This window comes from Dipteris shenzhenensis, chromosome 29 (assembly GCF_047967505.1).
Source record: "Dipteris shenzhenensis isolate YYH24624 ecotype China chromosome 29, Dip_SZ_1.0, whole genome shotgun sequence".
Taxonomy (NCBI): Eukaryota; Viridiplantae; Streptophyta; class Polypodiopsida; order Gleicheniales; family Dipteridaceae; genus Dipteris; species Dipteris shenzhenensis.
Window position 1 is genome coordinate 15,932,356 of NC_141624.1, and position 72,089 is coordinate 16,004,444.

At 43.1% G+C, this 72,089-nt stretch overlaps 1 protein-coding gene across 1 annotated transcript; it reads right to left on the minus strand.

Moving 5' to 3' along the window:
• Positions 1–314: 314 nt before the first annotated feature.
• On the minus strand, positions 315–33,590 carry LOC147882494 (uncharacterized). The gene is made up of 2 exons (XM_087400256.1): positions 32,359–33,590; positions 315–454 (listed from the first exon to the last, which is right to left on the minus strand). The coding sequence occupies exons 1-2, from the start codon at positions 33,533–33,535 to the stop codon at positions 315–317; spliced, it is 1,317 nt and encodes a 438-aa protein (XP_087256382.1). The 5' UTR covers positions 33,536–33,590.
• Positions 33,591–72,089: the final 38,499 nt, after the last annotated feature.

A 72,089-nucleotide genomic window follows, 5' to 3' on the forward strand; every position in this document is an offset into this window, starting at 1 on the left:
TGCTCTGGCAATACTCTGCTACGATTTGATTGTTGTAATCTTTGATCCGAAGATGTTGTGATTCTTTTTCTTTTTGCTAAGGGATTCTTTTTCTTTTTAATAAGGGGTCCATGAATATGCCTCCAATAGGCAAGCCCACTCTTGCTGAGTTTTGTATGTATGACTCATCATCTTTTAAGGAGGCTAGAAAACTAAAAATTTCAGAATGTGAGAGAATAAATTTCCCAAGATTTTGAGTTCAGGAGTAAAAAGATATGTATAATCTCCATCTAAAATGGGACATGCAAAGTCCGCTCTCCCCTTTAAGAGAAAGCTCATGAACAGCCTTGGCCCAAGCAGCAGCTCCCCTCTCCTGTGGCGACACCTGCAACAGCTACCAACAACAACTCAGCAGCCCGTTGGCTGCCCCTACCTCCTCCACAGCACCGAAAGAGTAGCCCCTTAGCTTCGACACCTGTAGGAAATCAAGAACATCAAGAAACCCCTAGGAAATCAACCTTGAAACAAAGAAAGGACAGAAAAAGGTACAAGGCACTACAATGAGGTACTAAGTCAGGTAAGGCAAGTAGGGGGGAGAGGAAACACTGCACCAACATGCCTAACATTCACCTCGAGACATGTAAAAATGTGATTTCAGTAGGATACCCCCTTTTCTCTGCATTATCTCTGTAAAAAACAGAAAAACAAGCAGTAAACATTTGCAACATGCCTACACGTGGATGTGTGGATGATATTTGGGGAAAACAAGCCTTGGAATCTGCTTTAACGGCCCTCTTAAATGGGACAGCTTGCAAGGTACCACTGAAGTGTTCACATGCCTCAACAAAATATGCCTTGTGTTGATTGAAAAAATAGACAACTTGGGGCCACAAATGTGGCCTTACTGCCAAAAAAGTTCATGTTTACAAAACCCTTGCTGAATTTAAAAAGCAAGGAGGGAAAATACAAGAAGAGTGGACGAAGGAAAAGGCCAAGAAAGAGGACTGGGAACAAGAAAAAATAGATATGATGCAAGGTATGGGCGTGAAAAATAGTCTTCTTACATCCAAAATAGAGAGCTGAAGTTCAGATGAAGGCAAATACACACGGAGATGAAGGGGAGCTTCAGCCATCCCTACACGAGGAGTTGAACACCATTAGGGAACAAATGAAGCATCTCAAGGGGGGAAAGGGAACTTCAAAAGAAGGATGCAAGATCATAGATGAACTGAAATCTGAGAATGAAAAACTTAGAAAAGACTTGGCATTCTTGCAAGATACTATGAAGGGTAAACATGCTGAATTTAGATGCTCTAGAGGAGGATAAAAGGAGAAATAGTAAAGCCCTAAATGTCTTAGTCCGAGGTCTCATAGTAGGAGATACTCCTATGGCAGATGCAAATGCTTTGTTCACCAAAATGGGTGTGAACCTGACCTGTGAGACAGCTTGGAGAGTTGGCAAGTCCGATGCACCCACAAGGCCACTTGTGATGAAGCTTCAAATAGCCATGGATAGGAAGACCTCATGAGCACAAGGGTGACCTTGAAAGGAACCCGGATCTACCTGGACGATGACCTCACCCTCCTACAGCACGAACACCAGAGGGAAGGTATGGTACACGTCATGGTAGCGAGAGAAGCAGGGAAATGGGCGGTGTACAGAGATGGTAGGGTGATCATCCGAGAGAGAGGAGATCAGTACCGGGGGAGAAGGAAGACAAGGAAGACAAAGAAGAGGGTGAATAATGACGATGTCAGGCCAAGGGGAGACAAAGTGGACTGAGAATTGCAATGTGGAATTGCAATGGCACACTTTGTTTGATCCAGGTGGTTTTTGAGAGACATGCACTAACAGAGACATGGTCTTCTATACTGAGACACATGAGAGCCCTAAGAGAGGACTGCCCACTGTGACACGATATACATGGGAGTCATCTCATAGGAAGGAGACGAGGAGAGACACTGATGTGCGGGGTTTGAGGGGAGTGGCTATCCTTTTTAGATCACACATGAGACCTCTCATATCAGTGGCACAGAGAGAGGAGCATCTATGACACATGTGGAATGAGTCCAGCTACCGGACACACAACCGATTCTCATAGCAGTGTGTTATTTCCCCCCAGATACTTCATCCTATGCAGGTGAGGTCACCACAAAAGGGCACAGACTGTATGAGTCGATTCAAGATGACATCACTGAATTCTCTGGTGATTTCAATGCACGCATAGGGAACGGGCAGGTGGGCCTATTGGACTTTGCATCGGATTCCCTCATAGTACCAAAACTAGATGCAGCTGAGCTCGGGATAGTGAGACACTCTGCAGATGCACCACAGGTGAAAGAGTATGGATGACATCTACTTGAGCTAGGGGTGTTCATGATTTGATCATTTACAATGGTCTACAAAGATGGCCATCATCTGATGGTCTCACTTGTTTCCCACATGGCGGAGGGACAAGAACAGTGGACTATCTATTGGGTCCCTTAGCCTTTACCTCATGGGCATATGACTTTATTGTGCCTCCTCCCCCACTCGGTGTTGATCACTCATACTCAGCCTTTTGTATCTCTACCACTATGCCAGTCACAGGGAGGGTCCCCCCCACGCCCACTCGTGTACAGGTTCACTTTGATCGTTCCCTGGACCCCATCTATGTGATGAGAAACTTGGCAAAGGGACTTCCAGCCCTACTACTTGGAGATGTTGTAGACCTCACCCACGCCTCAGACACCCTTTCCACAGTAGTCATGGACACAGCCATCATGTCTTTCCCCACAACTCGATCTGCACGTGCCTTACTAGGGAAGATGCCACAAAATCCTTGGTATGATGATAAGTGCAAAGAGATGAGAGCTCACCTCACACGCGAGTGAGCCCTTGGCCACTTGACATCATCCAAGGCACAGTGGATTTCACGATGATTGACACATCGTAAGCGGCACACTTATGCATGCTCTCTTTATGATGTCCAGATGCAGGCACCACCTGATATGTCCACTATGCCCCGGCCCACAACTTGCCACTTGTTCACTACACGGAGCTGCACTCAGCCGACTTCATAACTAGAGAGCACAAGACCATGAGGGGCTACGGACTGAGCATTTTGATCAAGGACATGAGGTTTTGGCTTCGGTACTAGCACAGATGTTCAACCACACCATATGTCACGGCTTCCCACCCTCATGGAGTACCACCACCATAGTACCGATACACAAGGCAGGCAACCCCATGGATACTGGGAATTATCACACTCTCATGATTGGCCACACGCTAGCCAAGATCTATGGATTGATACTAGAGAGAAAGATCAGTAGCCATATAGAGGCACATGGGCAGCGTGCTCTAGGGCAGGCAGGTTTCCAGAGACGGTACTTCACTCTAGACCACATCTTCACCTTGAGGGTTATCATTGAGGAGGCGAGGTCAAGACGCCAAAAAGTCTACACTTGTTTTGTAGACTTTCGGAAGGCCTTCAACACTGTCCCACGATCCCGCATGATCAGGAGACTACAGGATATGCAGATTCAAGAGATTCTAATCTCGGGAGTGGTGAGCCTATATGAGTCCGTTAGAGGGAGAGTTCGTGTCCCATGAGGCCTATCAGACTGGGTTGAGAGCACGATCGGAGTAAAGTAGGGATGCCCTCTCTCACCGACTCTCTTCGGGCTCAACATTGATGAGATTACATCTTTCATAGACCGCCTAGGAGGCGAGGGAGCACCTCTAGTAGACTTGATGATACAGATTCTACTATACATGGATGACATAGTCATCCTGTCATCTTCGGCAAAGGGACTATAGAGACATCTAGATGCCCTAGAGGTGTTCTGCAGAGAGAGACCTGATAGTTAACCTTGGGAATACCAAGGTCATGATCTTCAACACCTCTTATGCAGTGCTTCACCGACATAGCTTTACATACCAGAGTCAGCCAGTGGAGATTATGCAATCCTACACATACTTGGGTGCAGTTTTCACAGGGCCAATTTTCATGATGACCCATGCAGGCAGAGCACAACTCACATGAGGGCATGGTCCCTTGGCCCGACTAGAGCGACAGTGCTTCCAGGCGCATTTCCAAGATCCATTGATGAAGTGTTGGCTTTTCGACACTCTAGTGAGGCCAACCGCCATGTATGCGGCACCTTTTTGGGGGTGTGATATTTCAGCAGCAGCATGGAAGAGATTCAAGTGGCTACAGGTGATTATGGGCTCAAGGATGATTCGGAGTAAGCCCTCGGTCCCCCATTAGATAGTACAAGAAAAGTTTGCCATGTCCCCTCTTCAGGTTGATGCCATTTTTCAGACAATGACTTTCCTCCACAAAGTTTGGGACATACCTCGCGAGAGACTTTCGAGGCTGGCACTAGAGTCCATACAACTATCTAAGAGTGGGGCAGGTACAGCATGGTTTGCATGCATCACCGCATGGTTTGCCAGTCACAGCATTCAGAAGGATTGGCTTCCCCCATTTCAGTATAGCATGGATGCACGATGCACCGCCCGAGTGCGATCCCACAAGATGAGATTAACCACATCATATGGTTAGATCTCCTCCATCTCCACACATCTCGCACTTGCAGAGGGGACTAGGAGTTCCCCACCAGACCCAGCTCTACTATGACCACTTTCTGAGAGTATCGGAAGATGGGCTCATCATCGGGCCTTAGTACCTCGAGGACAAAGGAGTCTCACATGCACTAAGGATTGCCATCACACAGATGCAGGTCTCTAGCTGAGGATCGAAATAGGGAGAGCTGCATGCATAATCAGAGAGTAGCATACTTGCAGGTTGTGCACGATGGGGGCAGTCAAGATAGAGGAGCACTTTCTATGTGTCTGCCAGCCTACTATGAGATCCGAGAGTGCTACCACTGCCTTTTTCAGGAGGGGTATGCCTTTGGTAACTCTCACAAGACTGATCCACTTCCAAGACCATATATGTATTGGGCTCTACTTGATGGAGATGCGACGACACAGGGAGATACTACTATGACATATCAGAGCACAGGAGGATTGGACCATCGCACCACAGGGTACCAAAGTAGACCGAGCGCAGAGACAGGTAACAGATTTCTATGCATTTGACTCATCCCCAGGGCACTCTAGGATAGAGGAGGAGCTAGCCGATATGAGAGGTATATGGATCAGTGGAGGGAGCCAACACAGCACTGCCAGACAAGGGACACAGAGACTGTACATGGTGCGACAGGCGATCGGAGCACACACAATCGATGTTCAACCTAAGGGAGATCGACCGAGGCGAGGCATCACCCTTGATATAGCCCATCAGATCTAGAGATCGAGGAGACCATGCCCTCCACCACCATGGGAGACATCTTGATAGATGCAAATATGTGAGCTCTTTGCATCTCATTAGAGAGCCATCATGGAGCCTGCATATGTGGAGCTGGTTCATGCACTTGGGACTCTAGCTCTGAGCACTTGATATCTTCATGACACTCTCATGCTTTTTTACTACTTTTTTGCTATTTTGTACTAGTATAGCATTTTAGCACTCACCAAGGGCCTTAGTGAGCCCTTTGCCCCAGCCCACAGTGGTCTGTATGAGTTACTTGATTATGTACTTTGTCCCATATGCTCGCAAGGCCTCATGCGGACGTTAATCTCTCTCTCTCTCTCTCCTGCTTCTTCTTCTTCTACTGCTTCTTCTTCTTCTACTTCTTCTTCTTCTTCTCCTACTGCTTCTTCTTCTCGTACTTCTTCTCCTGCTTCTTCTTCTTCTCATCTCTTGCTTCTTCTTCTTCTCATCTCTTTCTTCTTCTTCTTCTTCTTCTTCTCCTACTTCTTCTCATTCTCCTCCTTCCCATTCTCCTGCTTCTTCTCCTTCCTCTTCTCATCTCCTACTCCTTCTTCTCGTGCTCTATGAATAGGGTAAAATATCCACATGTCGCGCTGCGGGTTGCCAGAATCTTCTGAGGATATGCCAAAATATTCTGAAGATTCTGTCTCCTTCTACGTGGAGTTTGTCTTCTTCATCTGCTCTTCTGTTGTCTTGCTGATGATGAGGGCTGCTTGCTTGCTCTTCTACTTCTTCTTCTTCTTCTTCTTCCTCTCTCTCTCTCTCTCTCTCTCTCTCTCTCTCTCTCTCTCTCTCTCTCCCTCCCTCCCTTCCACCCTCCCTCCTGTTGCTGTTTCTTCCTCTTCTCCTTCTTCTTCTTCTCCCCCCTCTCTCTCTCTCGCCCCCCCCCCCCCCTCTCTCTCTCTCTCTCTCTCTCTCTGTGTGTGTGTTAGACATATAGTAGGATAAATTTTTCCATCTTATCCTTGGTGGGATCTCATCCATAACACTTTGTCTATAATTAATCTTTGAATACATTAGTTTTAAGTAAATATAAATGGTTGAATTAAACAAGAAACATGAAACAATACTTACAGTTACAAATTGAGCAATGAAGGTGCGCCTTCCTCCTTAGCCCAAGTGAATCACTACTCCCTTCTACATTCTTTTTCTTGATTCTTTTGGCATGCTAATATTTGTATTTTTTAATGTGGATCCCTTCAAGCCTGTCCCTCAGCTCTCTTGACCCTACTCCTTGCATCTTTTGTTCCCTCTACATACTAGATCCCCCTGCATACTTCAAGTTCCAAGGCTTGCCATTAGGTAGTGAGCAATCACGCAAAGCAAAGAACACAAAATACGGGAAAAAAGGTATCTCCCTTGTGAAGGGAAGAAGCCCATTGATGAAGGCATATCCTGCAAAGCATAGTGAGCAAGTAGAAGACATGATAAACCATTGAAAAGAACTAGGGTGATTTCCACACTAATAACTTCTTGGATGTTTCATCCGAAAAGAATGGATCTTAAAAAGTCAATTTGTTTATTATATTTTGCTACTATAATCTCTCTCTCTTAATGTAACAGTACTTAATGAGACTTCATATTGGATCAATTCACATATGTTTTGCGATGAGAATATGCTTAATTAGTACCTTCCTTGGTGTAAAGTCTATATGCGTACATGGAGCTGTCTAAGTCCTAAACTCGAAGACACTGACATGATATGCTCATGAGTCTCTCTATTCATTTTGAGACCCTTTTGCTGTTATTTAGTCCATTGTGGGCTAGACTTGGAAAGCAAGAAATCATCCAAATGAAATAGAGAGCATCAAGATTCCTTTTCAAGAACTAGCAAGTGCTCACATATAGCTTGAATAGTCATGTCTATGGTCACTGAAATAAAGATAATTAGTGAATATATTGAAACTTAATTATATGGACATAGGAGGTGGAGGAAGAGGGATACACCTAGGATATGGACATAGCAGGTGGAGGAAGAGGGATATGATATGGACATAGGAGATGGAGGAAGAGGGATACACCCAGATAGACAAACAACTAGTGAATATATTGAAACTTAATGTCTATGATATGGACATAGGAGGTGGAGGAAGAGGGATACACCTAGATGCAGAGGCTATGATAGCTAAGTGGAGAGACCCAGATGATGACTCCAAGGACTCCAATAGCAGTAGTGATGAGTGGATTGAATGGCGATCATAGTTCATTATGGGAGGATTGGCCATAAATATAAGACAAGAGTATTTATTTTGAGCTATGAGTATAATGTAAGCATAGCCTTGTATATATAAAAAATTTGAAAGCATAACCTTGTTTATTGTAAGCATAGCCTTGCATTAACACAAATTTGTAAGCATAACCTTGTCTACAAAACAAATAGTTTTAAATTTCAAAATGTCTTTCATTTTTTTATGCAGACATGTGCAAGTGCACGTCGATAGAGAGAGGAGTGCAAGTTTGGATGGGAGGTGGAGCCGGGGAGGTAGGGTTCACTGGCCAGGTAGAGAGTAATGCCTAAGGCAAGGGAGGTGGCTGTGTAGAAGGAAGAAGGAGATGTGTTGGTAGGGTGGGGAGGGGGGAGGTGGTTGGGTAGGAGGAAGAAGAAGATGTGTCGGTCAGGTAGGGAGAGGGGAGGTAGACTGGGGAGTAGTGAGGGCCGAGAGCCAAGAGCTAAGATGAGGGAGAATGGGGTGAAGTAGCAGGAGTGAGGTGGGCTTCCAAGGAGGGGTGAGCAAGAGTGTAGGCTAGACCAAAGGGGTGGCAGGCTAGCAAGGGGTTGGCGAGGAAGGAGATGGTGAGAATGGTGTTGAGAGAAGTGATGCAAGGGGGGTCAATAGGAGGGAGATGGTAGCATTAGCATGGATGGCCAGTCGGGGGGGGGGGGGGGGGGGGAGAGAGAGAGAGAGAGAGAGAGAGAGAGAGAGAAAATGATGGAGAGAGAAAAGAAAGGGGGTATATTTTTTAAAAATAAAAATACATTATTGGAAAAAAAGGAAAGTGGGGAGGGAAAGGGGTTTTCTTTTTGTACTAGGAAAAAAAAATAGGGGAGTGGTCTTTGCAATAGAAAATCAAAGCAGGGGGGGTGGAATTTTTGTTTGCTTCAAGGAAGATAGGAGAGTAGGGAGGCATGTTTTTCTTTTTGCAAACTGACAATAGAGAAGAGTTCAAAGGAGAATCGGGGTTTTTTTAGTGAGCATGAAAGATTCAAAAGAAACATCGATGAGAGAGAAAAGAAAAAAACACTAAATGGTCAAGCATTATTGGCATCCATGGAGACTCGAATCCCAACAACCGCACTAGAATTGTAAGGGATTTCTCGGATCTCCATGGTAGCATAGCATAATCACTCTCGTAGATGTAGTAGCCATTGCAAGGGTCAAGTGGGAGGGATATTGCACTAAAGGATGGGGAGAGATTATTATAAAATCGGCAAGGCATAGGGAGAAGGGGATAGAGTACATGCCAAAATGGAAGAAGGTGATAAACATTGAAGACATCAAAGGAAAAGAAGCATAGCTTTATTGCAAATGGGATGGATATAATATAGAAGGGTGGCTATCATGGAGAGAGTGTATGAATTAGTGTGTGCAACATATCAAGAAATTTTCCTCTCTTTTAACGCCAAACACTTCACACATGTATAGTGTGAAAATGTCCAACATTTGTTGGGGCAAATATACCATGCACCCTTAATTGTGTGTGACAATAGCTTGCCTGATTTGTTCACATAAATCAAACCTCCTATCCCTAGGCTAAGATGCCCTTTGATTTCTTCCTATTTTAATATTATTTGGCTGGGTTGGCACAAAAGATGCTTTGCCACCTCAACCCTAAAGCACAAGATTCCTTTCCACCTCAACCTTTTATATTGCAACACTCTTGACTTTGCACCATATCTCACTTGGTAATGCTTCATTGTGGGTTTGATTTTACTATTTCATTTTGAAAATATGCGGTTTTGTTTTTGCTATTTGCTTCCTGATTATGAGGACTATTGCAATGCAAGGGAAGATAAGAGCACGGAACAAGATAGGATCCTTGGAAGGAGCCAAGGGAGAAGGAATCTATCACCATCATTATCGTGCCTCCTCCCTTGAAGCTCCTCCTTGGGCCGCTAATTTTGCTCGATGGTGTGAAATGGTGTCAATCGTACACCTATTTTTAGTAGTAAATTTGAAGTACTCATTGAGAGGTTTTAGACTTCACATGTGTCTAGGGGTTGATAATGTCCTAAGGGTTTATAGAGTTTACAAATTCTTGAATGGCATTGTGCAATTAAATTACCTTTGAGGAGGTGGGTTGTTGTCTTTGTAAAAATTGGTAAAAACTTATGTTGTAGTATTAAGGCTAAGCTCCTTTATCGTTAGCTATAGTTTATCAATTGTTGAACTAGAGAAAACCAATCCAATCCACCTACCCCACAAGATGTATTTTAGCAATAATGATACCTCTAGGTTTGTACATGCCAAAAGAAGGTAGCACAACCACCACCTTGTGCAACCTTTTCTGGCATGTACACATCATGTACACATGGCAGTTGTTGTGCTACCATCTTTTGGTATGTACAGATATAGAGGTTTGGCTATTGCAATGCATCTTGCAAGGTAGGTGAAATGGGTGGGTTTTTTGTAGTCCAACAATTGCATGTGTGGCACCACTATGATTAGAACCCTTCCAATGTAAGCTTTTCATAACAATCATTATCGAAAGGAGCCTAGCCTGACACTTAGGACATTATCAATCCCAGCATACATGTGAATCTACAAAGAAGACAAACAAAAGAATGAATGCAACCCAAAAGTAAGTATAAGTTGGCGCTTGGCATCTAGGGATGTCATTGTTATATTCAATTCAAAATACAAAGTTTACAACACAAATCTTATTGCCCTCAAGGACGATGTAGTGATGATGGTTGCGGGTTGCGACGACAACAACAATGGCAAGGACAACAAAAAGAGAGGGGAGTGACTAGAGTACTCGTAAATATGCTTTCAATACTTGTAAAGATATACTTATAAAATGACACATTGGCCACATCACACTTGTAATTCCATGTTTACATAAAAATGGGTAGATTAGGGAAGGAGATGCCCTAATGTGCCCAAAAACAATTTGCCCCAAAACAAAAGAGTTGATATCTTCATTAGATAGCCATCAATAACATTTGTTCCAATACACAATGTCAATATTTATGTCCATATTGATATCAATATTTGTATCCATACCATTCTAGGAATTTTCTCAATGATAATAATAGCGTCATTATTGTGACCATATTGATGGTGATATTAGCTGTTTTTTCTTTGACACTTTTAGCATCGCTAATTCAATGCTTCTTGATTTTAAAATTCCTGATTTTAATGTAATTTTTGGTGATAAAACCATCAAAAAAGGGTCAAAATATTGTAGTGTCCATCCTTCACAATGTGTTTGCATGTGCATAGCATTAATGCATATATGAAACAAGGACATATGCATGTGCCACACCACAAAGTCATTTCATCACTAAGCTTTTCAAATCATCTCTCGTCGAACACTAACTCCCGCAACATTCAACATGCTCGCAGCAGCTCCATCATAAATTGATGTTGATGTACAATCTGGAGCTTATATTGCATGCATGAACACAAGACTCTTTGCTTAAGCCGTTGTGATCTTCCACATGTTGAACTACCATTAGATCAAGAACTCTGTCTAGTCATCTATCAAGCATGAAAGATCCATAAATCATCAAAACAATTCTAATGAAGATGCAACCAAGGTAGTTGAGTGGTTGGATGTAGAGTATTTACGGTATAGTTGTCGGTGTTTTTTATGGAAAAACACAAGGGTGATTGACAAATAGACCGATGTATTGTTTGTGTGCTTTTTATGAAAATACTTACACAACTATGCCATCGGTTGGCTATTTAAAATCTGATCCAAAGGTATTGTGCGACTATATTTTTGCATTTCCCTGGCAATCATATATCCTTCCTCCCCAACCATAGCCCTCAACGCCACCTACCAACACCTCCATTGTTCATGCCCCAACCCATTTCACAACACCATCCTCTCCATTTTCAAGTATAACGCCCCACATTTGAAATTTGATGTTTTCCAAGATTGCAAGCATCTATCCTCATTTTTTCACAAACAAGGAGAGCTTCCAAAATTGTTTGATGAAATGTCTAACGAATCCGTTTTGCACCAAGTCATACCACTAACATACATACTAATCCACAATCAAAGGGGAAACAAATGTAGCAACCATTTCATGTTTAAAGTCTTCCATGTAGCCATAGTTGGTCTAAAGCCCACTGTTCACTTCCTGAAGGTAATGCCTACACCATGTGTGGGCATAATCCTCCAAATGAAGGACTACAAACTGAATCTTGACAACATCATCCCTAGGACTTCATTTGAAGTAGTCGTCCAACTTACTTAACCACTCTTGTAGATCATTAGGTGAAGTTGACTCTCCTTTGAACTTGCATATCAATCTTGTCCTTGTATTCCTTGGCCATACTAGATCCTTGACCCAATTCTTTCTAGGGACATAACTTCCCTCACTTCAAGGTCTAATTGGTTATAAGCCGGCCATCAGCTATTGTGACACAAATTCACCTTTCTTGAGAGATGCTTGGTATATCTTAGAGGAACTAGGCACACCATCAAGGGTTGCACCCTAAACTAGGTAGTTGTAGGCTTAGGAGGTTGTTAAAAACTTGAACTGCTTCCTTCTACATGGTTGTTAAGACACTCGTGTCTTATGATAAGACACTTAAGACACATGTTTTACCTTAAGACACCTTTAGACACTCTTGTTTTTTTTTTTGAGTGGATTGGGTATAACAACAAACATCGAGTTTGACTTAACCATGCTATCATTGATGGTGACTTCGAATCCAACAGTGGAACTGACCTCGCAGATTCAAATTAGGATGAACCTTGAGAGATTTGACTCTTGAGAGTCAAAAGTTTCCTTTCAATTATATGTATCAAAATGCATATTTCATTCATGTCCCGTGATTGACAGACTGTTGCCATGATATTTATGTGTATTGATTAATGATGTTGGTATATAATCTATGTAGCCCTCTAGCCTCTTGTTAAGTTGTTTATCTAGATTTTTGAATATCAAGATTCTATTGTCAATTTAAATCTTTAAAGTTGTGAGTCGTGACTTGCAAGCTCTTGAGTCGTGACTCTTTAACTTGCAAGATCTTGAGTAGTGAGTCTTTAACTTTAACTTTTAAGTCTTGAGTACATTGTACAAGTGCATTGTTACTTCTTGAATTGTTTGAGTGTAGCTTATTGTACTTCTAGAATCAAGCAGCCAGTTATGCTAGCAAGTTGTACACTTGTATAATTATACATATATTAATTAAATATTTATTATTACAATGACGAGTCTTACGTGTCTTATCTTTAAGACACTTTAGACACTCGTGTCTGAAGCATGTCTAACATGTCGTGTCTTAACGTGTCTTACAACCATGCTTCTGCCATAAATCCCCTTTGTCCTGAGATCACTCCAATCTGTTCTGGATCCATAGATCTCAATCTGTTCTGGATCCATAGGTCTCATATTATGGTCATCTCTAACAATCCCCTTTCCTTTTGGCTCAACTCACTGAATTCACATCAATTCCAATATTCCTCAACTGGAAAAAAGCATTATCAAACTTAACCCTGGAATCCTTTTCCACATCTTCAATCCTCTGCTCCACGGTTGACTCAAGCTGTCCACATTGTCTAAGCAGCTGTTGTTGCTGGTCTATAAATTGCTGTAACAGCTTACATTGTTTTTCCATCATTAGTTTCTGATGTTCCACCATTTCCGCCATAAAGCTCTCGAGATTAGACTTGTCCCTACAGTGGGGTGACTTGGAAGGAGACTGGCTGTGTAACTGTGGAGAGGGACTCCTAAACTTCTCTGAAGGAGCTTGCTCTATTGGTTCACGATCATTCTCCTCAATGTCTTCATTATGTATTACAGCCTCATTGGCAATTCCATCTGTTAGGCCCAAATCTTGAGCCTCTATCATAGTCCAATTCTGACCACAAATTAACAGCCATCTTGCCTTTCCTAGAGCTAGAAGCAAACCTTTTCTGAGCCATTAGAATTTAGAAACAGATTACCTCAATTTCCAAGCCTCAAATGAACTAGGAATGAGAACTGTATGTAGCTGTTTAGAGCACTGTTTAGATGCTTGTTTAGTTCACTGTTTTGAACAGAAACTCACTGTTTCAAACACTGTTTGGCCCCTCTTTTTGAATATTGTGCAGAGAGACTGTTTGGCAGCACTGTTTAGACTCAGATGCTCTGTATGAACAGGGAATACTCTGCCATGGCAATGTATAGGAAATGATCAGTAATTATCACTGGCCAAGGCAGAAGAAATGACTGCCACATGGCAGATGCATAGCAATTTGCCCTAATTCTGGAGGGCTCAATTACCATTGATTGCTACAACTTAGGCATAAGCAGGGTAGAATAGAGAAAATATAGCACATAGCTCTTTAAAAAACCCAATTTCTAGGGTCTTTTGGTAGAGAAAAACCCTAAATTTTACCTGCTGGAGTAGATTCCAAGGTAAATGAGAGGGAAAAAGGGTACAGATGCTCCCCAAGCTGAGGCGACTCAGTGAATGCCATCAGAACGGAAATTGCAACAGTATTGTCCAGATCACAAGTTACAACAGATAAAGGGAGCTGGTGGTGCACTGACAGCAATTTCTGGCCCAAAAGTGGAAATTTCTCTGGGATTCTGCTCCAAACTGCTGGAGACGTGCTGCTGCAAGTGATGTTTATGAGGGCACAAGGCCCTGCCTTTTACAGGCCCCAGGCCTGCCCAAAATAACCGACCAGGAGCTTGGATGTGGCCGACGCAAACAGGCCGACCAGTCTGCCAAAACCGCCCCCCTTTCATTGATTTCAGGGCCCTCAGGACCGACCCAGGTCTGCCATTTCGCGCTGCTGTTGAGCCCCAAGGGAGGTCTATATGAGGCCCCTCCCTTGGGCTCCTGCCATGCCTCCCTCTTCCGCCACTTTGGCATCTGTTGCAGTCGTATCTGCTCGCCTCTGTCCACCTCTGTCTGGAGCTCCAAACAGCCCCAAACTAGCACCTAGTGCTTCTCTAACCAGGCGCCTCTGATCTCGCCCTTTGCTGCACCCGTTCCTGTCTCTCCAAGGCCCTACAGACCTTCCAAAAGAGCCATACAGGCTGCTGCTCATGGCAGATCTGTTCCGTACTGTTCCAGGTTCCCAGAAGGCTCTTTCTTTCTCTGATCCTTGCCCACATGACAGCCATGCTGCTGCTCATGTGGCATTCTCTCAGTTCCCAGGTTCACCCCCCCTTCCAAAAGAGCCGTACAGGCTGCTGCTCATGGTAGATCTGTTCCGTACTGTTCCAGGTTCCCAGAAGGCTCTTTCTTTCTCTGATCCTTGCCCACATGGCAGCCATGCTGCTGCTCATGTGGCATTCTCTCAGTTCCCAGGTGTCATGTGCATGGTGTACCTAGGGTTGGATAGCACGTTAACGTGGGTTACGGGATAGCTTAGGGCTGGATGGCTATTTTTAGCCGAGATTGCTATATAAAGAGATTGATTCATATACAGTGCTCGCTTTATATGGAGGGAGCTATTCATAGCATTGTGCTATCTATAGGTTTCCTTCTATATAGAGGGAGGGCCAGTGCTATTGTGTAGATCAGTTGAGCGCTCCTCAACTGATGGATGGGGCTTGGACCCAGGCCGGGACTCTGGCCATCTACATGGTGGTGAAGGCTCGCTTTATATGGAGGGAGCTATTCATAGCATTGTGCTATCTATAGCAGGTTTCCTTCTATATAGAGGGAGGGCCAGTGCTATTGTGTAGATCAGTTGAGCGCTCCTCAACTGATGGATGGAGCTGACTCTGGCCATCTACATGGCGGTGAAGGCTCGGAGAGAAAAGAGTGCAGGTACAAAAGATACGTTGTAGAACAGCCGTCACGTCAAAGTCTTAGATAGATAAAAAACACACAAGTACAAAGTACTTGTACCTAGACCTAGGACTAAGTGTCCTAGGTGTCACATAGGACTAAGTGTCCTAGGTGGCCTAAAAGGCACTAACACTATAAGTGCCTACACTTATGCCTACAAGGCACATACCATGGCCTATAGGGCATCACTAGAACCACCAGAAGATGGCCTACAAACCCCCCTCCATGGGATGGGCTGAAGTACTGGAAACGTCTCAGAATACCTTGTAGTTTCTTGTCATGGTGGCACATGTTCATCCAAAAGGATATAGCCACCTATGAATGTACAAGGAATGTCAGATCATGTAACAAAGGGAACCAAGTGTAAAGCCTGTCGGAAGACTTCGAACTTGGGACGAGGAAGTGCCTTTGTAAACATATCTGCGATGTCCTCCTCTGTGGGAAGATAGGATAACTCTATGTCTCCTGCTGACAACCGCTCCCGAACATAATGATAGTGAACTTCAATATGCTTGGTACGCGCATGAAACATTGGGTTACGCGCAATGGCCAAAGCACTCTGGCTGTCAGTGTAGACAATAGTGGAGGATGTCTGGCAAATACCAAGATCTGTAAGTAACTGTCGAAGCCAAACACACTCTACTGTAGCGGTGAAAGCTGCCCTGTACTCAGCCTCACAACTAGACGTGGCAACTGTCGGTTGCTTCTTGCTGAGCCAAGAAATACATGAATTGCCAAGCAAAAAACAATTGCCAGTATGTGACACTCTAATGTCGGAACATCCTACCCAGTCACTATCCGTGTAAGCATGCATAGTAAGTGAACCCTGATCACCATAGAAGAGGGCTAAATCCTGAGTGCCTCTGAGATATCTGAAGACTCTCTTCACTGCCTGCCAATGCTGTGAACTGGGCATGTGCATGAATCTGTTGAGCTGAGATACTGCATACTGCAAGTCAGGTCTGGTGTGACATAAATAAATAAGGCATCCAACAGCCTGCTGATAAAGAGTGATATCACATGGTGGGCTCCCATCATGAGCTGAGAATTTGAAGCCAAGGTCCACTGGAGTAGAGATTGGCTTGCAATCCTCAAACTGAAAACGATCAAGGAGCTGTCCAATATACTTGGACTGAGACATCATGATACCCCCCTCAACATGAGCAAACTGAATGCCCAAATAATAATGGAGCCGTCCCATGTCTGACATGTCAAAAATCTACTGCAAATCAGCCTTGAAAGCTGCAATTTGCTGAGTATCTGGACCCGTGATGAGCATATCATCCACATATAAAATCAGCACTAAAAAATCAGATCCACTCCCACGGACATAAAGAGTGGGTTCTATGGGACTATTCTGAAAACCAAGGGATAGTAAGTGTGCATGAATTTTGACATACCATGCCCTGGGTGCCTGCTTCAAACCATAAAGGGCTTTTCTAAGCCGGCATACCTTATTTTCAGAATTAACAACCTCAAAGCCAGGAGGTTGTGTGACATAGACTTCTTCCTGCAGATCCCCATGAAGAAAAGCGGTCTTGATGTCAAGTTGGTGCACTTGCCAATGATGATGGGCTGTAATGGCAATGACACATCGAATGGTAGTAATCCTGGATGTGGGAGCAAATGTCTCCTCAAAGTCAATGCCTTGTTGTTGGGCATACCCTTTTGCAACAAGACGGGCTTTGTATCGATCTATGCTGCCATCAGATTTCCTTTTTAATTTGTAGACCCACCGCGTTCCAATGGCATGTTTGCCAGGTGGGAGATCTACTAATTCCCATGTGTCATTTTTGGCAATAGATTGTAACTCAGCTTTCATTGCATCCATCCACTCTTTGCTGTCAAAAGCATCTTTACGGCACAAAGGCTCTTCATTACAAGCTGTAGCAAGGAGTGCAAACTCAAGAAAGTGACCATGCTGTCTATTCCATGATCTTGTCCGGGCAGCAAAAGGCTGATCTTGTTTGCTGTCCCTCAATGTATCAAGAAGCCATCTCAGAACTTGCCTGTGCTGTCTATTGACAGCTCTTTCTTCAATGACTGCATCATGAGTAGTGGGATCATTTTGTGCCGGAAGAGAAACCTGCAAATCAGCATGAGGTTGAGGCTGATTATTGCTTAGTGGAGTGCCTGCAGGAGGCTCATGTTGCTGCTCAAAATCCTCTTCTGATGATGGTAGAGGTAACCAAGATTCAAAGGCATCAAACATGTCAACATTGCAGTCCACAAGAGGAGAAGCTGAATGTTCAGCAAAGATCACATCTCTACTGACAATAATCTTCCCAGTATTTGGTTGATATAACCTATACCCTCTACTCTCCTGGCTGTAACCAATGAATATGCATTTGATTGCCTTGTCATCAAGCTTATGTCTCAGCTGAGATGGTACATGAACATATGCAAGAGACCCAAAAACTTTCATGTGTGAAAGGGAAGGCTTCCTGCCTTTCCATGCTTCATAAGGCGTAATAGTCTTCAATGCCCATGTAGGTGATCTATTCAGCACATAGTTGGCACACATTACTGCATCAAGCCAAAATTTATTGGGCAGCATGCATCTGGCCATCTCCATTGTGGACCTGTTTTTCCTTTCAGAAACAGGATTCTGCTGAGGAGTGTAAGGAGTAGTGCATGAGTGAATAATGCCCCGTGAGGATAGGAATGCATCAAAATCCTTTGACATATACTCACCCCCCCTATCTGTGTTGAGGGTGACAAGCTTATTTCCTGATTCATTCTCAACCATATTCAGCCATCTCTGAAAGCATAATAAAACTTCAAATTTGGCCTTTAAAGGGTATACCCAGCAATACCTTGTGAAATCATCAATGAGAGTCATGAAATACTTGTATCCTCCAATGGCATTTGTCCTATTGGGCCACAGACATCACTGTGTACTAGCTGCAATTTCCTTTGTGAGAGTTTTGGACAATTCTTTTGAAAAAGAAATCGATGCATCTTACCCAAAAGACAACCCTCACACACATGTTTGAAAACTGTGTGAGTCTGAGGTACATCATTTGCCATTTGCTGTGAATGTAGCTTTGCAAGAGCTCTATAATTGAGATGGCCCATTCTCTCATGCCAAAGATGAGTTTCAGCAAGTTGTGAATCTGAAATAGCCAATGCTTCAATAGAAAGTGCAGCTGGATGATGATCAAGGTGATAAAGCCCTTTTTGCAAAGTGCCAGTGAGAACTATGCCATTATCATCACGAAGATCATACACTAGACATCTGTAGCCATCAAAAATTACTCTGAAACCTGAAGTAGCAATTGCTGAAATTAAAATCAAGTTGACTTCAATGCCAGGCACAAAAAGAACATTTGTCAGAGTGACAGGATGGCTGGAAATGGATGTGAGCTGCACATCTCCAACTCCTTTTACAGCATATGAAGCATTATTAGCACATGTAACAGTCCCCCCTCGAGGTGCATCAGCTAGAGAATGAAACAACTGTCTGCAAGATGTGACATGCTTGGAAGCACCACTATCAAAGTACCACGACTGAGCATCATTAGCAGTAAAGAGTGCATCAGCTTTGGAGGGATCAAATGAGCAATGGACAGCCCATGCCCAATCATCCTGAAGAGCATGTGCATGTGAAGCATCTGCTGGCTCATGGGATTCAATAGCATGTCAGGCATTAACTATCAATCCTGCTTTCTTTTTCTCCGAAGCAATGCACTTCCTACATTCTGAAATGTCATGTCTAGGCTTGCGACAATAGTTGCATCTTTTCTTCTTTGCCTTATCTGCTGTATTTTTAGATGCATGGGAGGAATTGCAGCTGCTATGCGCAGAGGAATTGCAGCTGCTATGTGCAGATTTTGGCTTGCCCATAGGCTTGGAAGCCTTGCCTCTTCCTGTCTCCTGTGAAGCAAATGCATGATCAGGAATAATGGCTTGTCTGTTAGCTCTACTTTGCTCTTCCTACAAAAGCAAAGTAACTAGCTGATCAAAAGAATAGTGGTCTAGATTACCCATGGCCACTAATCGAAGGGTTGTAGCAAACCCTTGATATGTATCTGGCAGTCCATTCAATGTGGTACTGACAAGCTATGAATTTGGCACCACCTCATCAATGTTGGCAAGCTGTTCCATGAGATCCTTGACCTTTGTCAGGTATGCATCCATAGACTCACCTTCATTCATACTAACTTCTTGTAATTGCCTTCTCAAATATGCAACACGAGCTTCATTGCGAATCTGATAGAGAGAAGCCAATTTATCCCAAGCATCCTTTGCTGTCCTGCAAGACTGGATGTGTGGAATAATGATTCTCTTGCATGATAAAGCAATACATGAATGTGCATTTGCATCTTTTGCATCCCATCTTGACTGTTCTTGAGTTGGAAGAGCAGCAACAGGAGTGCTAGAGGAAGAGGCATCAGGAGGAGTACCCCCTGCAGAAGGACCAACAGTAGAGGCAACCACTGTAGCATTGGCTGGCCTCGGATCAGCCCCAGAAACAATATTCCACAAATGCTTTGCAACAAGAATATGTTTCATGAGATAAGACCACATCGGATAGTTGGTGCCATCCAACTTATCATCTTCACGAAAAACTCCAAATAAATCTTGATTGTTCCCAGCCATAGCAAATGTGATACCCTGAAAAAGACCTGAAAACCCAAAAGCCTCAAGGCTATCACTGCAAAAAGCTGGCTGTCCCAAAAATGACAGCAAATATCTGCAAATTTCAGACCCAAATCAAAGGGCAAATGCAGATCTGAACCAAATGTGACTGTGACAAGCAATGTTCCCTGCAAAAACAGCAAATTTGGCAAAAGCCCCAAATTTATTGAGGGCAAATAGGCCAAAAAGAGGGCAAATGCAGAAAAGCCCCAAATTTTGCTGAAATTTTTGCCAATGTGACCCAATGTATGCAATCTGACTCAATGTCCTGCAAAAGTGACTCAATGTTCTGTAAAATGACTCAATGTCCTGCAAATGTGACTCAATGTACTGCAATCAAAAAGAAATTGCAGACGAAATCCCGAATCTCTCCTGAAGGTATTGAAAGCCCCAAATTTGCCATAGTCCTGCAAGAGACTTCACATGTGCAACACCTATACGGCAGTCTCGAGAGAAGTACCAGCTGTACGGGCAGCTCAAGTACAGTGTATGGCTGTACGGTGAGCTCAATTACGCCTGTACGGTGTGCAGTTATACGGCGTACGAGAATCTAAAGTACTGTAGATGTACGGAGGCTCCCACTTGCAAGTACGACGATGTACGTGTAGGGCGACGCAGATGTGCGATGACGTAGATGTATGACGACGCGGATGTACGACGACGCGCAGGTACGACGATGCGCAAGTACGGCAATGTACGTGTTCACATACGGGCTGTACGATGCACGTATTGTATGCAGTACGGAACAGGTGAAGCTGGACGCCTAGATCTACAGCACCAAAAAATGGCGACTGATAGACCTCGAAAAAACTGCAGCAGCTGAAGATGTGTCGACCAGCAGGGCAGCAGACTCCCAAAGAGCAATGGAGGACTCAAGGGCTGAGGAGAGCTAGAAGACAAGAGCAAAACCTGCTCTGATACCACTGAAGGCTCGGAGAGAAGAGAGTGCAGGTACAAAAGATACGTTGTAGAACAGCCGTCACGTCGAAGTCTTAGATAGATAAAAAACACACAAGTACAAAGTACTTGTACCTAGACCTAGGACTAAGTGTCCTAGGTGTCACATAGGACTAAGTGTCCTATGCGGCCTAAAAGGCACTAACACTATAAGTGCCTACACTTATGCCTACAAGGCACATACCATGGCCTATAGGGCATCACTAGAACCACCAGAAGATGGCCTACAGGCGGATCATAGGTGGTGTATCGAAGGTCCTCTGGACGGGCTCGGGTGGTATGGGACGCCTGGGTTAGATACGGGCCTATGGATGAGTCGAGCTGTAGCCCACGTGCTCGAGGGTGGTCGGGAGGATCGAGGCACCTGCGCTATGATTCCGGTTGGATTGAGGACGAGCTTCTAGGCTAGTGATAGGGTCAGATCCTACGGGGTCGTGTCATTTGGTATCAGAGCCATCCTATCACAATTGAATTCAACGCGAGGTATGCAGAAAAGATGACTTCCAGGTACGCTTTTTGAGATTGCTCTTGCAAATCTGAATTTCTGCTCATGTATGGGCTGAATCGTTGGCTGATGATATGTGCTCATGATTGGGAGAGTTGTGGAAGAAATAGAAGTCCATAGGTGATGTGCTCTCTCGGTTGCTACGTGTTTGGAAGTCGTGATTCCTTGAGAAGGGTAGGCGATGAGAAGACTTGATGCTTTCAGCAAGAGATATGAGGATGGATCGTTTCTGACCTATAACTTCCCACGCTTGGGTTGTTATTGTGATTGGCTGTGTGGGGACCTCTGAGAGTAGGCTAGTTAGGGAAAGAATTCGCTCTAGGTTCTCAAGGATGAGATTCCTACCCTAGAGACCTAGATTTGCTATAGTTGAGAAGTAGGAGGAAAGAGGGGGCGTTCGTAAGCCAGAGAACGGCTTGTCTAGGAAATTCGGGCATCAGAGATAGGGGCAGGCGCTTGGCTTTGGGAAGGAGTGTATGGCCTAATTTTAGCGCGTTTTGGCTATTTTTGGCTGGCTGGAGAAAAGCGGAACAGGATCTATTAAAAGCGAGACTGTTTTTTTGGTTAAAAAAGCAGGTTGTTTTTTTTGTTTTTCTCAACAAGGAAAGCACTTGCTCTAAATCAAGCACCCACCCTAAATTCGCCTAGCTTTTGATGGCTATTTATATGCCCGAGATTTCTCTCTTTCTCACTTCAGCACTTCAGCGCATGAAGGCAAATTTCCCACCCTCTTTCCGTCTGAGATCAGCCTATCAGATTCCGTCATCTTTCTTACTGTCCTCGCCTTCTTCCTTGATTCCACGCAGCACCAGATTCTCTCTTGGGAAGAGCACGTGTTTGGATGCAGTTCCTTTTCTTCTAGTCCCTCTCCCGTGCGAGATATTTTCCAACCATGGAAGGACATCAAAGTAATGAGACACCTACGTTGGATTACTGTTTTATTGAGATGAGGATGAGGCTACATCGGAGGTTATTCCTCGTAGACCTCATGACCTGCTACGAGAGATGGATTCCTTGATGGATGAACTCTGGACAGCTCTTCACTACTATAAAACCCCTCAGTAACAGAAATATATTGAAGAAGGCTCATGCTGTTCTAAATGTAGACAGCTTGTTTTAGAATCTTTATACCGACATCCTTGGTTTTGACCGACACCCAATTATTTTTTTGGCTCGACTGGATCTTTTGAACCACTCTTGGTTCAAGAAGCTCCCCAATTTTGTATGAATTATGTTCTAAATTGTCTTGTTATTAAATTGACCAAGTTTTGGTTCATTTGGGTTTGATTTGTAACTAGTGGCATTTATAATTTGATGGTTTTTTCAAATTATATAACGTGTACTTTTGTTCCATATATCTTGCAGTTTTTTAGATATATGGTACATTGAGGATGCCTAAGACTTTGTTACATCTTAAACTAGACTTAACTAAGACAATTGGATTTCCCTTTCTCAAATCTTGGTGCGTAGATTCCTATTTGGTTTCTATTTGAAGTTTTGATCTCGATGTGATTGTGAGTTATGGCGTTTCTTCGAGTTACTATTTAGACATATAAAGGTTCTTATTGATTAGACCAGGATGAGTCTTGATGGATACCTTCTTTGAATCATGTCCAAAGGCGGGGTCATTCTGATTCTCACTCTTTTAGCCGAGGTCATGGATAGTCAGGATTCAAGAGTTGTTAGGGATGCTACCTACTGGTTTTCTTCTTTTACCTATTGGTTGGGGTATTGTAACACAAGGGGGTGATATAATCACATTAAGAAAAGGATTGAGAACGGATTTGCCACCCTGACTCAATCTGGGATCATCTGAGTTGAAGAGGGATTGGCTACCTGATTTACTCATATTGTCCACTGAGTTTTTTATTTGCAGTATACTTTGGTAGTATGGGACACTAAGGTATGTTACATTTAAGATTCTCTGATGTGGTGGTGTCATCCAGCGTGTAATAATACCCAAGGACCTCTAGGGTGAAGTACAAGTAGGCTGAATTGAATTGGGGGCAACCTAATTAGATTTTTTTCGAGGGCTGACTAAGATTCTTTACCCTCAGAGAAGCCATGTATTTTTTGGGTTCAACCCTGGAGCTCCATAGTCTAGACTCAATCTCAGGGAGGGTTACCACATCTCTTCTGATGATGGTCTGTCAGTGCCTTGTTTGGAACTTGATGTTCCTAGATAAGAGATCCTAAGAGCTGGATGATCCTGTGATCGGAGCGGTTCATTGCACAAGTTTACACAGGATATTCGATAGTGGATCTTGTTTTAAGAGATTTCGGATTGTATATTTCCGTAGTCTTTGGATCACATAGGATGCTATTCCTATGATGGTTGACTATATACATGTCTAGAACAGTACCATTGACTCGATATAGCCAACTGAATTTTTACTGATTATCCTCATGTAGGGGCATTTCGAGGATAGATCAAGGGGACCATATCTTTGGTCAGGATTTTGCTCATTGATACTTCCATGCAGATTCTTCCATCATGAGTTATGAACGGATACCTAATTGTTCTACGATGGAAAGTCTGTCATGTATTTCAACCCAAGAATTTGAATTACAAGGGTATTCCGTTGAGGGATTTTCTGAATACTAAGTAATTCAGGACATTAGGGTTGATAGAAATTGCAACCCAGAAATTGACCTCAAGGGGTTCAATTGATGGGGTTGTTCGAACAATGATTCCTCGATCTCAACCTAAGATTTTGGGTTCAAGGATACTCAATAGATAAGGTTGATAGAATCATTTACCTTCAGGTACAGATTTTACTATGCTTGTGTACGGGATATGTCAACGGAACTAACTCTGTGGATTCAAGCATTAGGAGAATACTCGATGATACATAACCTTGTTTAGATTGAGAGATTTACTTTCCTTGGGTTGGTTATCAAAGATTGTGGCTTTCGCCTTAGATTTTCTTTGATTTGAATCTCATGGAAAGTATAGCACACTCAAACTGATAGTCAGAGTATAGTTATAGGCATGGACTCATCTTCCCAGAGAGTCTTCGGGCTTTCTAGTGAACTCAGGAGTGAGTTCTTAGAGGAAGGGGAGTATGTCATGTGCATGGTGTACCTAGGGTTGGATAGCAGGTTAACGTGGGTTACGGGATAGCATAGGGCTGGATGGCTATTTTTAGCCGAGATTGCTATATATAGAGATTGATTCATATATAGTGCTCGCTTTATATGGAGGGAGCTATTCATAGCATTGTGCTATCTATAGCAGGTTTCCTTCTATATAGAGGGAGGGCCAGTGCTATTGTGTAGATCAGTTGAGCGCTCCTCAACTGATGGATGGGGCTTGGACCCAGGCCGGGACTTTGGCCATCTACATGGCGGATCATAGGTGGTGTATCGAAGGTCCTCTGGACGAGCTCAGGTGGTATGGGACGCCTGGGTTAGATACGGGCCTATGGATGAGTCAAGCTGTAGCCCATGTGCTCGAGGGTGGTCGGGAGGATCAAGGCACCTGCGCTATGATTCTGGTTGGATTGTCGTGTCACCAGGTTCCCCCCCCCCCCTTGCCGGTTAACCTTTCCAACATACCAGTTGTATGATCCCACGAGAAGAGAGATTGTACTTAGCAAGAATGTCATCTTCGATGAACAAATACCATCCTCAGAGGTTGATGAGCCACCTATTCTTAGCGAGCCAGCTGATAAAGATGAAAGTGCCATTGTTTATGTGCCTAACTGTCACAAGGGCGTGAGTTTGTAACTTGCGTGGGGCAGGATCCTGGAAAATTGAGTGAGCAGCGCCCTAGGATGTGGGTGTGCAAGATTTCCCCCCTAGGGATTAATGCCTTGGGGGTGAATTGTTGAATAAGTCCAAAGAGGGGGCAAAATACCCTTAGGACCCCAGTGGCCATTGGTTTGGCATTAAAAGGTCCCACTAGAGGAGGCACGGGGCAAATTCATTGGTTGGGTCTTAAAAAGGTCCCACTAGAGGGGGCAAGGGGCAAATTGGGGGGGGGGGGGGGGGGGGGGGGGGGGGGAACTATACATTTGGCAAGGTTCATGGTGGAGGAAGAGGCTGGAAAAATCACGAACTACGCACGAGAGCCGACTGGGAGGTTTTGGGCACACAGACGGTCAGTTTTTTATCGCTTTAGACATACCGATCTACCTCGGGGACTATGTGCAGCTGTCTTGGACCTTATGTGGCAGCTTGGAAGTCCGTACGGGAGGTTTGGCATCTGTTTGCAGCTCCGCGGGCTGCTGGTACGATGAACAGCCAGCACTAGAAAGGCTTCAAGGCTGGCTGCTATACTGCTTGACGGCCTAGCTGCTCATAGGGCCAAGTACACAGGCCACGAATTGCTTCCTGAAGGGGCTGGTCTCGTTCGATTGTCTCCTTCTCTTCCCTTTCCTCAACTATTGCTGTGGTATGAGCAGGCTAAGCTGAATTACAGACAGGGCAATGCATAATGGGGGCTGAATTGCTCAAGCTCGTGTATGAGCTCGTTAGGATGCTCCTTGATTGACCAGGGTAAGCTGGTTGTCTTCTCTTTATCCTTGCCTTGCTCAGCTTGTGAGCTGTGTTTGGAGAGGCCTAGTTCGCAGGGTGGTTCACTGTGGATTCTTGCGTGCCTCTAAGGATTGTGGGCAAGCTACTTCTACTTTCACCCACTGTTTGGGTATTCCAGTGAGTCAGTGGACACTTGTGGCTGTCTGGGAGGTGTGTGGTCCTGCATGGGCTGCTAGTAACAGCTCCCAGGTTTTATTCACATGTTTGCACTGAAATGGATGCCTATGGTCAATAGGGTGTGAGAGCAGGGCCCAGCAGGACTAATGTTTGGGATTATGATGCCTTCTAAGAGTGGGAAGAGCACTGAATGCAAGTGGGATCGAATTCATTGTGTATCCTATTTGCTGGCTTTGGCAGGTAACATATTTCGTGTGGGAATGTGTTTTTTTGGGTTTCTCTAGGAGATAGGTCACATGAAAGCAATGTTGCTAGGCAAATGGTACATCCTTGGTACAGGCTCATTGCTGAGGAGGCAAGGGTCGGGAATCCATGCTTGGGATGGAAAGTATCCCTAGAACCCAAATAGGGATGGTATAGGTGTGACTGCCATGGTGTTTGCTATGTTATGATGCAAGTTCACTTATGGTAACAGGTTGATGTATCAGGATGTATGCTGCCCATAGGATGAGAGACTATAGGTAGTGATGGTCCTGAACAATGGAGAATGATCTTGTATGCTTTCTTTTTCTGCTTTGAGCAGATAGGTGGCTAATTGGGCACTAGTGTTCGAGGCTGTGTGCAAGCTTTCTGGAATAGAAATGGAGGCCTATTGCCAAGGTTGGTGAGAGCAGTGAACAACAGAGGCTATGCAAGGTATGTGGAAGCCTAATGGGATGTGGAATGCCCCAAATGCAAGAAAGAATGTATCCTTTATGTAGCCTGGAATTCTGGGTCTCTCACTTAATTAAAGAAATACCGAAAGGGATGCCAAGGTTTGGGTCCAATCTGTGTCTTTGTCTTGGTGCAGGGGCACCAATCTGCTAAGTATGCTTTTGCTCAATTGTTGATATAACAGTGTTGGCTGGTTATTTGTTAGTTCTACTGCCCTTTAATTTATTGAAGGCTTGTTTCACTAACCCAGCGCAAGAGCCAGCAGATGATCCGAACAATGAACGCAAGAAAGGGTTCAAGCTCTAAGAAGGTACCCGATCGGCTGATCGAGATCCTACAAGACTCTGGGGTGACTGATATTCCTTCTTCGTGGCTAAGGAAAGAGGAAGGTTGACACAAGTCAAAGCATGGCAAGGAGAAAGTTTAAGAGGCAACCCCTCTTCACGTAAACTATTCTTTGATGTTCGGATCATTAGAGACAAAGAACATCTTCTGTGCAGGAAACAGTCTCTTAGGAGCAATAGAAGAGATCTATGGAGCTGGAGATCGAAGCCCTTGAGAAGAATTGGGACCTAGGAGCTGGTTCCAAGACCCAAGCCGCAATCTGTCATCGGTATCAAGTGGGTCTATAAGACCATGTATACTTCAGATGGAGCTATGGACAAGGACAAGGCCAGACTTGTGGCCAAAGGGTACGCATAGCGACCAGGGATTGACTATGAAGGCACCTTTGCAGCCACCGCCAGGATGTCTACTCTCATGATAGTTTTAGCAGTTGCTACTCATCAGCAATGGCCGATGTATCAAATGGATGCACAGTTAGCTTTCCTTAATAGTGACCTGCATGAGGAGATCTATGTAAAACGACCCCCAAGATTTGCCAAATGGAGGGTATGGTCTACAGGCTGAAGAAGGCCCTGTATGGCCTCAAGCAGGCCCCACGTGCATGGAACCAGAAGATCGACATGTTTTTTCTATGGAAGGGTTTTTGAGGGTCTCAAGCAAATCCGAACTTGTATGTCTTCCAAGAGGATAGACTAGTTTCCCTGATCATCATGTACATTGATGACCTCTTCCTTACAGGCAGTCATATGCCACATTTTGCGGAGACCAAGGCTGCTTTGTCACAGGCATTCGAGATGACAGACTTGGGGCTCCTCCATTTCTTCTTCGCTTGGAGATTTGGCAAGGTAAGGAAGGCTTCTTTGTTCTTCAGAAGCGGTGTGCAGGAGCTTCACGCAGCCTTGAGGATGGAGGAGTGCAAGTCTATTTCTTCCCCCATGGATCCCAACACCAAGCTATCCAACTATGATCCTAGTGCACCCGTGGATGTAGATTTGTATCGCAAATTGATTGGATCCTTGATCTGGCTTCTCAACACCAGATTGGATCTCAGCTTCTCTCGGGCTATTGAGCTCCTTCATGCAGACGCCTTTGGAGACCCATTGTGATGTAGGGATAAGAATCCTTAGATACCTACAGGGTACACGTGATCGAGGATTGTTAGATTAGGCAATTGGAGCTCAAGTCCAACATCCAATTACCGGGCTGGAGTGATTCCGATAGGGGATGTGATCCAAACACTCGACGATCGACCACACGATATTGTTTCACCATCGGGTCAACAACAATTACATGGAACTGTAAACCACTGTGGCCTTATCTTCTACAGAGGCTGAGTACCGGGCCACCTGTTCAGCTACATGAGGCATTATGGCTTTGCAGATTGCTTGGTGAGATAGGGTTTCTACAGCATATACCTAATTGAATCCGAGAACATTCCCAAACTCATCCTTTAAAAACACAACATAGTGCAGTTTCAATCTCATGATAGTCACTCACAAGGTTGAAAACCATAAACTCCATCATGCATAGCAGGGACTAGCTACTATGACATCCCCACTGACGTCATCAGCGCCCAACAGTGGGTGTAGATAATCAAAGTTGTATAGCACTTGCTCGCAATCCGGTGTTTCATGCCCAGACGAAGAACATTGACATACAGTACCATTATGTCCGGGAGAAGGTGCTAGATAAAGTGATCTTGCTCATCTTCTGTAAGACGGACGACAACTGGGCAGACTTGTTTACCAAGCCCCTTCCACAGCAATTGCTTGGTGCTCATTCCAGCTTCCTGGGCCTGATTGAACATCCAAGAGTTAAGAGGGGGTGTGAGTTGGCATCTCCTGATGTATCATATGAGCGAGGGCTTCGTTGTGGGTGTGCCCCATGGTGAGGATTCCACAGATTTGGTTGGGGGGGGAGGGGGGGGATCAGGATCTTACCCATGTATATATGTAGGAGTGCAGGCCCTATTTGCACAGGGTTTCAGGGCTGTTTTCACTTGCCCCTAGACCCAATTTGGAGGCACCCTGCACGCGCTTTGACCTACGTAGGTTTGAGAGCCAACCAAGCCTCCAATCAGGTCGGGTTCCCTACGACCATGGGATCGGCCAGGTTGGTTAAAGGGGGGGGCCCACGACCATGGGATTGGCCAGGTCGGTTGGAGGGGGGGGCTATAAAAAGGGCTCCTCTCCCCATTGTTTCAACACCTTGTCTTGGAGGTTTTTGCCCAGAAGTAGAGTATGTTTTTCTTGAGTATTGGTACAGCATCTCTCTCTTTTTCCTTTCGCATCTCCCAATTTGTTGTCGGTTGTCTCCATTGCTGCCCACATTCCGCTGCACTCTCACAGTCATGACAGAAATGCTTTAAGTATTCCTCTACCCATTTGTTCACCCTTTAAGACTGACCATCAGTCTCAGGATGGTATGCAGAGCTAGGAGCAAGTATAGTACCCACTCCTGTAAATAATTCCTGCTAGAAATGACCCACAAACTTTTGTAACTACATCACTAACAATTTCCTGAGGGAATCCATTATGCTTAAACACCTAATCAAGCAACCTGTGAAGCTGAATATTAGGTTTTAGTGAGTATGAAATGGGCTTGTTTTGTCAGCTTATCCAGCATGCTTTCCCATCCCCAATCTGTAGAAGGCAATCCTGTGATGTAACCATCGTTATGTGTGTCGATTTGCCCTCTGGAATGGGTAATGGCTGGAACAAACTAGCTGGAGCCTGGCGCCTTTGCTGTCCACTTTTTTTTGCTGGCCAAACATTCAGCAACATGTTTGACTATATCTCCATAGACCTTCCCACAAGAAACTTTGCCTTAGCCGGTGATACGTTTTTGTGACACCTGTATGTCTTGCCATAGAGGAAGAATGCATTTCTCTAAACACTAGCTGTCTATATTGTGAGTTTGGAACCAAGTAGCTTTTGTTCCAGAATCACAACCGCCCGTTATGCAACTTAAAGTCAAGATGATCCTAGCATAAGGGCTCCTGCATTTCTGAAAAGATGGCTGTTGTCTTTGAATTCTGCATGTACTCTTCTTGAATGCGATGTATCCAATCCTAGTAAATGGTAGCGACTGCAGACAACATGCAAGCCCGCATCCTTGACAAGGCAGCTGCAATCACATTTCTTTCCCCTTCCCGTACTCAGACCGGGAGATTAGGTCGGCAGGACCATGGGATTGGCCAGATTGGTTGGAGGGGGGGGCCTATAAATACGGCTCCTCTCCCCATTATTTCAACACCTTGTCTTGGAGGTTTTTGCCCAGAAGTAGAGTATGTTTTTCTTGAGTATTGGTACAGCATCTCTCTCACTTTCCTTTCGCATCTCCCAATTTGTTGTCGGTTGTCTCCATTGCTGCCCATATTCCGCTGCACTCTCACAGTCATGACAGAAATGCTTTAGGTATTCCCCTACCCATTTGTTCACCCTTTAAACTGACCATCAGTCTCAGGATGGGATGCAGAGCTAGGAGCGAGTATAGTACCCACTCCTGTAAATAATTCCTGCTAGAAATGACCCACAAACTTTTGTAACTGTATCACTAACAATTTCCTGAGGGAATCCATGATGCTTAGACACCTAATCAAGCAACCTGTGAAGCTGAATATGAGGTTTTAGTGAGTATGAAATGGGCTTGTTTTGTCAGCTTATCCAGCATGCTTTCCCATCCCCAATCTGAACTAGCTGGAGCCTGGCGCCTTTGCTGTCCACTTTTTATTGCTGGCCAAACATTCAGCAACATGTTTGACTATATCTCCATAGACCTTCCCACAAGAAACTTTGCCTTAGCCGGTCATACGTTTTTGTGACACCTGTATGTCTTGCCATAGAGGAAGAATGCATTTCCCTAAATACTAGCTGTCTATATTGTGAGTTTGGAACCAAGTAGCTTTCGTTCCGGAATCACAACCGCCCATTATGCAACTTAGTCAAGATTGAGTGCTCCTGCAATTCTGAAAAGATGGCTGTTGTCTTTGAATTCTGCATGTTGTATCCAATCCTAGTAAATGGTAGAGACTGCAGCCAACATGCAAGCCCACATCCTTGACAAGGCAGCTGCAACCACATGTCTTTCCACTTCCCATACTCAGACCGGAAGAGGTCGGATGAGCAGGAGGGCCTCTAGTGGACCTACAGATTGGTCGGCTAGTTCACGAGGGCTCTAGCCCTATAAATACGCCCCTGCTTGGGGAGACTATCAGGGTCACCTTGTGCCTCTCACTTACGCTGCATCCAGAGTAACAGGGAGGTTAAGGAGAGGGTGAACAGTGTCTCACCATTGGGTGCTGATCAGAGCAGCAAGGATACGTGTTTGTGCAGCATTTAGGAGCACACAGGCTGACAGAGTTTTGGAGGTGCCAAGAGGAGGTAGAAGATAGTTCTGAGGTGCCACAGGTCCACGTCTAGGCAATACCCTATCTGCTTGATGGTAACACATGGAGCACACCTGTTGCATATGGTTTTGTCCATCTTTGGAGCAATGCATGTTTACTGTTTCTACTCTACTGTGCATACTTCATTGTCTGTGTCTGCATCTATCTCTATCTACATCTTTGTGCACAAAGGAGTGAGATTTGAATTAAGCGCTGTGTGTTTCCTGGGCTACCCAAGTTGTGCCTCAATCTGAGCTCACACAAAGGCATAATTTGAGATCCCTACTTCTGTAGGCAAGTTCACTTACAGGTATAACATGAACAATATCCATTTTAAAGAGGCTAATATTGACGTCATTATCAGACTTGACTATCACCACGTTCACCAAGTTCTAATGCTCTTACTCGAGGAAAACTGGGAAGCCTTGTTCGAAGACACGAGTCTACTCTGGAACATAAGGGCAAGGAACTTGATAGGGTGGCTTTCTACAAACAACTAGCGTTGAGACATAAGTTTGGTGTGAAGTATGTTTGATTCCTTTTGGGGAACTCACGAGCAGCTTCCAAGCATTTAATTTTGTTGGTATCACTGAAAAATATGCAAGAGGAAAGACAAAGAAAGCATCCTGAAATCTCAATAGGAAGCAGCAAGGACGAGAGAGTTGATATCATTGAACAAAATGCACGAGGAAGGACAAAGAAGACACCTTGACTTTAACATAAAAAGCAGCAGGACGAGAAGGGCAAAAATGAGTTGCACTTGTTTGAACGTAGCCAATTTTGGAACCGCAACCTAAGAAGGCACAGAGGACAAGAAGCAGTAAATTGGGCACCATTACTGCTCTGCATCACTCGTGGCATGTTTCAGTAGAGTCCCTTCACCTTGCAGCTTGTTCATGTAACGTGTCCTAAAGACTTTGTCTGTACCACCTAGTACGCGATGCAATTTGTGGGGACGCGTCAACAGACCCCTTTTCTCCAATTCTGTTATCACAGCAAACCTAGGCTTGATGCGTTGCTCCAAACTCATTGTCAAACATATAGGATATTGAAGGATCTCCCTGATGTCGCGATTCAACACATTCTGCAGATAGTCCAGTTTTCTTCCTATGGTATCTTCCCGCAAAGTCAGTACAGAAGGCGAACTTGTGATCATCATCTTGATGTCTTCACGTGAGATTCCACGAGATACTAGCCACTCAATTCGCTCTTGTAGAGGAGCAGATTTGCAGTTGCAAATCTCAAAAAAGACAGGATAAAATCGGTGAGAATTTGCGTCGAGCCCCAGCCTTTCCAAGAGTTCAAGGTTTTGAGCCATTTTTTCTGTGGTGAACGTGGTGATACCACGGCGTCGGCCGATACACTTGCAAATGAACTCTCTGGTAAGACCCCTCTCATTCTCGAGAAAATTGAAAGCCCGCTCCATGCATTTTTCTGTGTCAATACAGAGAATCTGAGGTTGCAAGCGCAACTTCTTGTCAATGTCCTCTGGGGTGAATCCTGCAGACTTGAGATAAGAAAGCCGGCGCTCTAGCGTCTCGATCTTCACATTGAACAGCCACCGGGCACAGAATATCTTCTCAGGACGCAAGCCGAGGCTGCCGAAGAACTCGATCTTGCGGCGAAGGTTGGAGGTCCGGAGGCGGAAGAGGTCGGGGTTATGGACAGCGAGGAAGGGGCCGATGAGGAGGAGTTTGGAGGCGACATCCTGCAAGGAGTTGGAGCAGAAGTGGAGGAAGCCGGCACGAGGGAGGAAGCGTTTGATGTCAGGGAGGGGGGCACCGGAGGACAAGAGGAGCTGGAGTTTATCAGGGAGGTCAAGGGGGAGGGAAGGGAGGGAGGAGAAGCGGGAGAGGGAGGGAGGGTCAGAGAAGCCGAGGAGGGAGAGGCGATGGAGGAGGGGAGGGGGGATGGGGTTTGGCGATGGCGATGAGGAGCTAGCTTCTGCAATGACTGTTGTTGTGGTGGTGCTCTTGTTGTTGCTATTGTTGAAGGTGGAGAAGAAGAAGAAGCTCAAGGGTCTCCTTCTTTCAAAGCCCTTCTTCTTCAACGCTTGCATCTTCTTCCCCTTCCTCTTTCTCTCTTGTATCTTCAAATTCCTGCCTCCCTTTGTATATCTATCTCATCCTTTTGCGATTTATGTGATCCTTTTGGGTGCACCACTCGTTTTCTTGCCTCACTCCTTTGGATTATGCCCCCATAACAACAATCGGTGCTCTCTCTCACAAGCATCTCTTCCTAGTGCGCACACACGAGCATCTCAACACCAAAGAGTGCTTGCCCATCATAAATGGGGGGAGCCAATCAAGATGCTCCATTGGTGTGGATCGACACCCCCTCCTTTACAGGAGAGTCCAAAAGCTGAGTCAGCTGCTGCCATCTCCTGCCCATGATAAGAGATTTCTTGGGCAGGCAACTTTGGCTGCCCAAGTTTGGGCACCCATTTTTCAACCAATCAGATTCAAGTACAGGATCGTTTCCCATTAAATGCTCCCTTTCTATAAAGATTCTTGCTTCGGCAGTGTGTAACCCCCTGCCCATTGAAGACTCTCCAAAGCTTTTCTTGGCTCCCCACGAGTTGGGCACCTCTGGGCCACCCTTTGGCTGTGTGTAACCACCCTCATGCCCACTTCGAGCTTTGTGTTATTGATCTCCTCCCATAGGTCTCAATGTTTGCATAGCTCTTTGCATTTGGGAGCTCACACCCTTTCATTGGTTTTGAGGCTATCCCCCCCCCGTTGGTTGGTCAAGGCTTGGTGGCATATGTACCTGCCAGAAACAGCTTTCTTGCACTAGCAACTTACAAATGAGGGCTTTGCTCCCCTGTGTAGTCACCCATCCTGCGTCAAACTACCCTCTCTTCTTTGCTAAAATTCGCCATCATTGACGCTAACCAGACTAGCTTGAGGTTGCAGCCCCTATATGCTCAGAATTCTCCGTCTCCACAAGGGCCTGCTTTTGCTACGAGTGAGGCACCACCTTTCCAAGGGCTACTCAAGAGAACTAGGCAAGCAATGGCAAATGAGTGGCAAATACACTAGCAAAGGCCAATGCAGGAACAGGCTCTTACCCATCGAGCTTTATACCTCCATGAGAGCATTAAAGGCACTTCCACCTACTCTAAGCGCCACATGCCAGCTTTTGATTGGTTGGAGTAGAATTAGAGCACTTGTGCTCAAAATGCACCTACAAAATGAAGGTGCAAATTCTTCAAGCCACTAGCACTTCATTTTGCCTCGCTTTTGGTGCAATCCTCCAATACTCACCACCACTAGTGCGCACTTTCGTGTGCGTGTGCACTAAGCCTTAGAGTCCTAGGATTTGGCTTAGTGGTTTGAGCATTGGGTTTCCAATCCTCAGTCATGGGTTCAAATCTTGGAGGCCGTGCTCGGTGTCCTAACTTGTGGATAGGTGCATGTGCACAGTGTGCATAAGTTGACCACAACTATGGACCTTGTGCCCATCGGTCCAAGGTGGTGTGCCCCTCAATTAGACCATGAGTGGGTGAGTGTGGGATGGGTATGTGAATGGGGGAAAATTTTTACTCTTAGAGAGTAGTCACGCCATGCCCCTTATTCTCAATTGCTGGGAAATTGCTACTACGAACTATCGCCCCTCCTTTTGAGGAGGAGCGACGCCTTTTGAGGAGGGGCGATGGCTTGAATCAAGCTGTGGTCTATGGCGGGCATGGCTTCTCAGCACAATACATGCATGGCAGTTTGTGGCGCGGGTATTCGCTCTCGAGGTCTGTGATGGTATCTGCACCGTGGCATGGTGTCAGGGTAATCGCAGATGCATGGCGTTCTTTGTATCTCTTCCATGGTGTGGTATGTGGCGATCTTAGGGGGCATCTTTGATTTGCTCATGCATGACCACCTCACTCTAGTGTTCAATGAAGCGTGGCATTTGGGGCTTTGCCATGGAGCTTTGTTGTACGGGTACTCTTTGGCGGGCTGTGCCTAAAGCAGAGAGAGTTCAAGGTTTGGCGGCCTCTGTGGGCATTCATGGATCTTTGGCGTTTTCGCTACCTCAAAGGAATGGTGCACCTTCTATATAAACGTTCCTACTCCTCCACTATGATGGCGTTCTATTTTGTAGTGACTTGATTCGTTGTTAGTGTGTGTGTTAGTTTTGCTTCATCTTTTCTACCAAGTATGGAAGGCAATAAGACAGTCGATCTCTTTGTACAGCCCATGGATACGGAAAGCACCACCTTTGGGAGAGGTCTTTGACTTCTGATTCGTTTTCCTTCACTTCCTTCACTTCCTTCACTTCAGATTGATTTTCCGTTCCTTATTTGTGTTGCTTATGGTTTACTTTTGGCAGATATGGAGAAGAAGTTCAGTAACCATGTAGAGCAGAAAGTTGTGATACGAATTCAGACTCCACTAGTATGTTTTGGTCCTTTAAAAGTGGCTTTGCTATATGCAATTTCATTCCCTGTCGTCATTTCAAAGCTATTAGTATTGCTCTATTCATTTGAGAGTCTTCTGACAGCCCCTTTGTTCACACATTCCACAAGAATCACCCCTTTTATTCACACCTTCATTCAACCTATGATAGTTTGTGGAGGCCGCTTTTAAGTTGCAGGTACTTCTTAGAGTCCTATAAAATTGTGGTTGTCACCTGATGTTTGGGATATCTGTGTTGTGACGATGTGCAATAATTCTTATGGTGTGTTGTGCTAGTCTATACAAAAGGCAAGGACAACAAGCGGTAGCGTTGACAACTGTCTTCAGGGGCACACAAACCATGGAAAAGGAGGGCTTATAAAAGGGAGGAGGTGAAGCTTTGACGTGGAGCACTTTATTTGCATGAGAGAGGCAATCAGCAACAACCGAAGTGTGGCTAAGGGGTATTGAGAAGGGGGCTCTAACCATAGAAAGATCTCTTAGGACAGCGAGACAGAGCATAGTGAGCCCGCAATGAAGCTATAGGTTAGGTTCCTGGCTGGTGTCAACTCCAAGAGTTTGTAAGGAAAAGACTAGTTATTGTTGTGACCGTTGCATGTATAGCAGAAGGTGGAACTAGTTAGCAGAAGTTTTATGTTGCTACGCCATGACATGTTTTTTTCCCCCTAAGTAACATTACTAGAAGATGAAAGTTCTGCAGTCGCCATCATATCTCTTGCAAGAAATGTTTTAGTAGTTTTTGCTATTGTTGTAGGACATCTTATACATTTAAACCATTTGTATTTGTTCTCTTTTCCAACTGATTGTCATGCTTATTGTGTGGTTGGCGCTAATTTGGGCTTGTGAAAATGGAGCGAAGTATACATCATATATCTGTTTTTGCTCCTCTATAAGTGTGAAGGCCTCTCTTTGGAACTGAGGCTTGTTAACATTTTCACCACTATTAAATGCATTTGTAGCCCCTCTACTATGTGTGATTTCAATACCACATTATGTACATGTATTAAGATGGGTATAACTGATTGTGTGATGTCAACACCACATTAAGTACATGTATAAAGATGGGTATAACTGATTGTGCCAAAATAATCCACACCCTCTTCAAAAAGACATGCTTCTTGCCATCTATTTGCAGTTTTCTGGTGCGGTTGGGGCCAATTTGGGTTTGTGAAAATGGACCCAAGTATACATCTTATCTCTATTTTTCCTCCTCTATAAGCGTGAGGGCCTCTTTTTGGAACTAAGCCTCATTAACCTTTGCTCTTTTATAAGCGTGAAGGACTATTTTTGGAACTGAGCCATGTATTTGTAGTTTTTTAATTCTTTTATAAGTTGAGGGAGGTCATTTACAAGGGGTGTTGATGGTGTATTGATGCTGGAATCCAGTTTTTAATAGCTGCCTCTAGTATCTGCAGGTTGCAGTCCATTATCACACCCATTTGTTGAAGGGACGGTGGCATATTAAGAGAATAGCAACAAATAGGGATAGTTTGAAGGGAAAAGCCTCCATCGAGGATATAGATATTTATTGCGATTGGGTACACAGTGTACAGGTAGCTATATCGTGTGCACTCCTCTCTCTCTCCTTGTCTCACTTCCGCTATCATGGTATCAGAGCCAATGGTGCTCCACTCCCTTCATAAGTGTCAAGCCCTCCTTGCGTGAGGCATCTTCCATTGAGAGAGATTTCCGTCAAAGAGCGTGTAAGCCCTTATTTCATTAAGGCATGCAAGCCCTTGCTCAGTCAAGGTGACAAGCCCTCTTTCGTGAGGCATCTTCATCTCTCGGCTAACTCTTATTGTAGAGCCCCTTCTCCTCTCTGTTGTTGTGGATAGAAAATCTCTCCATTCCACTTCTTGGAGGTCAAGTTATGCTGTTCCAAAGCTCCTTAGATTTCTTTGAGAGATCTTGTAAGGTTTTGTGAGAGAGAAAGGTTCAATTTTGAGTCTAAGAGACTTGATAACATTTCATTTCCTTGAGAGATAGATTTACAAACTATTCCATCGAAGGACCAACTCCAAAAGCTCCTACTCCAATAGTCTCCTCCATCAAGGAGTCCATTCTATGAAGGCAGACCCACAAACAATGCAATCAGTAGAGGCGCCTCCAGCCTCTCAGCTCCTCCACCAGTAAAATGAGCTAAGGACTCGGGATCATGAAGAAATGCTTTGCCTTCAACTTCCACCTAGCCAGGCCGTGACCTAGACTTTCAATTATCCGGCCTCTTGCAACAACGAGCTCCTATCTCAGCGAGCTCCAACCTTCATCTATCATCAAATGTGTGGAGAATTGTGGCGGCTGGGGCACACAAAATGGCCATAGCCACGACCAGCTCATCGACCACTGCCTCGACGGTCGACTAGTAGCTCAGCCACGGACGACACCTTCCAAACGAGCAGCCAGCAAGCGGGGTAGATTCAATGGCTTTTAGCCCCGACAGTAAGGCATAGCGCAAGGTGTAGGCCTCCGCGACCAACTGCTTCAGCACCGACGATACCTCTACACAAGCCTCCACGGCCAAGGGTAGCTTCTCCAATGGCCCATGCAGTAGAGCAGCCCTCTAGCAACTCAATCAGCCTCAACAATCGAGCTCCAATGGAGCTCCCAGCATGCTCAGCAAGCACTCCACTGACTCAACTCTCCAACTCCAACGGATTCAATGGCCAGCCCACCCCAGCAGCAGCTCCTCAAACTCGAGTATTCGATTCACAGCGGTAATTAGCCTGTAATAAGCAGCACGTCAAAGCAGAAACGCATGCGACGATGGATGACCTCCCAACTCCGTCGATGGAAATTTGAAAGGGATGATAGAATTTCAAGATTTTGTTAGAATCTTTGAGATTCTTGGAGCCTTCTTAGCACGACACATGGCACCCCCATTGAACATAAGGGTTGGGTCAAACTAAGCTGAGTAAACAAAAACCTGGGTTAGCCTTCTTGGTAGGGTTGGTAAAGTTTGGGCCACTTGGCATTCTCATCCACATGTGCCATGTCATCTACCCATGTGGCAATGCCACATCAACTTGTGCCTTTTAAGCACACTGTCTCCACATAGGCACACTCTTTGTAAGCAGCATGTGACCCTCAGTCTACCACCTCATCAATTTGGACCCACTCCCTTGGACAAAGATTTCAGATGGCCGTATCTTTTGATCTAGAAGGAATTTCGCAAAGCTATAAAATAAAAAAAAGATTGCGAGCTCGCACTCTATGCACTGAGCACATCAGATCTGAGATTTCCACAGGCCAGCATCATCAAAACCACCTCCTATTCCACTGCAGCGTACCCAACACTTAAAATGAATCAAGATAAAATTCATTTGCTGCATTTATCAATTCGAGGTATAGTCTAGCTATAGACTAGAACCACCATAAAGGAGATCAAACTCCACCAAGACAAGCAGCCATTGCCACATTACCCGATTAGTTTCCATCGGTGTCAATCCATGCGGATCTATCATCGCTATACATATTCACACACTGACACCAGCTCAGTCTCTTGGCATTTGGCACTTTAGCACCTTAGCGTCACACTTGGCAGAGTTCTTCTCGGATTCAGGAGTGTTGCATTCTTCTTGCACGCACACATGCCACCCATGTACTGTCACATTTGTTGACTATTTTTGGCATTGGTTCTTGCACACATACTTCAGCCTTGTACGGCCTCTTGGCTACTCCTGACACGCAATTGTCATCATTATGTTACAGGCTTGATCCTTGGCACACAGACGTTCTCACATGACTTGGTTCTGACAGTTTAGCGTAAGCCCCCCAACGACAACTCTCATACAATGTTCTCATAGGTAGACACTCTCGTCGGTACACGAGTAAGCCTCTTGCACAGAGCACTAGGCCGCCTCTAGCATGAAGTTATGCACATCACACAACTGATGATACACTAGTCATGACTCTGGATGAGATCCGTGAGTGGAAAGAGAACCTTCTTTGACCATTCATTGCCACAGAGTATGTACCAGTCTATGATGCAGACTCGAGCCTCATTGGCCTTGACAGATTGGATGCAGATGCTTCAAATTTTAGCATGGATTAGCTCGGAGTTTCTAATCATGCACATTCGTCGATAATCCCTTAGCAAGAGGCACACTTCTTGGTAAGCCCTCAACATGAAGCACATTCAGCAGTAAGCCCTCAGCACGAGGCATATTTGACAGTAAGTCCTCAGTATGAGGTAGTCTCATCCACATCAACATAGTCTGATTCTTCACATCAAATGCAGATACTCAGTAGGAGTTCACCGGTGATCATGCTGTTATTCAGTAGGTAAGTCCTCAGTACGAGGCACTCACATCTTCTACCGCATGCAGAGATAAATGCCCCAGCACATTCAGCTCTTCAAGTGATTCCATTCCAGAATCCATCACTGATGCTTTCACCTTTGACATAGAGCATACCTTGGGCTCAGTTCCCTTCAGTAGGATAGATCAACAGATCAGTCTTCAGGACATTCTAGCATCGGCTCACTCATGCCGCATTGCATCCTTAGATCAAATTATTATCACCACCTCTTTCGATTAGCAGATCATTCCTCCGCATGAGGATACCTATGCATCAGTGCGGTCCTGCCCTAGTGCAATAGATATCATCAGGTTTAGCCATAGCGCAACCTGGGGAGATTCAGTTTTCCATCATGCACTTATGGCTGTAGTATATAGTCCATCCTTGATGCAAATCGGTGTTTGGATCTAGGAGTATAAATCAATCCTACATCAGCATTCGGCACCGCATATGCTTCAGGGACATCTTATGCATTCATAGTCATACTTTAGGCTTCTAGGCCTTTATACTATCAGCTCCTTCTCGACGAGCCTGCGATAGATGCTACATCCCATGCTGATGGATGTTTAGCCATGCACACATCAGACGACCTTTAGCTCATCACAATTGAGCATACAGGTTTGACAGGCTACCATACCGTGTTAGTTTTATGGGCCTCTTCATCAGCAGAGCAGCGTATCATATACATTACTGCAGCATACCTCGCACATTGATGTCAGTTCTTTTGGGTTGGTGGCACCCTCATATGTCACAACCTACCGGATTTTTTCTCCAGCGCTACATCGACTAGCCTCACATCCAAATGCCTCTTCTATAGAGCAGTTGCACAATCCACGATGACCTAACTATCCACATAGGGCATAGGGGCAAACCCTAATCCTAACCCTAACCCTAACCCTAAGGGGTTCACATGTATATCTTCATGGTCATTGTTAATACACTTAGTGTACAGGTAGCTATATCGTGTGCACTCCTCTCTCTCTCTCCCTCTCTCACTTTTGCTATCATTGAAGCCCTATTTCAAATAGATTCAGAGCATATTTTATTAGTGTTTCAGCTCATGGACAATCATGCTTTGCTTCATGTGCATAATAACTTTCAAAAATTGCAACAACTTCATATATGTTAAGTTGCAACTTCATACCCGTTAAGAAGATCCATTTTTAGTGTTGTTTCATTTTTGTGTCTACTCATGAGATTAATAAGTCTTGCACTGCTTTTATGAGGTAGAGGATACTACTTCCTCAAATGCACCCATGGTTATGAAAACATACTCAAAAGCTTTGAAGACTGGCAGCATGTCAAAGACCAGTGGAATAAATAAGGCTAGTGCTGCAAAATCATTGTAGAAAGCTTTCCTTGCTATAGCCAGGCAAGCATAAGCGGAAGGTAAGCATATTTAATCTTTGGCCCACTTTGTGTCTTGCACGACGATGACAGTTTGCAACATTAAAAATTAGTAGCTTTGGGGTGCAGTTCTTCTTCTTTGCAGGAAGGTACGGCCACTGCCTTATCTTCCTGCGTATTGCATGGATTCCTACTTTTCTCGTGTACAACACTACTCCCTCCTTCGGATGATATACTGATAGCTGTTGGTTACTTGCTCTTTGATTCACAGTGCAAGGTCCTGTCATTGCTATTAATTACACTTTTGCATTGAAGCTACGGCTATGAGCCGTGAGTTCAATTTCTTTGTTGGCAGTTCGGGTAGTGGATCTGAGTTGCCTTTTTCTCTATATCCCAAGCTAGGGATGGTTGTTAGATACGTCCATTGGTTTGCTTAGCTCCTGGTTTTTTAGCATTGTACTGATGTTACGTGTAGATTGTGTGCGTGTATCCACAATTACCTTTGCCTCTTACTGCCTTGTAGCTTTACGTTCTTCACTTTTCCTTTGTCTTGGTGATTGATTGTGTGTGGATACTGTTATCAATAAATTTGACCAAGGTGAAAGGCATAAATATATGTGTGTGCTTGTATGTGTGGCAAAAGTATAATAAAATATGGTGTGCATAGGGCCCAGTGTTAAGGTGGCATGGTTCCTCCATGTGCCACCCCTCCACCTAGGCGGTCCCATGCCTGCATTTAGTGAGACATGGACCAAGGACCATGGGAGAAGTAATATAAAATAGGTGGAGATGGATATTATATTGGATTATTCCCTCCATGTAGGATAGGCCCATGTGGGGGGGGGTGTAGAAAGTCCAAGAATGCAAGTTAAATAATGGGAAAGTAGGATGAGGTGGCAAGATTCCTTGTGCCAACCCCACTTGTCCTCCTAGATGTTTGAACATATTATAAAATTGGGAAGAGACCAAGGGAGTATCTTAGACTTGGGATATGGGTGTTGATTTATGTGGAAAAATGAGGCAAAGGGTTGTCACACACAATTGAGAGTGCATAACCGCTAGCCCATATGGGAGACTCTTCCACAAACACCATGCATGTGGGAGGATGCATTTATTGGGAGAGACCCCCTCTCTTGGCTATAAAAGGAGGGGGCCATTCCTTGATGGGACACGCTCATTCTTGTAAAGCCACCTAGCTAGTACTTTGATTTCTTCCCCCCATCCTTCCTTTCAAATCAAGCATGACCCTCCAACCTTGATGTCTCCATCTCTACGTTCCTCGTCCCATTATGTACATGCTCCTCTTTCCCCTCTCCCTCTCCCCTTGTGCCATAGTCTCCCTCTTCATTCCCACCCCTCTTAATCCCTTTTTCCCACCCATGTTAACGCTTCTCCCCTCACGTTCCCTTTTCCTATATGGCCCTCGAGCATCGCTATGCCTAGTATCTAGCCTCTTGTCTCGAATTGTTTTCTAGTTAATAGAACTGGTGTGGCTGCTGGGATAGATTACTCCTACGACTGGGTGTAGTTCTGCAGCACCTTCCGTGTGGTTCTTTGCTTCTGTGCCTCCAATCTGCGTGTCTTCTGCTCATAGTTCTCCGTCTCTGTGGCTGTAGAACATCTCAGTTTCTGTGCCTTCCACGTGCGGTTCCTGCGCATCTTTTTCTCTGCATCTTCTGTGCGGCGCCACGCAAAACTACTCCTGCACATCTGCAACAGACCTCGCGCCCCCCCTTCTATCTTCTATCTTCTTCTCTTTCTCTTTCTCTTTCTCTCTCTCTCTCTCTTTCTCTTTCTCTCTCTCTTTCTCTCTTTGGAAGTGATGAAAGCGTAATGATATTGCTTATATGGTGAAATATCATGAACTTTAACTCTCTAACCGTAGGGAGTTTCCTCATGTTGTAAAAAGCAAAAGTACTTCATTTCATGTGCTCTATTCATATCTGATACTAGATGGTAGATTTTGAACTTTTTCAAGTTCACTCCTTGGATGTACGCCACACGAGGAGGGCGGATATTTATGTCACTTCTGGACGAGTTCAAGGATTTGGTGCTTGGTCCTCTGCCCCTTACGGCTACCAATTGGCGAGATCTCTTTCTTGATCTTCATGTCGATCTTCAACAATTGATTGTACAATGCATTGTTCAAGGAGACGACGGGTGGGTGATACACCATGGATGATTCAAGGTGAAGAACTAGTGATACACTGGGAGGACTTTGATTTCAATTGCTCATCAGAGGTCATTAAAAGGGTGACATTCTTCGAAGCGTGGGATGCTCCCCAAGCTTGGGGGCAGATTTGGCACACCTGCTTATTAATTCTTGTGGATAAGCTCGTCTTGAATGATTTCTTCTCAATCTCATTACAAAGGTTTCTAGGGCTCGGCTATGGTTGGTAATGTTTTTACCAAGGAATCCCTTTGTACCTAATCAACCTTTTGTGCCTCATTTTGAGCTTCAAGTTGTAATTCTTTTTGGTCTAAAGATAAACTATCAACAAAGGATTGCAAGTTTATTTGGTGCTGAACGTCTTGCTCAAGTATTGAATTCTCCCCACCCTCTCCTTCTACCTATCTTGGACTACCGAGAAACTTGGGATGTCCGGATTTTAGTCTTGGTGTGATGACATCTTGGCTCCTCTAATTTGATGGCACATACAAACCTTCGACCAAGGTTGCTAGTGTGGGTGTGAAGTGAGACGTGAGCTGCAGCAAGGGCTCTCAACAAGGAGGAGCAAGAAAAGGGAAAGGTACGAGAGGTCGCTTCTATCTCTAAAGAAATTGATCGGCACCCACATATAGTAGATGTCATCATAGATAATTGCCGTGTCAAAAGTGTGTGTGTCGATGGGGTAACTGCATGTAATATCATGGTGCCCCGTATCATGAAGAAATTGAATTTGAAATGCACAAGGCGTTCCTCCACTCGAATCAAGGTAGCAAATGGTCAACGACTCGCCACCCTAGGAGTCATTGAGGATTTGCCCATTACTATCAATGGGTTAACCACCACCGTCAATTTCTATGTAGTGGACATCGAAGATACAAGCAGGAGTTACCTAGCCATACTCGGGAGACCATAGTTGAGAAAGAGTGATGCAGTCAGCTATTGGAAGATAGGACACATGTCTTTTGGTGCTTTTAAGGAGAAGATCCCGGTGCAACTAGGTGCCACTGAACCAAAAGAAGAAGGGGAGCAAGACAGTGATACTCTCTCATCCTCGGTGTCTGAATCAATGGAAGAATCAGATGGGGAGGAGGAGCTCTCAGAGGAGGAAGTTTACATGATGGGGGTGTCTCCGACCCCACCATCTGCAGAAAAGGTAACAGCTAGTCCTCAACAGCTTGAATCTATGCTTTCCCTAGACCTCACGCCAAGTGAGAAAGACGAGTTCCTAGAAATGTTCAAAGATTTCACTGACCTCTTCGTAACTAGCTACTACCACCTTCGCCATGTGACTGCCATAGAGTACAAGATAGAGCTGAAGCCTGATGCAAAGCCTGTGGCTCAGAAGTATCGGAGATTAGGGCCCCTACAGACTGATGCTTTGCGCTCAGAGTTGCAGAAACTTGTAGAAGTTGGGTTTATTGTTTCGGTTCACAATACTGAATGGGTTTCACCAGTGGTAGTCTCCCCAAAAAAAACAACAAGTGGCAGTCCTGCATCGACTATAAGAAACTCAATGCGCCCACCAAGAGGGACCATCATCCTCTTCCCTTTCAAGACCTCATTCTTGAGAAGGTAAGTGGTCATGAGATGTATATTTTCTGTGATGGTTACTCTAGGTTTTATCAAATCAGAATTATTGAGGAGGATGTGCTTAAAACCACTTACCACACCCTGGGGGACGTTTGCATTCAAAGTAATGCCATTGGGCCTCACCAATGCTCCTGCTACTTTTCAAAGATTTATGCAGATGGTGTTTGCTCCATATTTGGGGGTTTTCTTGGAGGTGCTTTTAGATGATTTCTGTATATTCTCAGCACGTAAGAAGCACATCATGAAGGTCAGATTGGCCTTCAAAAGGGTCAATGATGCAAATGGTAGCCTCAACCCTGATAAATGCACCATTGGAGCCACTCAAGGGAGGTTACTAGGGCATATTGTCTCATCCAAGGGCATCAAGCCTGACCCCGAGAAGGTAGAAGCTATCCTCAAGCTCTCCCTGCCAACAACCAAACGTCAGGTATGCTCATTTGTTAATCTAGCAGGATACTATCGCCGCTTCATCGATCAATATGCTGCTTTGATGCGACCCATGACTATGCTATTAAAAGATGGAGTTGATTTCTCTTGGGATGAGGATTGTGATCATGGGTTTGTACAAATCAAGAGTGCTCTAGCTTCAGAACCCATTCTACACAATCTTGATTGGTCAAAGACTTTCTATATTAATCCTGGGTTTAGTGAGCATACTCTGGCAGGTATTCTTCTCCAGTAAGGCGAGGATCGGTTCATGTATCCCGTTCGATTTGCTTCTCGACAATTGCTCGAAATTGAACGACGCTACTCTGAGGCTGATAAACATGCTTTGTCTTTGGTGTTCTGCATTGAGAAATTTAAGCATTATGTGGCTGGAAAGTCCTTCATCATAATTTGCAGCAATGGTCTTGCAAAGCAGGTTCTTCAATCACCAAATCCCATGGGCCGGTTGGCCAAATGGTTGGCAGTTTTACAAGAATATGATTTTTCTTTCAAAATTGTAAAAGGGGGTTGTTGCAACTTGAAGAATGCTTTGATTGATTTAGAGGAGTGCCTCGATGTAACCCTTGTAGCAGCAATAGAAGTTGGGGATCCATGGTATGGTGGTATCTATAGATTTCTGACTGCTTTCTCCTTTCCTTCAGAAAGTACTAGCTATGAGAGAAAGAAGATCCGTAGAGATAGTAGGCGCTACACTCTCTTTGATGGGGTGTTATACCGCTAGATGGGGTACTAAGACGGGCCATTGATGCAGACGAAGTACCTAAGGTATTGAAGGATTATCATGATGGATTTTGTGGAGGCCATTATGCCAGTGACTATACAGCTAAGAAGATTTTACATGCTGGGTACTACTGGCGACCTTGTTCAAGGATGTCACTATGTATTGCAAAACTTGTGAACCATGCCAATTCTTTGGTAGGAAGGATTTGCGTCTTGGGCAACATCACCCAGTGATGTCCATCCATCCGTTTCAGAAGTGGGGAATAGATTTTGTTGGGCCCCTACCCATGACTGCTCGCAAAAGAAGTATCTTTTGGTAGCCACTCAATATGTCACTAAGTGGGCTAAAGCTATCGCCCTCCCCGCTGCAAATGGTAAGGCAGTTTCAAATTTCATATTTGAACGTATCTGCACAAGGTTTGGGACACTCATGGAAATAGTATCGGACCATGGGAGTCCATTCTTAAATGAAGCAGTGGAGTTGCTCATAAATCGCATGGGTATTAATCATCGCACTTCTAGCATCTATTATCCAGCATCCATGGGACAAATGGAGCGGACCAATGGCCTCCTTTGTAAATCCATGGGAAAAATGGCCACAGGGAACAGGAGCTAGTGGGATTAAAAGGTCACTGGGGCTTACAACATCACCCATAAAACGTCTACAAGTGACACTCCTTTTGAGTTGGTGTATGGTACTGAGGCAGTTTTACCACTAGAGATAGAGATTCTGGCCTTGAGATTGGCATGAGAACAGAGGATGACAGAAGATGAACATGTAGAGGCCAGGTTGGTACAACTTGAGAAGCTAGATGAAACCCGACGCCTTACACTCCATCAAACAGAGATCCAAAAGAACCGACAAAAGGCCCGCATGGATGCTAAGATTCGCAAGGGATGGGAAAGACACTTTGCTGAGGGGGATGTTGTGCTATGCTTTGATAATAGATTGGACCACCAGATGGATAAAAAGTTCCTTCCACTGTGGACCGGTCCATACACAGTCATCAAGAAATGTAGCAATGGGTCTGTACAAGTACAGGAGCTACATGAGCCATATGGCAAGAAGGTGATCAACAAGTGTTACCTCAAGCCCTTCTTTGTGCGTGATGGTCCCACGCATGGAAATGCTGTGCATTCCCTGCCTAGGGGGGGGAATTGTTATGGATAAATTTGACCAAGGTAAAAGGCATAAATATATGTGTGTGCTTGTATGTGTGGCAAAAGTATAACAAAATATGGTGTGCATAGGGCCCAGTGTTAAGGTGGCATGGTTCCCCCATGTGCCACCCCTCCACCTAGGCGGTCCCATGCCTGCATTTAGTGAGACATGGACCAAGGACCATGGGAGAAGTAATATAAAATAGGTGGAGATGGATATTATATTAGATTATTCCCTCCATGTAGGATACACCCATGTGGAAGGGGGTGTAGAAAGTCCAAGAATGCAAGTTAAATAATGGGAAAGTAGGATGAGGTGGCAAGATTCCTTTTGCCAACTCTCCACTTGTCCTCCTAGATATTTGAATGTATTATAAAATTAGGAAGAGACTAAGGGAGTATCTTAGACTTGGGATATGGGGGTTGATTTATGTGGAAAAATGAGGCAAAGGGTTGTCGCACACAATTGAGAGTGCGTAACTGCCTAGCCCACATGGGAGACTCGTCCTCACACACCATGCATGTGGGAGGATGCATTTATTGGGAGAGACCCCCTCTCTTGGCTATAAAAGGAGGGGGCTATTCTTTGATGGGACACGCTCATTCTTGTAAAGCCACCTAGATAGTACTTTGATTTCTTCCCCCCATCCTTCCTTTCAAATAAAGCATGACCCTCCTCCCTTGATGTCTCCATCTCTACATTCCTCGTCCCATTATGTACATGCTCCTCTTTCCCCTCTCCCTCTCCCCTTGTGCCATAGTCTCCCTCTTCATTCCCACCCCTCTTAATCCCTTTTCCCCCCCCATGTTAACGCTTCTCCCCTCATGTTCCCTTTTCCTATATAGCACTCGAGCGTCGCCATTCCCAGCCTCTTGTCTCGAATTCTTTTCTAGTTAATAGTACCGGCTTGAAAGTCTACTGCTATCGCCAGCTCATGGTTGAGTTCCTTCTCTTGATCGAGGGTACTTGGGTTTTGCATGATAATGGACTTGAGCGGCCGGTTTGATTTTGAAATTTTTGTGTGTTGCGCACTGGTTATGTACTACCTGGGTCTTGCTTCCATTTAATGTTCTCTAGGTGTTAGTTTAGTAATGGCTACTCTTTCCTTTGATTTCTGACTATTTGTTTCTTGTGCAGAAACACTGGATTCAATTGCTTATGATCTAGCATTATGCATCTATTTATGGCATTTATTAAAAAAAACACTTTTAATACTTATAATACATTTCATTTCGTAGTCTATTAGGTGGGGAGTGAGTTCCACATGGTGCGCTTACTCCCTACCATGTGATCTTACCCTTTGGGTTGGGGGTGGGACACACTCTCTCTCTCTCTCTCTTTACACACACACACACACATGCACTGATTCTCTCTCTCTCTTCTCTCTCTCTCTCTCTCTCTCTCTCTCTCTCTTTTCCATTTTCTTGGACACAGTGTCATTTATGTGCCACTACAAATTTCCACTCCCCCCTGTGAATTATTCAAATTCCCCTAACACCTTATTTTCCCCCCATTTTCCCTTTCTCTCTCTTATTATTCCTTTCTCCACTCCTTATAAGCACTAAAATGTATGATAATTATTTGCATATTTAATTAGGTCCTCTTGTCCCGTACACTTTTGTATGTGTTATATTTCTAGGTAATGTAATACTCTCTTGATAGGATTAATTTAGTGGTCCGGTTATATTGCATATAGGTCTAATAGAGACTTATTTTGGTGGTCCATTCATGGGTTTTATAGAGCTAATAGACACTTATTTTGGAAGTCCTTCCCCCCATTTGGCCCAAAAAATTATGCCATTATCCACGATGTCTTTTTGCCTTTATAACAAATCTTTGAGGCATGTTGCATGAACGATTATGTAATAAAATTCTTTCCTCTTGTGTGGTTAAATCTAACTTATTGTGGTTAAAATTATCTCTTGTGCAATAATTTATTGGCATAGTATTTTCTCCTTTTATTGATTCTCACATACAAATATATTGTGTCCTATATAGAGTGGGGGGTCACATTAGCATATGGTATTATTAGATTTAATTATTGACCTTTACAGATTAACATAGGGACTTTGCCACTCATTTGAGTGAGGTTGGATAAGGCTTGGCACTATGGAATGCACGTGATAGCTCCTTGGAGATAGGTGGGTATTACTATGATTAGTAGGTGATGGTGGATGCTACCTACGAGGCACCACCCTTGAGCATCTTCCTCTCTGCTTCGCTTGGTGACTACCCTAGCCTTTCGTGCTTGTCATACTTGCTCCACTGATACGGTTGCTCGCTACTATTGGCTTTGTTTCCCTGAGCTTTTGGTGCAGTTACAATGAGAGAAATTATCAAAAGAAAAATGTCAAGATTGTTGAGAGCTCTTGGTGAAGTTACGGTAGAGACTTTGTGTACAATGTTGTCATATCTTGGATTTGTTATGCTGGGTTAGGGTTGGCACCTACTTGGGCATGTTGTGTACTACCACTTTTTGGGAGATTCCTATCATTTGTTTATAGGACTAGACTAAATAGTCTATGTAATCCATTTAGTAGTGCTTTTACTGATGAATATAGGTTCCTTCCAAGGCAAGCTTTAACTTTTTATTTGCTAGACCTTCATAGTTCACTTCCATCAATTTCAATGATCTCTGAATCTCTTCCTAGTTTGGGAATTGCTATGAGTGCACTGGCTCGTTTTTAGTTTTTGAATTGGTCACGTGTGGCTTTGAATCAAAATAATTCCTCACTATTGCCTCGAACCTCACATTATCATCATCGATGTAATCAAAGAAATTCCTCCAAAGATAAAGCAACCTGGGCTTCACATACCATAGGCCATATGCATTCCTTCTTTTAAGGCTTTCCAATCAAAGCTACTTATCCACCATTATACTTGCTATTTGTACCACTAATGCTTGTATCTACTACTGCGCATCATTTCTTATTTGTGCAATGCTCTTCATTGTCAACATGCTATAGGCCAGCTTTGAAGGATGGAATCGTAGAGTTGAATACTAGCTATCTGCATCATGTCAAGCAACCACTAGATGCATAGTCCAAGAGCCATGGATGTAGTTGTTGCAAGGGTTGTGAGGACTTAAAGAGTCCATTTGTTGTGGGAGGTTGGGGATGGTGCAATTATGCTTTGATAAGATGGTGTTGATGTGAGTTGATGGTGCTTGTTTTGTGTTGAACAGTGGTGTTGTGCATCGGGGTTGGGAAGGTTTTTGGATGACTTTGCAGTCCTTGGATCCTATATAGCTGATTGAAAGATGTGGTCGGTGGAGCGAGTGAGAAAAATGTGGCCTACCATGGGGCTTTGATTGTAGCATTTGCCAAACCAACATCCTATTTCTAGGGCTCGGTGATCTAGAGCTAGGGAACCCTGCATTTTCAGTGTATGGACTCACTGTAAGGCTATCCATCCCCCAACCTATAACATCCTTCTACCTATTGTTAAGAAACCATCCTTCAAGTTCCTTTATTTTTGTACTTTTGCCTGTGCGATTTGCTCATTCTCCCTCATAATTAAATGCTAGCTTCACTTGCAGGCTTTATGACTTCTCCATGAAAATTCTATCGTCTAAAGGTAAGGCTAGTAGACAAAGTTTGAGCTTCTCCATGGAAATTTTGCCTAGGTAAGGCTAGTAGACAGAGTTTGAGCTTTCAACCTTTGAAGGATGGCTAAAAATTGATGAGGCTAGTTGTTTGCACAACTTGGACCTTACAGCTTTCTTTTTTTGTAGAATCTGCCAACATAACCTTCTGTGTACCATATTGCTTTGATACTAGTGTTAGTAGAACCCTCCCAAAACTAGAGGGCTACTATTGTATTATCCCCCCTACCATAAAAAATCCAAGCTAACTCACTTCCTTATACATTCTTAGACCTCCTTCTATATCAAGGTCTCTCTCAGGGCTTATCCTTTTGGTGTCATGTGTCCTACAAAGGACCCTTCCATTAAAGCCCTCTCACAGGTTCCCTTTGCACTCTTTATGAATGCGTAATAAGATGAGGATTAACCCCATACCCTAGCCTTCTAAGCCCCATAAATACAAACAATATCAAGCCCTCATGGCCAGTACCATAATCTTAATATCTTGGTTGACATAACAAGACAACCTTTTTCTATCTATTAAACTCCATGGAATAGCTATCTCTTCCCCTTTGCAAATTATTTTTCTTGCAAATGCTTACTTGCACATTGTTCCACCTCCTCTCAAGAAAATACTAGCCGAGGCCCTATGATCCAAGTCAACATTTTGCTACAACCTAGAGCCCACAAGAACATTAAAGAAAACTAAGTGCTCCTCCTCCCCCCCCCCCAAAAAAAAAAAAGAAAAAAAAAGAAAAGAAAGAGAAGAAAATAAAAAAAGTACATGGATCCAAACATTTTGAAAATAGTCCAAAAGTACTCTCCTTCTTTGATTTTAGTCTTTGCTTGAGTCAAAAATATAAATATGTGTTTGTTTTACAATGAATAAACATACCCTTCTTAAAACGGCATTGAAGTTGGGGTCTAATTTTGACCACAATTGGATTTGGAACTCCCCTATAATTGAAGCTTAAAATAAAGTTAAATTAGGCTAAAATTTGCCAAAAGATGTAGCCATTTAAAGTTAAACAATTGCAACATTTTCATGCAAATCTCAACTATCATGAGTTTTGATGTAAATCATAGTTGATCAACCACCACAAATTTTTCACAAAAATTTTAGACAAACAATTATGAGTTTTTTCCACAAAATTTTGATGATCATGATTTTTCATGTGCATCTAAACAATCTTAAGTTTTTAATGCCAATTCAGTTAATGAAGAACTGTGTCTTTGTAACACAATCAACAAATTTTCCATGCAAGCATGGACAATGGTGATTTTTTTAGCAAATCTTATTTTCCTATAAATCTCAAGTGATCGATAATTATGTGTTTTTTATGCAAATATCAATTGTACTACATCCCTAAGTCCTCAAAGGCTCCCTTTAGAGTAACAGTTCCTAGTCTATAATTGCTCAATGTTCATATGCAACCTTTGCATTAGCATTTGCAAGTTTATAGTCACTCTGACATTTCCATATTCTTTCTTAGAGCCCCAAAATGAGCATAGTTTTCATAAACACCCTATCATTTAAGCCTTCGAACCCTTCCTAATTGGGAGCACAAACCAGCTCGTAAAGTTTTGCCAACTTCATAAGGAAAACCACAAGATATTAACAAGGTGAATCACATTCAAATGGCCTGCCAATGAGTTAATAGTCAAAAAGCAGTGTATATTAAAGAATGGTTTGACCAGTATGCATAGTGAGTACCTGAAAGTGTATTGTTGGTGGAATTGTTTGTCCATATATGATCTAATATTGAATTGTGAATTGTAGTGGGCTAATGAATTAATTGTTTCATATTGTAATGTTGCATGAATTTGTGAAGTTTTTCCATGTTACTTGTTTGAAGAGTAAAATCTATGTTGAAGTCTCCCAAGATATAAGTAGGGATGTTTTTATCCAAGTTCTCGAGGATGTTATCGAGTGTTTGTATAAGAGAATTTGTTGTAGATGTTGGATGCTTGTATACATTTATTATGGCTAGATTTTCCAATGGTTTGATTTCAAATGTAGTTAGCAAGCATTGAGTTCCATCTTTGGTGCAATTTTGTTGTTGTATAAGTGTAATGTCGCTTTTGTAGTATGTGCAAATTCCCACACCAAACGATTGAGATATGTATTTAAAGTTAGGAATATGCAAGTCTTTTGAGTATTTGTTATGAATTTCTTGTAGGCAAAATATTTTTGATTGGAGAATGTTGTTATTAGACGTTATATCTATTTTGTTTTTTTGGAAAGTTATTGTGTTTAGTGATTGTAAAATGTGATGTTTATTTTCCATTGTAGAGAAATTAATGTAATTGAATTCCCATGCGTGTGTCATTTTCAAACGTTTGATCTCTTGTAAGACTGAGTTGTCGACTTTGATATGTTTCATTTGGTGTGGTTGCAACATAAAAAGGTTCTTTGGATCTTTGATTCTTGACAACGCAGTGTATGATAGACCATGTGATTTTATTCCTGTAGGGTCGAACCCCAATGTGGTCATTGTGAGTCCTTGTGATTGAAGAATTGTACGAGTAGCAGCTGGTTGTATTGGAAATTGATGACGGCATATAGTGTTTAGATTGTTTTTCCCTACTTGGAATTCACGTGTCACTTGAAATATAGGTGTCCATGAATGTTGTGTTTGGCTTGTATAGAACATTGAATTCTCTGCTCATGCCTTTAAGCCCGTTTTCATGTCACTAAATTGCACCCACACAATTAGTGGCTTTCTTTCCATGTTTGAGTCTATAAAAATAGCATCTGCTTCATTTATCAAACCATCTGCAATGTCAAGATTGCCAGAGCAAAGCTCTATTATCATGCCGGGTTTTAACTTGAGTTGTCCATACAAGCCTCCAGTATTCTTTGGCTCTGTAGGTATGTTTATTGTTTTGCTACATGTTTTGTGCCTCACATCTATTGCATTAAGAATGTGAGGTTGTGTAGTGAAATTGTGAAATACTTCATCATTGTGTTTATCTTTTGTAGCATTAGTGTAATAAAGAAAAGGTGTTTTGTTCTTGTCTTGAGGTGAACGATACTACAAGCTGTTCAAGAAATTCAAATCAGAGGGTGATTGAATCCCAATACGAATGCAATTCAAAATCTCCAAGAAGTTATTGTCATTTTGACGCATTGGTGTCTTTAGTTCATAGTACATGACATGGCCTTTCCAAATGGATGGTAGCAAAGATAATATTGTTGCTTTTTGAGAGAAAATCCATGCATCCTTTGTTGGACTTGCTTGGCATAGGTCACCACACAATATGACATCAACACCTCCAAATGGTGTTGTGTGATTGTGCTTAATCTCTCTCATGTACATGTCTGATGCAATGAAGGTGTTTTGCCCAACTAGTGAAATCTCATCAATAACTATTAATTCGATGTCTTTGTATAGTGTAGAAAGAGTTTTCAATGATTCTTTGATAGGGATTTGTATGTTGATGTCATCAGTGGCAAGTGTGGCACTCTATGTATGGTGTTCCCACCTACATTGAATGCAGGTTTGCATGTGTATGCTAATACAGGAATCTTAAGCAATGAAATATCGAATGTGTTATGGTGGTTATAGTGCCTTAGTAAGGCTTGGATTAACACTAGCAAAGTGAATGTCTTGCCCGTTCCTGCATTCCCAGTCAAGAAAAGATGGAGGGAGGTGGATGGTCATGAACGTTTCTTTAGCAAAACGTCTTCCACTATTGAGCATTGTTTTGTATTCGAAGTTCTTATGGAATGATGGTATTGCTCATTTGGCTACACTTTATATGTGAAATGCACACTTTCGATGAATTGTTTTTGTCTTTGTGTTCTTTGAATCTCAACTTGAAAGTCAAATTCTTGGAAATTATTACGTTGATTATGTTTAGATGATGATGATGTTGTCATTGTAGAGATTGTTGGTGAAGTCTTTAATAACATTAATTTGTTAAATATGGCTTTATTTGTTTCTATTTTGTCTTTTTTTACTTGATAAAAATCATGCCATGTTTCCATTTCAAAACTTAATTTATGTTCAAATTCAGTGAAAGGTAAATAAAGAAGGCACAATTCTCTAACTTAGTGTTTCTCAGGGTCCTTGTTTTTGTTGTAGTTGTTGAAACGAATAATTCGTTGGTGCCTTCTTTTCTCAGTTGCATTCTTGTTTGCATCATACTCACTAACAAAGGATGCCAAACAAATATTTTGCATGGATGACGTGTTGCAAATACTTTGTGATTATATCTGCAAAGAATATGTTGTTGCTCTCAAGGTCCATCTTCTCAAGCTGAGATCTTTGCTTTAGTAGGAAAGTTCTCTCCTCAATTGGGCTAGTGTTAATGTACGAAAATTCTCTTGTGCTTGAAGTAAGCGGCAAGGACAAGCACAAGTACACAACTTGTTGGGCACTTATATGTTTTGTGTTCAACAAAGCATTACCAACTTTACGTAGTCATTCGTTAGCAGGTGCGTTTGATTGCATGCATTCTGTAAAAGCATTTTGAATGGCTTCAAATGTTTCTTTGTCCACTTTTGTCATGTATAAAGTGCAGTATGTTGCAGCCCCATGCGGGTTTAAAATGAATTGCAAATCAATATTGGCTTGCCATAACTTTGATATTGTTGGATTGAAGTTTTTTGTAAAGAGATCTTTCGGCTCCTGCTTCAAGAAAATTGTGGGTTGGCTAATAGTAGAACGTAAAAACTCTATGTATTCCTCAAGGGTCATATTAAGTTCTTTGAGGTACTCATCGAATTAAAGTTTTAGTGTACTTGGGTTGGCTAATAAAGTAGCAATACATTTCTTTTTTTCTTTCCATGCACTTTGAAATATTTCTTCTTGTAGAATAACCTTGTTGTGCGCATTGGTGGACATGGGAATCCAAAGCGACATTTTTTGTTTCTTCTTTGACATGTTGTCCTATGTTTGTGTGCTTGAATTTTTGGGTTTGGCAAGTCAAAATTTGATAAATCACAACATATATATTGATCGACATATTTTTCTATTTCTTCAGTGTTGATTTACCATATGTTGGTGAATCTTGAATCGAATCAATCCATGATCATGTTGGCTTTTGCGATTTTGAAATTTTGCGACAAAGAAGTAGTCTGTCACTTTCCCTAAGATGGAAGAATCTTGTTTTAGAAGCCTTTTCATGCCTGGAAACGGTGGACATAGTATTGAGCACTAGTGACTGGATCATTTCGAATCAAGTTTTGAATTTTTATTAAAATGTTGTAATTTGAGTCTTCTTTCTCTCCAAATTGCACTTTTTCCAAGCATTCAAGTAAAGGTATCCATAGTCTTTCTACTAGAAAGAGAGTAATGAAGAAAGTAGGTGGTCCTAATTGCACAACCATTGCAAAGAGAGTTCTTTGGAGTTTGATTTTGTAGTCTGCTGATGTTCGTATGGAAGTGAAGTCTCGATAACCGATGTTTGAATGTAGAAGTCATTCCACGTCTGTATTTTGAAGAGTGTCTTTTGCTTTTAATGTGCATCCTTGCAACTTTGCTTTTCACATTCGTACCCAAGTTGAAGACATTACTTGTCTAACTAATACTTTCATTGTTTTAAAAAATAAGTTCTCAATTGAGAAAGCAAAACATTTGTCAATATTTGTGATTTCCCAATGTGCGATTTCTTGGTAGGAAACTTGAGATGGTAATTTATACAATCTCGAGTGGCCATAAAAGAGATTTGGAAATGCAAGTTCTTCATAATGTATGTCTTTGAAGAGGCTTAGAGGAGAAAAGCCTTGTGAAGGGCTACAATTATTGTTTTGTCTTCAAAATCAATGACTTGTTGGCTTGTGTAAATCTGATGCACCAATGTATCAGTTGAAAATTCTTCATTGCCATCATTAAAATTACTTGTTGTTGTATTGTCTTTGGAATTCATTTTTTGCAACGATTCAATGTGATTTTCCCACTCATTATTCATTTGTACATTGTATTGCTTATATAGGGGGCTTTGCAATAGTTCATTCAGTGTCCGCATTGTAACTGTTGGTCTTACCAACCCACTCATATAATAATATGTATATTCTAGTTTTCTTTTGATAGCAAGCATTGATGTTGCTTCGTTAGCAAGAAATCTTGGAAGGATCTTTGAGCTCTATCAACATCAGTAAACACATTCATAACACTTCCCTTCAAACCATATTGTCCATCAAAAGTTAGTTCTCTTATTTGGGCAAAAGGAATTCTAATTGAAATAAGACGTGCTTCAATATCATTCAAGGAGCTTATCCATGTTGATTTCTTTGAAATAGGCATGTTTATATTACAGAATGTTGGCAAAATGTTGTTTTTAATACTTTTGAAACACATTGAACATAAAAAATTTTCTTTTGGTAGTATTGAGTTGTTTATAGCACCGTTCTCTCTCAAGAAAACACACATAGATGGTGTCATTTTCTTTAATGTCGAAAGAAATGTTAAAGTATTGCAACATTTGCAACAATGTTATGGAGAGTTTTCTATTGTTTTAAAGTATTGTGCTTGATGTTTATTATCGTGTCTTTTCCTCTTTCTTGAGTTATTTGTTTTTTTAGTTTGTAATGTATTACTCTTGCTTGCAAGTGTAGGGAATGCTGGAGAAGCATTCTCCATGGAAACTATTTTATGTTGTCCTTGTGAACTTGTTGTGATTGCATTGTTTGGTTCTTTCATCCTATATATTTTGCGAACTATTGATTGGATTGGAAAGGATGCTTGAACATAAATTAGTTTGAAAATATTTGCAATTTCTCTAGCACTTAAATTTTGATTAGCTTGGAGAATAAGTGCGAGATTGTTTTCATTATATACATCCCATGTAATGTATGCACGTTTTTTTGAATGATCTACCAAAGGGGAAATTTGGATTGGAATTGTTTTTTTGTCTATGAGAATTGTAAATGATTTAGTGTACACTTTGAAGGAGACTTGAAAAGCTTGGTATAGTTTCGTAGAATTTGGGCAAACAAGCAAGAGAAACACTACTACACACAGATCCTATTGCGACATTTAAGTACCGACGTTTAGCGTGCATGGGGCGCTAATCGTCAGTATGAAAAGCGCGTCCTGTAAAGCATCGCTATATAGCGACTTTAGGCAAACGTCGCTATATAGCAACTATTACAAAGGTCGCTATATAGCGGCTTTTAAGTGTCGCTATATAGCAACACTGAGATACTATTTTATAGCAGTTTTCCAGAGAGGTTTTTTACTCATATAGGCCTTAAAAGTTAGTTTTTTCCAATGACAAATTTTTTTAAATTTTCATACATGTTTGATCTTTTGAGAGAATAAAAATATGAGAGCATGTACATCAAGCCTTTGAAGCTCATATATTCATGTCCAAGTTTGAGATAAAAAAAATCAATGAAGAGCATTTACATCAACTGTTTCATCTTGAGCCAAGTCTAAGGCACCAAACAAGTCTATCTCCAACTCTATACCGAGTTGATCTCCTATATCATCATCGTACTCTAGCACCGTACGTTCACCTAAAAGTACTTGATCATCTTCCTCAATAAACAGTGGTGATTCTTGATGATCGTTGTCTTGTTCCTCAATATCGTGATCTCCATCTTCCTCCCGTGCGATGTCATTATGCACATCTTCCTCTTGGCTCATATTGTGATCTTCATCTTCTTCGCTAGATTCATCGGGATCAATTAGATCCGACATTGGTAGTGGCATCTCCATATCCACATCTCTATCTTCAAAAATTTGCTTACTTCATGGTGCAACTTGGATCACGTACCACCATCTTGGATCAGAACGATCCGAATGAAAAACCACCTATATTGAAGATGGGTGCCAAATGTCGTCAATTATATATATGAAATTATGCTCAAGTACATGTATCAATGGATCTTTAAAAACAAATGCTTCGATTAATTAAATCATTAGTATGTACCTGCTCACAGTGCTCGGGAAGAACAAAAGTATCACTTTCATCGGTCCAATGTTTGGTGGAGCCTATTGCAAAGAAACCGCTACTATCTTTTCTCACTGTCGCATGGAGACCATTGTAAATAGTTGTAAACCATTTTACATCAAGAATGAAAATACTAAATCATCTGAAATCAACTTCATAGATTTCGCGTATGGTTCCACCGTATGGTTCCACAATAATCCAACTGTGAGGAGAGAAGATTGGTATCTGAAGCACTTGCTCGGCTATCTTGTGTGAAGTTAGCCATGACTCCACAATCATACGTGACTCTCTTTGAATCAATGCGTTCCACGTGAAAATGTCGTCCATATGACCATAATGCACTGTACTTTTTGTACTGTAAAAGAGCATCATTAAAACAATGAAGATGCATCTATTTTATAGCGTATATTGCCACAAATAATTACTTAATTACGTCAAGAGGTAAGAAACTTACATGCATCATACATCCAGATGATAACTCTCACTCGCGCTCGTTTATTATCTCTTCATTGCATTCGGCTTTATGTAGAGCCAGTTGTAGCCAATCAAGTGACATGTGAGTGGGGAGAAGAGCCAGATCCCATGGATATGGTTGCGATCGCCTGTACATTACTCTGAATCTCGTCCTTGCATTTATTCTTTCTGCTTTGGCCACTTCATATCTCTCAATCCACTTCTGCATCTCAGGGCTATTGAGGATACAAAACTTATTGAATTTCTCCATTTGCTCTTCGCTCATCTTTCTTTCAATCCCTTTTCCTTGGGGAACCTCGCCAATGATGCGATCATCATCCTTGTTATGCCAAGCTTGCGGCATATCGGGATCCATGGATGCAAGAAACTCCGTGATATATACTAATGACTCTTACACAAGCCATCCCTGCCATGCTTGCTTCTGGTCTTGCTCTTTGTCTTACAAATCCTTTCAAATTTTTCATAAACCGCTCGAGAAAAAACATCCATCGACTATGAACGATAACCTGCAATAGCCACCTCATCAACTATGTGCACAAGCAAGTGGACTTGAGTTATCATAATGCTTGAGGGAAAGTGCTTCTCAAGCAAGCATACGGCTTCGATGGATTCCACCCTAGCCTTCTCGATGCTCGATATGGAGATCTCTTTTTGAGATATCCACCTATTTCACATGTCCATGTAAGATATTTTCATAATCAGTCTATAGATTAATCAGCTTAAATTGAAGAAAATGCAATCAATGCGATTTGATAGTAAGCATACCTCACAGTACCATAGATCTTGAATATAGCATTTCTAACATCTTCTTGTAAGCACCCTTTTATTGTAATTGGGAGGATGAACTATCAAAGCAACAAAGAAGTCATGTCAATAATATAACATAATCATAATTACGCTAACGCATCACGATTATCGGTACACTAATTGTACAGCTTAGAATACCTGTAAGACCTTGTGCCAATCATGGGACTTGAGCCCAATAAGCTTATTGTCCTTTGAAAATGCTCCTTTCAAGCAACGCATGTACCCTGTCGGTGTTTGAAAAGAGGCAGTATCTGCCTTGACCGCTACCTCCTCCCTCGTAGAGAGGATCCACGTTGCTTTCGGGAGGACAACTTTTCTCGAAGCATGCACTTGGGGCCACAAACAAGACATCCTATTCATAGCACGCAAGTCTTCTCGCACTCCTCTCGAGTATTTGGAACCAACCAAGTGTGCCCAAATAGTAGCCCCAACATTCTTGAAGATATGCATGGGATCCAAGAGATGATTGATTTGTAACTGACCCCAATAAGAAAGCTCGTGAAAGATCGATAGCCTCTTCATACCAGAAGGACGTTCCTCTCCATTCGCCCTCCAAGCTTGAATCCAGTCACTTGCCTTCAAATATGATGGTGGTGGATCAAGTTGACCTCCGCGTGCGAGATGGTCCAGCGGAAGGTATCGAGCATGACCTTCATAAACATTTTTCCTCATATGTTTGGAGTATTGTGCAAGCAATTTCAAACCCGGTCCACAAACAGGACAAGCATGGTACCCACTTGTAACAAGTCCTACATGCGTGCATGAATGCGTTAGTATAAGACATGCGTGTGAAAGAGAGTCATAAAAGCATAATCCTATATTATACTTGTAGAGACACAACCACATACCTGTGCACTCTCCATATCCTGGGTAGTCATGCATGGTCCACATCAAGATACCCCTGACCAAAATATCATTGGTATGTCTAGGAGCTCTGGAAATATCAAAGACCCGCACTCCTCTCCATAATATCTGTAACTCCTCTATCAAAGGTGCCATGTACATGTCCATATTTTTTGCCTTGTACTTCCTTGGCACAAGTAGTGCAAGCATGAGGTGTCCCTTTTTTATTGTTAGCCATGGTGGGATATTATAATTCACCATGACTATGGGCCATGTCGACCAAGATGTCGAGCGTAATCCAAAAGGATTCACGCCGTCCATGGTGAACCCAAGATGTAAGTTGCATGGCTCCATCGCAAAGTCCGACCACTGATTGTCTATGTGCTTCCAAGCTACACAATCTGTGGGAATCCTCAATGTGTCATCAGTGGACCGATGAGATGCATGCCATGTCATCAACTCCGCTATGGATTTGCATCAGAACATGTGCTGTATTCTTGCAATGATGGGAAAGTGTCTCAAGACCTTTACCGGTATCTGCTCACCCTGCAAGTCATCTCTATATCGTTGTTCCCCACACTTCGGACAACTAGCCAAATCTCCATGCTCACGACGAAAGAGAATACAATCATTATGGCAAGCATGGATGGTATCATAATCCATACCCACCGTTGTTAGCATCTTTTTCGCTTCATCTCTTGATGCAGGCATGGTATTGTGTTGATTGCAACTCTCGCATTTTGACCTCAAACTCTGACATCACGTGTACATGGGATGTAGTGCCCCTAAAAATAGAATCCATCATGTCGACCATACCCTCGTCATCATCTGGGAGACTATAGTCTTGCTCAAAGTGTGAAGGTATATGCATACCCTCGTCAGCCTCCTCATCCTGTGTTAAGATTTCGTGTAAATATAAGATCTTGTATTTCTTGGTATCCAATATTAACTGCGAACTTAAATAGCTTTGACTTACTGATGATCCATCAACACGTGCAACACCAACGGTGGGTACTGGTTCGGGCTCCTCCCCATACATTCGCAAGTGGCACATGATAATACAACATTGATGTCGTACTTCTCGCTTGCAATGAGTGCAATGACAGTATAACCTCTCTGTAAGCCACTTTGTGCTCCCGGGCGTTGGTGCATCATCGGACGAGCTTCCACTCATCCCTTCCATCTACACTTATAAATTCACAACATAAGTTGCAAGAAAATATATTAACAGTTATAAAATAGCATCTATGAGCTTCTTTTTTAACTTTAAACATAAAGTGTCTTAAAGCATTGCTATATAGCGACGTTTTGCTCTGTTCCGTCGCTATATAGCGATGCTTTTAATTAAAAGTGTCGCTATATAGTGACAGAACAACGTCGCTATATAGCGACGCTGTGGGTTAAAACCCAAAACTCGACTTAACGCGTGATGCTTTCTTTAGCACTCTCTAATCTCTATTGTAAGCAAAGCAATCTCTCCTCCCACCTATTTCCGACGACCTCCCACTCTATTCTCCACTCCTCACCATTACTCACCCCTCTCCTAGCACTTGTGCTCCCTCTCCACCCTTCTCCCTCTTTGGTTTCTTGAAATGAAGTTTTTCAAGAAGGTGAGTCTCTTTGAGCAATGTAGGTAGGTTTTTTGTGAGATTTCGTTTTGTGAGTGCTTCTCCTTGTATTGCTAAAGCGGTGTACTAGTTTTCATGCTTGATTTCAAAGGATTGAAACAAAAAACGAGATTTCAAGAAAGAAAGAAGACTCACCTCTTCTAGTCTTTTTTGTATTTCTCTTCCTTCTCTTTCTCCTTGTTTCCTCAATCCAATCTCTTTGAGAAGTTGCTTTTGTAATCTCCTCCTTCCTCTAACATCTTATTTGAAAAATGGTATGTTTCCTCTCTTTTGTAGGGCCAGTCCACAAAACACCGAGCGGGACGTACTATTCCAGGTAAGTGCTTCCTCTTTTTTCCATTTGTTATTTTTGTTATTTGCATTGGGCTGTAGCTAGTGCCTTAAGCGCTAGCTGCAGTGATGGGCGTAGGAACCCTCTCTTCCCCTCTCTTCCCTCTTCTTTCCCTCTTCTCTCCTCTTCTTTCCCTCCTTTCCTTCTCCTTCAATCTTTCAATCTCTTTCCCTCTCTTTTTCCCTCTTTCCTTTCCCTCTTCTTCTCTCTTTCCCCCTTCTCTTATGCTCATGCATAAGCATAAGCATGAGCATATGTCTCCTTCTCTTGCATAAGCATAAGCATAAGCATAAGAGGAGACATATGCTCATGCTTCTCTTTTCCTCTTCTTTTCTCTTCTCCTCTTTCCCCCCCTCTTTTCCCTCTTCTTCTCTCTTTCTTTCCCCCTTTCCCCTTTTCCAATCTCTCTTTCCTTTCCCTCTTCTTCTCTCTTCTCCTCTTTCCCCCCCTCTTTTCCCTCTTTCATGCTCATGCATAAGCATAAGATGAGCATATGTCTCCTTCTCTTATGCTTATGCTTATGCTTATGCATAATCTCATGAGCATATGTCTCCTTCTCTTATGCTTATGCATAAGATTATGCATAAGCATAAGCATAAGCATAAGAGAAGGAGACATATGCTCATGCTTATGCTTATGCATAAGATTAAGAGAGGGAGACATATGCTCATGCATAAGCATGAGCATATGTCTCTTTTTCCCTCTTATTCTCTCTTTCTTTCGCTCTTTCCCCTTTTCCAATCTCTCTTTCCTTTCCCTCTTCTTCTCTCTTTCCCCTCTTCCAATCTCTTTTCCTTTCCCTCTTCTTCCTCTTCTCCTCTTCTTTCTCTTTTCCCTCTTCTTCCTCTTCTTTCCCTCTTCTTTCCCTCTTTTCCCTCTTTCCTTTCCCTCTTCTTCTCTCTTTCTTTCCTCTTTCCCCTTTTCCAAATCTCTCTTTCCTTTCCCTCTTCTTCTCTCTTCTCCTCTTCCCCCCCTCTTTTCCCTCTTTCATGCTCATGCTCTTATGCTCATGCATAAGCATAAGCATGAGCATATGTCTCCTTCAGATCTTATGCTTATGCTTATGCATAAGAGGAGTCTTATGCATAAGCATAAGAGAAGGAGACATATGCTCATGCATAAGCATGAGCATATGTCTCTTTTTCCCTCTTTCCTTTCCCTCTTCTTCTCTCTTTCTTTCCCTCTTTCCCCTTTTCCAAACTCTCTTTCCTTTCCCTCTTCTTCTCTCTTTCCTTCCCTCTTTCCCCTTTTCCAATCTCTCTTTCCTTTCCCTCTTCTTCTCTCTTCTCGTCTTTCCCCCCCCTCTTTTCCCTCTTTCATGCTCATGTTCTTATGTTCATGCATAAGCATAAGCATGAGATAAGCATAAGACTCATAAGAGAAGGAGACATATGCTCATGCATAAGCATGAGCATATGTCTCTTTTTCCCTCTTTCCTTTCCCTCTTCTTCTCTCTTCTCGTCTTTCCCCCCCTCTTTTCCCTCTTTCATGCTCATGTTCTTATGCTCATGCATAAGCATAAGCATGAGCATATGTCTCCTTCTCTTATGCTTATGCATAAGAGGAGTCTTATGCATAAGCATAAGAGAAGGAGACATATGCTCATGCTTATGCTTATGCATGAGCATAAGAGAAGGAGACATATGCTCATGCATAAGCATGAGCATATGTCTCTTTTCCCCTCTTTCATTTCCCTCTTCTTCTCTCTTTCTTTCCCTCTTTCCCCTTTTCCATTCTCTCTTTCCTTTCCCTCTTCTTCTCTCTTCTCCTCTTTTCCCCCCTCTTTTCCCTCCTCTTTTCCTCCTCTTCTCCTCTTTTCCCTCCTCTTTTTCTCTTCTTCCTCTATTTTTTTAAAATAAATTAAGTTAATTAATTTTTTTCACCCGCCTCCCTCTTCCCGCCTCCCCGCCCCCGCCCCTTCCCCGTGCCCCTCCCTTTCCCCTCCCCCTCCCCTGCCCCCCCTTCCCCCTGTTGCATGCGCAACAGGTGGGGGGTTAACCCCCCCTCCCCTCCCTCGTCCCCGCCCCTTCCCCTGCCCCTCCCCTTCCCCTCCCCCCCACCCACCTGTTGGGGGGGTTAACCCCCCTCCCCGCCTCCCCTCCCCCTCCCCTGCCCTCGCCCCTGCCCCTTCCCCGTGCCCCTCCCCTTTCCCTCTCGCTCCTGCACCCCCCCTCCCGCCTGTTGCATGCGCAACAGGTGGGTGGGGGGGGGATTTTCCCCTTAACCCCGCCTCCCCTCCCTTCCCCCTCCTCCTCCCGCGCCCCCCGCCCCTTCCCCGCCCCTTCCTCGCCCCTTCCCATCCCGCACCCCCGCCCCCCCTCCCCCCTGTTGCGTGTGCAACAGGTGGGGGGACCCCCACCTATTGCATGTGCAACGCAACAGGTGGGGGGGTTAACCCCCCCTCCCTGCCTCCTCGCCCCGGCCGCTCCCCCTCCCTCGCTCCTTTCCCTCCCCCTCCCTCGCACCCTTGCCCCCCCTCCCCGCGCCCCCCTCCCTTCCACCTCCCCCGTGCCCCTCGCCCTCCCCCCCCTCCCCCTGTTGCGTGCGCAACAAGGGGGCCCCCTCCCCTCCTCCCCTCCCCCTCCCCCTCCCCTGCCCCTCCCCCCCGCCCCCTCCCCCTCCCCCGCGCCCCTCCCCTCCCCGTCGGCTTCCCCTCCCCCGTGCCCCTTGCCCTCCCCTCCCTCCCCCCTGTTGCATGCACAACAGGTTGGGGGGGGGATCCCCCCCCCCACCTGTTGCGTATGCAACAGGGGGGGCCCCCTCCCCCTCCCCCTCCCCGCCCTGCCCCCTCCCCCGCCCTGCCGCCTCCCGCTCCCCGCGCCCTTCCCCTCCCCTCGCCCCTTTCCCTCCCCCTCCCTCGTGCCCCTCCCCTCCCCCCCCTCCCCCGTGCCCCTTGCCCTCCCCTCTCTCCCCCCTGTTGCGTGCGCAACAGGTGGGGGGGCCGCGGACCCCCCCCAAACTTGTTGCGCACGTAACAGGGCCCCTCCCCTTCCCCTCCCCCTCCCCTCCCCTGCCCCGCCCCGCCCCGCCCCCTCCCCCTCCCCACGCCCCTCGCCCCCGCCCACTCCCCTTCCCCTGCCCCTGCCCCTCCCCCGCGCGCCCCTCTCCCACGGCCCTCCCCTCCCCCCCCCCTCCTCGTCGGCTTGACGGGGAAGGGGGGGGGAGGGGAGGGCCGTGGGGGAGGGGAAGGGGGTGGGGGAGGGGGAGGGGGGGCGCAGGGGAGGGGAAGGGGGCGGGGGAGGGGGGGCACGGGGGAGGGGAAGGGGGCGGGGCAGGGGAGGGGGAGGGGGGGTGCGGGGGCGAGGGAGGGGGGGAAGGGAGGGACAGTGGGGAAGGGGAGCGAGGGGCCGCGGGGAGGGGGAGGGGAAGGGAGGGACGGCGGGGAGGGAGGGGCCTGCGGGGAGGGGGAGGCAGAGGGAGAGGAAGGGAGGGGGAAGGGCCAACGGGGAGGGAGAGGAAGGGAAGGGAGGGGGGGGAAGGGGAGCGGAAGGGAAGGCAGGGAGGAGAGGGGAAGGGAGGGGCAGGGGAGGAGAGGAAGCCGGAGGAGGGAGGGGAGAAGCGGGAGGAGAGGGGAAGGGAGGGGGAGAGAGGAAGCAGGAGAAGAAGGGGGAGGAGAGGGGAAGGGAGGGAGAGGGGAGGGCAAGGGAGGGGAGGGAGGAGAGGGGAAGGGAGGGGAGAGAGGAAGCGGGAGAAGAGGGGATGGGAAGCAGGAGGGGAGGGAGTACCTGGGTGGAGAGGTGGTGGAGCTCCAGGAAAGTTGTGAGAGAGAATGAGGAGAGTTGTGAGAGAGAATGAGGAGAAGTAGAGTTTTAGAGGAAATGGGTAGCTTTTAGGTCAAGTCAGCTTTTTTTAGTTTTTAAGGTTTTTTAAGGTCTTTTAGGTTCACTATAAGTAGAACATTCTTCATTCTCTCTTTCATTCAAAGTTCATTCGTTTACACTCCACGCTTCTCTCCTCTCATTAATCTGTTGCAGGATTCTCAAAAATTTTCAAAATGTTGCAAGAGGTGAGTTCATTTCTAACCTATTGCATACGCAAGAACTTCTAAGAATCAAGTTTTTATAAATTTGAATTTTTTTTCAAATCCGATCCTTTTCTCAAAAACTTGTGTGTACGCAACAACTTCAAAAAACCATTTTTGCATTAAATCTTTTTTCCCATAAATTTTCCTTGTTACCTCAAACTCTCACAACCTATTTTTAGAAATTTCTCTCCTAACCTATTCTATCACAAATTTCTCTCTCAACTTGAAAACCACTCAAACCTCCCTACCTATTGCATACGCAACAACTTCAAAACAAAATTTAATCATAAATCTCTCCAAAAAACTCCTCAACAAAAAAAAAACAATCTATTATAAATTTCTCTCTCAACCTTAAAACCACTCAAACCCTACCTATTGCGTACGCAACAACTTCAAAACAAAATTTAATCATAAATCTCTCCAAAAAACTCATTAAAAAAAAAAAACAATCTATTACAAATTTCTCTCTCAACCTCAAAACCACTCAAACCTGCCTACCTATTGCGTACGCAACAACTTCAAAACAAAATTTAATCATAAATCTCTCCAAAAAACTCCTCAAAAAATAAAAACAATCTATTACACATTTCTCTCTCAACCTCAAAACCACTCAAACCTCCCTACCTATTGCGTACGCAATAACTTCAAAACAAAAATTAATCATAAATCTCTCCAAAAAACTCTTCTCACGACACTTTATTACAAATTTCTCTCTCAACCTCAAAACCACTCAAACGTCCCTACCTATTGCGTACGCAACAACTTCAAAACAAAATTTAATCATAAATCTTTCCAAAAAACTCTTCTCATGACACTTTATTAATATAAGAAATCCATCTATAATATTTTTTACTCCATAATATAATAAATTTTTATTAACTAATGTTAAAATATAATTTTGCTAAAAATATATATTATTAATCTATAAATTAATATAAATATTATATAAATAAATATATAAATACATTAGTTAAAAAAAAAATAACTTGAAAGGGAGGTCTTCTAGCATATGTGCTTTATATAATACTTATTCTTAAAACAATGAAGAATTAGTGAATATATTGCTATTCCATACATTATTAACTTAAAAACTAATATAAATATAAATTAATTATTATATAAATTTAAATAAATATATAAATAATTAATATTATACATTAATAACATTTAAAATTATGTAGATTATATACTAATAACCTTTTAATTTTAAAAAGTAGTCAATAAAAGAATTGAATTAATTTAAAAAATAAGAAAATATTAAAATTTATACACTTACTTTTAGCATGTATGCTTTTATTCCATGTGTATAATACTTGTTAGTTAGTCGAAGAATGAAAAATTAGATAATGTATTTGTAAGGTAGGTATTTAAAACCATAGAATCTAGAAGAGGTTTAGCATACTTACTTATCTTTATTAACCTTAAACAAAGTTTAAGGCTTTGCACAAATCTACAGTATCATTGCATCCATATCATTTTTTTACTTTAGCAACCACCAGATATCCATGGTATCACATACTTTTTCATTTCTTCTGATACACCATGCAACATGAATGTAAGAAAATATGAATTGGTGTGCTTTTAGCCTATGTACTTGTCCCTAATCAGTAGGATACTTTGACTAGGTACTTGTCCCTAATCAGTAGGATACTTTGACTAGGTAGACTTATAACTACTTAAAGTAAAGCCTTTGCAAAGGATCGTACCTTCTGATACACCATGCAGCATGAATGTAAGAAAATATGAATCGGTGTGCTTTTAGCCTATGTGCTTGTTCCTAATCAGTAGGATACTTTGACTAGGTAGACTTATACTTACTTAAAGTAAAGCCTTTGCAAAGGATCATACCTATAAACAAAACACTTTAGAAAGCATATAACATATAGTCTATATATATCTAAACTAAATACTTTAGAATGCATATTTTATATAGTCTATATATCTTAAATCTTACACCCTAAATCTTAAATCCTAAAGTTCCCTAAATCTTAGGTTATACAATCTAAGCTCTTAAACTTATATAGCAGTTATAATCCCTAAACCTTAAACCCTAATCCCTATAACTTAAATTCTAAAACCTAATTTTTAATTCTAAACCCTAGATTCTAGACTCTAAGCTCATGATCTTATATACTAAACCCTAAAACCTAAAACCTAAATCCTAAATCCTAAACCCTAAAACAATAATCATAAACCCTAAATGCTAAATCCTAAGCCCTAAACCCTAGATTTTAAACCCTAAACCCTGAACCCTAAATCCTAAACCCTAAACCCTAAAAACATTATCATAAACATGAAACCCTAAATACTAAATCTTAAATCCTAAGCCCTAAATTCTTAACCTTAAATACTAAACCCTAAACTCTAACCCTAAAAATACAATCAAAATTTTATGATTTTTTTCAATTGTGCAATAGGTTTGATATATCCTCCAAACTGTTGCAAGTTGAATAGGTTAATGGTGCACTCAACCTATTGCAAATATCAAGGAATTTTCTTGATTTGTGCAACAGGTTGGATATACCCCCCAACGCAACAGGTTAGGGGGTATATCCAATCTGTTGCACAAATCAAGAATTTTCTTGATTTGTGCAACAGATTGGATATACCCTCCAACCTGTTGCTCAAGCAACAGGTTGGGGGATATATCCAACAATAAGCCTCGGTTGGGGTGACTCCAACCTGTTGCACAAATCAAGAAAATAGGTTGGGGGTATATCCAACCTTGCACAAATCAAGAAAATTCTTGAGTTGTAGGTTGGATATATTCCCCAACTGTATATCAAATTGTTGCACAAATAAGAAAAATTCTTGATTTGTGCAACAGGTTGGATATATCCCCCAACCTGTTGCTTGATATATCCAACCTGTTGCTCAAGCAACAGGTTGGGGGATATATCCAACCTGTTGCACAAATTAAAAAAATTCATTAAATTTTGGTTGTATTTTAGGGTTAAGGCTTAGGGTTTAGGATTTAAGATTTAGGGTTTAGGATTTAGATTTAGGGTTTAAGGTTTAGGATTTATTTTAGGAGTTTAGGATTTAGAGTTTAGGGTTTAGGAATTAAATGTTTAAAGTTTAGGATTTACAGTGGTTAAGATGTTTTAGTATTAATTATTTAAAGTTTTGGATGTAGGGTTTAGGTTTAATGCCTTCTCTGCTAGTTTTGATGTAGAAGTTATTAAGTAATAATAAGCTCAATGATTATTTATTATGTTCATTTTGAGTTGCTAATCTATTTTTGTACATAAAACAGGTATTCACTCTAATAGAGGGTATGGATGTGGTGTTATATTAAGAAGAATGAAGTGGTGGCTTTTGGACGAATTCATAGTCTTGATCCTATGAATGTGTGTCATTTCCAACGTTGTGGTGAGAGAAGATGTGTAGTGATAATCACCAATGTTGTAAATCCTGAAGTACATTTAAAATATCCACATGGAGACTTTGAAACATTGGGAGATATCTTACAATGTGACGTATATGATATGCAAGCACATAGAACACTCTGGGACCAAGACGAAATTGTTCCAAAGACATACTTTCAAGATATCAAGAAAACTTATTTTGAGGGGGAAAAAGTAGAGATGTTATCTTGCTCCGGAGAAGTTTTAGCAATTGGCAACTTTAAGGGCTATGCTTAGAGTTTTCTCTGTATAGTGGAGATAATTAAGTTGACTAGTGCAGGTGTCATTCAAAATGCAATGGATAGTACTTCACATTCAGACATCCATAATACTACGTCTCAACTACAAGTTCATAGTACTTGTAAATGGGGGTTAGCTTTCTTGAAATCAAGTTTGCCCAAGACAGTTTCCTTCAATGTCATGGAAGACACAACGGAATATTATCAGAAGAAAAAGACTATAACACAAATGGGATCCAAATTGATAAGAAGCTATAGTAGTAATCAAGAGTATCATAGTGGCATGCTCACAAGTATTGAGGACATTATAGTAATAGATGTTGATGTAGAAAAGGTTTCTTGTGTTGCAAGTGACTCAAATATACTCATTGGTATAGAAGACTTCTCTTGTGTTGCAAGTGACTCGAACAGGCTCACTGGTATAGAAGACTTGTCATGTGTTGCAAGTGACTCGAACAAGCTCACTGGTATAGAAGACTTGTCCTGTGTTGCCAGTGACTCGAACAGGCTCACTGGTATAGAAGACTTGTCTTGTGCTGCAAGTGACTCAAACATGCTTATTGATATAGAAGACTTGTCTTGTGTTGAGAATAATAAGATGGGATCACAAAGAAAAATACACGCAAAGATCGATGGGATAAGTGATGCAATAACATGAATTGATGATATTAGTGACAATGATCATGATGTTACCACCCGAACACAAGGCAAAAGGGGCAGAGAATCTGAGACTTGTCATGTTGTTCGTATATTGTTGCTAGCATGCTAGAGAATATAGATGGAAGAATCTTGAGTTACGAAGGAGAAACAGTTCAACCACAAAATTCAAGAGGCATTGGCAACAAATTGACATCAATGAACATGTCTACCAGATTGCCATTTCCAAGATATTATAAGGTATCAAATAATTCTCAAGCCCACATAGCATTTGATTATAAAGATGAAGATTCAAGGGAAATGGATTCGAGGTTTGATGGTCTTACAACTAGAAAACGCAAGACACTATTTACAAAAAGAAAGTATGTGAGTGTGAAGAGGCGAAGAATCATGGCATCAATTCCAGAACCAAAGAGACATGTGATGCTATCCGGGGAGAATATGGAAAGGATGCTTATGCGAGTTTGTTGCAAGAGACTTTGCATTAGAAAAGTTGGGAAAGATGATTGTGTAGCCATACGCCTTGGTATTTGGAGTAAGACAGCACCTAATAGACATAACTATCTTCTTCAAG

What these genes read in the sequence shown, in the direction of transcription:
- LOC147882494 (XM_087400256.1), bottom strand. Translation starts at nt 33,535, where the DNA reads ATGCAAGCGTTGAAGAAGAAGGGCTTTGAAAGAAGGAGACCCTTGAGC. An exon ending in TTACATGAACAAGCTGCAAG is followed by an intron (nt 455 to 32,358) that starts GTGAAGGGACTC and finishes GATTTCCTACAG; the next exon opens with GTGTCGAAGCTAAGGGGCTA.